General features: G+C 53.2%; 1 protein-coding gene and 1 pseudogene across 1 annotated transcript; both read left to right on the top strand.

The window, feature by feature from the left end:
* The first annotated feature begins 34,117 nt into the window (after positions 1 to 34,117).
* Positions 34,118 to 69,379, top strand: GAS6 (growth arrest specific 6). The gene is made up of 15 exons (XM_025874554.2): positions 34,118 to 34,372; positions 34,637 to 34,803; positions 46,632 to 46,656; positions 48,129 to 48,191; positions 53,306 to 53,428; positions 54,137 to 54,259; positions 57,300 to 57,422; positions 58,826 to 58,947; positions 59,343 to 59,461; positions 59,816 to 60,005; positions 61,565 to 61,729; positions 62,815 to 62,983; positions 66,013 to 66,185; positions 67,478 to 67,706; positions 68,909 to 69,379. The coding sequence occupies exons 1-15, from the start codon at positions 34,294 to 34,296 to the stop codon at positions 69,061 to 69,063; spliced, it is 2,025 nt and encodes a 674-aa protein (XP_025730339.1). The 5' UTR covers positions 34,118 to 34,293; the 3' UTR covers positions 69,064 to 69,379.
* Positions 41,833 to 43,448, top strand: LOC112826454 (FUN14 domain-containing protein 1-like; annotated as a pseudogene).
* Positions 69,380 to 70,821: the final 1,442 nt, after the last annotated feature.

Raw genomic sequence — 70,821 nt, 5'->3', positions numbered from 1 at the left:
GGGGGCTGTCACCCGCGGACAGCAATAGGAGACTGAAGGAGTACAAACGACTACATAAATAGGGCCACTTGGATGAAATGGACCAATTCATAAAAAAACACAAACTACCACAAATCACCCAATAGGAAATTAGATAATTGGAATAGCTTTATAACTATTAAGGAAATTGAATTTGTAATTTAAAAACTGCCAAAACATAAATCTCCAGACCCAGATGGTTTCACTGGAGACTTGTACCAAATGTTTAAAGAATTAACACCAGTTTTACACAATCTCTTCTGGAAAATAGAAGAGGAGGAAAAACTTGCCAACTCATTTTACGAAGCTCTTATCAGCCCTACATCAACACCAGACAGAAAGAAAACTGCAGACCAGTGTTTCTCATGAACGTAGATGCACAAATCCTCAACAAGACATTACTACATAGAATTCAGCAATAAATAAAAAGAATTGTATGCCATGAATAGATAGGGTTTATTCCAGGGCTGGTTCAATATTTGAAAATCATACAGTATAATCCATCATATTAATGGACCAAAGAAAAATCACATGGTCATATCAATTGAGCAGAAAAAAACATTTGAAATCAACACCTATTCATGCTTGATCGGACAACTACTAGAAGTAATACTTGAATTTGGCAGTGTTGCAGGATTCAAGCATAAAATAAAAAAGATAATTACATCTTATCAGTAGAAATGCACCTACGTATCTATGGTCAATTCATTTTCAACAAAGGTGCCAAGATAACTCAATGAAGAAAGGAATGTCTTTTCAACAAATTGTGCTAAGACAACTAGGTATTCATATGGAGGGAAAAAACTGCAACCTTGACCTTTAATTCACACTATACACAAAAATTAACTCAAAATGGATTATAGCCCTAAATGTAAAATTAAAAACTATAGAACTTATGGGAGAAAAACCTTTGAAGCTTTGGAGTGGGCAAATATTTCTTAGATAGGGCACAAAAAGCATGACCCATAAAAGAAAAGCTTAATAAATTGTACTTTTTTGGAAAGACACCATCAAGGAAACAAGGAGTCGATTTAAAAAAAAAAAAAGGAAAATTCTTTATTTTTTCACCTGTGCTGAAAATGCACTGATACAATTCAGCAAACTTATCGGATAAAAATATTGATAAATAGGGGCCCCCTGGGTGGCTCAGTCAGTTGAGCCACTGCCTTCGGCTCAGGTTGTGGTCTTGGGGTCCTGGGATCGAGCCCCACATCAGGCTCCCTGCTTCTCCCTCTGCTTCTGCTGCTCGTGTTCTCTATCTCACTCTCTCTCTCTAAGTAAATGCGGTCTTTAAAAATAAATATTGATAAGCAGAAATAGAAGGAAACATCCTTCACGTTTTTGCTCTTCTAAGTTGGTAGGAACCTTTCTTGAATATGTTCTATATGCCAGTGTTTATTCTCCTTTCCTGGCTGTACGTCTAAAGTCATAAATCCTCTCCATGAAGACAAGCCTGCCTCTACCTGGAAGCTGCCCAGATGTTTTTGCTCAACACATTTCAACATCTCTTCAAACTCTGAGATAAGCAAGGGAAAAAGGTGGAAGAGGAGAGGGTAACTCATACTATGTTATTAGGCCAACTGTCCAGAGCAGACCCTTCTCCTGTGAGGAGGGGGAGGGAGGGAGGGCACCAGCAGGGGCAGCTTGCACTGTTGGAACCAGATAGGAGTCCTGGACCCTGAGCCCAGCTGGTCTGGAGACCACCCTGGACTTCTGCCAAGCAAGATTATTATAAGGTGCTTAGAATTGAACAGCTGAACCCTGCAACATTGAAAGACTCCCTGACTTTCCCTTAGTAGTGCTCCTAGACTGTGTCGGTCATGGAAGCAGTTCAGGCTCCCAAAATCTGGGAGAGGAGGCAGCTGTGAATTTTATACTTGGCAGAACTCCTGACAGGAATCATGAAATAGGAGCAGGTGACAGCAACCTTGGCAGTGAAGCATTGAGCTTTCCCAATATCATCGGGGTGATGGCAGGAAGACCCCCTGTCTACTGTTACTCAGCATTCCAGATGTTCTACCAAGGTATAAGGCCAAAAAAAGAAACAAGAGATACAACATCCAAAAACAAAAAGGAAAGAACTACCATTATTTGCACATGACATGTCTGAGAATACATATTTACATATATAATATATATGTATATGTGCATATATAATACATTCTTAAACACAGTATCTCATGTCACTGTGACACCATTTCAAAGAGGTAGTAGGTCTTACCATGCACATTTTACAAAAATGAAACCTGAGGCCTTCAGAAGACAATGACTGGCATTGGAAAAACTGAATATCCATGCAAGGAATGAATTTGGACCCCTATCTTATACCACTCACAAAAATTAACCCAAAATGGGTTATGTATATGTATGTATGTATACATACATATATATGTAACAAATATATACATATCCATACATATAATGGATATATACATATATAATGGATAATTATCCAGCCATAAAATAAAAAGAAGGAAATCCTGCATTTGCAACAACATGGATGAACCTCGAGGAAATTATGCTAAGTGAAGTAAGCCAGACAGAAAGACAAATACTGCGTGATCTCACTTATATGTGGAATCTAGAAAAGTCCAGCTCACTGGGACAGATTGTAGATTGGTGGTTGCCAGGGGCTGGGGGGAGGGGGAAATGGGGAGATGCTGATCATGCTGATCAAACAATACAAATTTCTAGTTATTAGATGAGTAAGTTCTAGGGATCTAACACATAGCATGGTGACTGTGGTTCACGAAACTATATTACATACTTGAAATTTGCTGAGAGTAGATCTTAAATGTTCTCATCACAACCACACACTCACACACAAACGTGGTAACTTTGTGAGATGATAAATGTGCTAACTAACCTTAATGTGGTAGTCATTTCACTATATATATATACATAATCGTAAAGTTGTACACCTTAAACTTACACAGTGTTGTCAATTATATCTAAATACAACTGAGGAAAAGAGAATATAATGACTTGTCCAAGACCCAGATCTAGCAAATGGTGCATCTAGAATGCAAACACAGGTCTGGCTGATTTCAGATTCAGAGCTTGGAGCCACAAAACTTCCTCAAAACACCCAAAGAATGGACTGAAATTAGTAAAACCAGGAGAGGAAATTATAATGACAAATAATAAAATTAATACAGGAAGCCAGTGGTGCTTCCAATGCTAGCAATAACCAGTTGGCTGCAGTGCTAAGGATGGAAGATCCATTCAAATGAGCAACACTATCAAATACCCAGATTAGTTAGGTCAAGAAATGTGCACAAAGTTTGCATTGAGGAAACAATGCATTTAGTAAGAAACTGTAAGAAAAACTGAAGTAAGTTGAGAGATGTAAGCATAATATCAAAAGCAGAAACCAGAGATGGGAAGCTTAGTAGATCTGAGCACATAAAAATATAAAATGTACAACAATATGAAACCCCACTATGCATACGTTTGTAAAGCAGATGAAAACATCAAGCCTCTGTAAGGGGAAACACACTACACTCTTTGGACTCTTTTATTTGTTGAAATATTTGGTCAGATAAGTGAAAACATTGGTTAAGGTACGGAATGGTAACTGTGATAATATATTTCAAATGTTTCATTGTAACTGAACTTCCACTGGAGCTCATGTGTAAGTGGGATGGCAGTGAAAAGTAGAAGCAGTTCTAAAAGTCCCACAGCGAGCTACAAGCTAAATTATGATAATTTCCAATAATGAAATGTCACGGAGCCTTTGAAATGGTACTTTAGAAGAGCCTTAGCAAACTGGAAAAGTGCTCACATTGCTAAGTAGGAAAAGCATCTTGTATATTGTGGAACACATTTTTTTGTGAACATATTTGTCTATATATTTATGTATTTATGTATTATTAAGATATCAACATGTGTGAAGATCTTAACAGTGTGTTGGGTCTAGATGAATTTTATTTCCTTATTTGTGTTTTCTTTATTTTTCAAATGACCTGCAATACACATGGATTACTTTTATAATTAGAAAAAATTATAAAGTTTGAATTTTATAGTGCCATCTTGGTAACTATTCAAATATTTATAGTATTCGTACATTTTCAATGTTAATGCAAATTATGGTTCCACCTTTCTGTAAGATATATTGGATCTGCTCCGTGAGAAGTCCTATCATTGTAAGAATTTACTTGAGGTGGGAAATTACCCTAGGTTTTAAGTGAAGTTTTAGATTTTAAGGAGCTGGCCTACATTTTTTATTTAAGATTTCCCTGATAAAATGAGTAGCATAACAAGCCAGCTTGGCGATGCTTCGGGATGGCTGCTGTACGCAGGTCAAGGCGGTCTGGGTGTGTGGGGGAGGCGGTAGCTGCCTCTCCATTCTGACCGTCTCTGTCCATCTACTTGTGTCCTTATTTGCTGTGCTGTCTGTGTTTGCGCGGGTAAGGTGCGATTCTCCCTCTCCTTAAGTCCCAAAGTATGGAGGGGTTATGCAAACGGTTTTAGGTGGTATATAGGTAGATTTTTTTTTTTTTTTTTTTAAGATTTTATTTATTTATTTGACAGAGACGGCGAGAGAGGGCACACAAGCAGGGGGAGTGGGAGAGGGAGAAGCAGCCTTCCCGCGGAGCGGGGAGCCCGATGCGGGGCTCGATCCCAGGACCCTGGGACCATGACCTGAGCCGAAGGCAGACGCTTAACGACTGAGCCACCCCGGCGCCCTAGAGCATTTTTATTTTTAAAGCTGCTGAATCATTTCCGTGCACTGTAGGGAAAAGCACAGCCAGAACAACAGATCTGTGACCTTACAGACACTGCTGTATGTGGAGAAAAAGTCGAGTCTATTAAAGATGCATCCAGCAAATGATAGTGATTTAAATGATACGGATATGGCAAAGCTGACATTTGCATGCAGAAGACCGAAATTTGGGAAACGCTGTCACATGATATAACACTTGGGCTTCATGTTCTAAACGTAGTGTTTTGTATTTGTGTTTTCATTGCTTTTAAATACTTTTCACAGTGTCCATATATGTACCTTTTCTGTTTTTTAAGAAGTTAGTCACTTGCCCTCTGCCTAGGTATGTTTTTATCCTTTTTCTTAGTTGGTTTCAATATTATTGCAATATGACACACTGAGATTTTGTTGAATTTATTAAATGCATCATTACATCCTAGATTCAATTATAATCACTTTCTTCTAATTACTATGATCTTGAAATAGCATAAACTCCACCTCAACAACATATGTGGGGTCCAAAAACTCCAAATGGGCAGGTGGGGATCACGGTCTGGCGGGGCTGAGGGCCCAGGGCAAGTTTGGACAATCTGCAGGCGCCATTTCATGCTGGCCTCACGGCGATGGGGTGACTGGGTGTCGGTAACGAGTCCAGGAACTCCCACAGAGCAGGCGTCCATGTCATTACCTGTTTCAAAGAGACTGGATGGAAGGAGCTGCTCCCTTGTAGGAGGGGCGGAAGAGGCTTGACACCCGGACACCCGGGGTCAATGGAGCTCCAGTTAACAGAAATGGAGGAAATGAGGGGCCAGGACAGGTCTTCAGGGCAAAACCTGGAGAGATGTCTGAGACGTGCTATGTTCGAAGCACCTATTGGGGCGATGGCGTGGAGACAGGATAGTCTGAACTCTATTTATTTAACATTTTCCAAAGTATTCTCATTCCGGAAGTCTAAGGGACAAATTCCAGAATATTCAGACCTCAACTCTCACGTCTTCATGGTGTTTATATGATCCTTTCTCTTTTTAATCTAAAAACTTGACAAGTAGGTGCCTGGCGTTGGAGATGGGGGTGGAGCCTTTCTTTTAAAATTGCTTTTGGGCAAGGCTTGCTGCCTGTAGTATCCGTGCCAAGATTCACTTTCAGTCAGGAAAGTTTCTGGAATTCACTTTTGAATTATTCATTTCCACATTGCTGTAAGGGCTTGAAAGTTGTATCTGGGTTGCAACGTGGCCCTGCTTGCATGTGGCGTAATCTTGGGCAAGCACTGAATCTCTGCAAGCCTCAGTTTCCTTATTTGTGCACTTGATACATGGCGCCTGCCTCCCTGGGTTTGGAGAGAGAAATGGGGCAACGTTCGCACACGTACCACAAATGGGGTTAGTACTACCACGATCAGTATTGCTGCTGCCGCTGTCCGCATGCTCGAGTCAGCGAGGGGACCTCTGAGATTCCTTTCCCCGAGTCTTCCGGCTCCTTTGGTGTTCTCATTGTTACGTGCTTCTGCCTTGCTTTTGGACTGTGATCCACATGGCGTCTTTGCTTGCTCTTTTAAAATATCTATTATGATTACAAGCTTAGTATTTGAATACCAGTAACCTGTCTTGTCCTCACAGGCATTTACATTTTTCTCTCTTTTTAAAATAGTGTAAATCCAGATGTACTCGAGTAACGGTTTTTAATTGGTGTTCCAACCCCAGCTCAGGGCCCTCTTCCTCTACCTTCCCCGCCTCCCCACGGAGCAATTACTGTTTACTGGACCAGAGATGGTCTTTTTCTCTAAATTTCCCCATTATTTTTAGAGAATTCCTTGCTGGACTTTGTGGGGTGTCCTTTATTTGGGGTATTATTCTCCCTTTGTCTGAGTATTTAGCCCAAGGAAAGCTATCCTTCTGGCCATCTTCCTGAAAGTCTTTCTTAAATGCTACAAAAGGGACCCACTCCAGTAGGTCCTGATTATTAAGGACTGACAGATCCTCTGTCTTTAACAGTATGCATATTTGGAAGAAAGTGAGCCCAAAGCTGCAATGTCTGTCCTTCAGCCAGAGAGGCAGACACGAGAGACTATTGTTTGGAAATTTATGAGGACTTTGTTGTAGCGTGCAAATCCCCTGGCCACCAAAGGCAACCTCATAAGGAAAGTATGCACTGAAACAATGGAGGTGTTGGAAATGGTTTGCATTACATCCGGGAATGATATTAATAGACCAAAAATATTAATTCCCCTGCTGAAGTTTATCAGTGGGATGTGGGGATGATCCGGCTCCCCGGCACCATGTACTTTTCTGTCTCCTTGTCTGTGCAGAGAGGAAGTACACAGGTAAGTCGTCCATCCTGCTCTGAAGACAGGAAGGGAGGTGACTGTGTGCAGAGCTCTGTGCCCCACTGGGGACCCCAGGTCCTCACTGGTTTGTACAGCAATGTACCATGTGGTGGAGGAGGTAATGCACACGAGAGGTGGTCGACATGCGTGCTGCAAAAGTTCCAAACAGAATGAAGCCAACATTCTATTGGGAGTTTTCCATTATAAAATGCTCTATAGGAAAGTAGGAAAATAAAAAACAAATGGAAAAAAAAAGAAGAAATCACTTAGATTCCTATCACCCAGAGAAAACCCTGGTGAACATTTTTGCCATATTTTCTTTTATATTATAGCACAAGAAAAAAAAACCTGTTCTCATATGTGATGTATAGTATCTTATTTGCTTTGGAACAGAATTATTACACAGAACACTACGGTAACTCAGGGATGTGCGAGTGCATGTTGTTAGCTCTTGATGTGTGTGTGTTTATTGTTTTAGCATCATCTGGTATAAGGATTTACCACAGAGCCCACCTAATCTCCCTCTTGGACATTTGGGTTGTTTATAGTTTTCCCTATTACAAATAATGCTATCCAAAATGCCTATTTTGGGGTATATTGATTTTTTCCATTTTTTGAATTTTTTTCTTTGAATTCCTTTCGCAGAAGTAGGATATTGGCACAAGGGATATGGATGTCTTTAAGACTCTTGACACATATCACCTGGCTGAACTTACACCAAGTGCTTTTAGTTAAATAAAGCACATTCAAATGCTGGAACATTTGTACTCTGTTGGGGAGTTGTGGGAAGGAGTTTGTTCTACTCTGAAGAGCTGTACAAACAGTGCCAAGGAGTGCATAGCTTGGTGTTTACTAGGGGTCTATGTGAGGGTTATTTTTTCCCTGTAGTTATGGAGCATCTCCTATTTGCACCCAAAGTATAGGTGCTGGATCTTCAGTGGGCATGGAGCCCCCTCCAGGCATTTCTGGCCCTGTGATGGCGAGGCGGGTATTGCATTCTGGAGGAGCCGCTTGAGATGTCGAACCCCTGCTTGCCTGGTGAGACAGAGCCGGCATGGTGGTGAGGTGGGAGGGATGTGCAAACCTGGAGTCCTGGGGCAGGAAATGCTCAAAGCGTATTTACTACACAGCAATGGAACAGCAGAGAATACCCCTGAATACCCACTGGAGTTTATCTCCATCCCATTTCACGTTGCAGAGAAAACATGACTCTCCAGAAGCGTGACCATGCTCCTTATCTTTTTCCTGGTGGATTGGCTCTAATTTTCCATTATTCATTACTTCTAGGTTGGACGGCTTAGTATGTTTGTTTCCTGAACCGACCCCACAGGCTCCAGGGAGCAGGACGAGGGAGGGGGGTCGTTGGGGCTGCAGAGGAGGGTGGGAAGGCGGAGGGTGGTGGCAACATTGCACACGGAGCCGAGTGAGACCTTTCGGCTCCCCTCAGATCTGAGATCCTGTGCTCTTCAGGGCTGGCTTCCAGCTGGCCGAGGCCCTGGTGCAACTCGCCTGTGGTCCCTAATCTCAGAGGGAGCAGCTTTCATCCTCCAGCCTGTGGGTGGTCACGATGAAGCTGAGTTTTACCATCCTGGAGCCCGAGGTCCAATTAGTGATGAGCTATTCTTATTGCAGGCCTTTTAAGTTTAGAATAAGAACCCCGAGCCCCCTCCCCTTCCCTGAGGCCACAACCTTGGGTTTGTTGACAGCTCAGAGCATCCAAATTCCTGCTTCTCTGTGAGGAAAAACAAAATCTCAGCAATAAGAGTCTGGTCCTGTCTGCACACTCCACTGTTTAATTGTGGAGGTGGCCCAGTGCTGATGCCACCTGCCAGCCCTCCACCTGAGGGTTCCACCTTCCTGCTAAGGAGAATCCCACCGAATCTGATCATCGTGTTATAGCACCTGCTGCAGGCAGGGCCTGGGGAACATTGCCCAGAAAAACCTCCGATCTCGGGTTCCTGGATTTCATTCTTTCCTCAGTCACCCCTGTCAGTAACTCTCCCTAGGGCTGCAGACAGGGTCCCTGGCAGGATGGAGCAGATGCTCTCGATCTAGAAGTGGCCAGGAAATTGGGGACCCTCACCCCGGACACGAGCCCCCTCCCCACAGAAGAGGGGATTTGTCTACATTTAGCCAAACAGCTACAGGGCAGCATCTCTTTCCAGGGAGGAAATGATTCGGGATCCAGATAGAGCCGCGCTGCCGCCTGAGGACGAGTGTAGGGCAGAACAGCACAGGTCTCAGCGCAGTGCAGGAGAGAAGCCAGACACAGAGTGCAAACCGCATGCATCCGTCTCCGTGAAGTTCAAACAGGACCAACCTTTCAGTGATGGAGCACCTGGCTGCCTCTGGCGGGAGGTGGGGGTGCTAGAAAGGGGAGCGAGAGTTCCTGTGTCTTATCGAGGTGGGGGTTACACAGGACAATTGGTTTATCACAGTCGTACCATAAGCACATTTTATCTGCAAAGCCCCGCGTCTGCCAGGAAGAACAGTCCAGGACTGGGAACCATGATGGGGCTTAAGCGACATGCCCAGACTCAGACGCTGCGAAGAATTTCTGGGATTCTTTCCTCCTGGTTGGCTTCTCTCAATCAAAACTAAATTCTGCTTAAAGCGAATTGTCAAGAATTCTTTGGAAACAGTTTCCCTCCAAATGCCTCTCTTCCTCACCTTTGCTTTATTTACTTAGGCCCAAGCTTTTAATAACTGAAATGTATAATAAGCCTCTAAAGTAACTTTTCCAGCCAAGTAAACCCATGAAGCTTCCACCATTTTTGTTGGAGAGCAAGCAGCAGGAAGAGTGGCGTGTTTGTGTTCCGCCGTGATTTGCTTGTACGCAGCCTGGGGCTGGCGGGCCCCTCCAGCTGCAGAGCCCAGCTCCACCTTCCAAACATCAGAGCCCCTGCTGTTGTCTTCTCTGTTGGCTTTTTCCTGAAAGCGCAGGGTCAACACGTCAGCCCCCTCCTGAGCCTACCGCGTGTGGGCTCTTACTCTAAAAGCGGGGCTCTGCAGACAGGACTCTACAGGCGGTGGGCGAGACAGGTGCATATGCCACCCGCTGTTCGTGTTCCCCGCTGATGGCCCCTCCTCTGGGAGACAGCTCCTGGTTTTCTTTCGGGAGCCCACCTAGTCCGAGTGGTCTGAACAAGGGCCAGAGAGCAGAGAGGCCCTGGTCCAGGCACCTGCCCGCTCTGTCCCTGGGCTTTGAGCTACACAAGCCACCTAAGAAACTCACCTTCCCCAGAGGCCGCCCCAGGTTTCTGTGCCAACCCCACAAAGTCATCAAGAATTAACTTTAGTTCGGCCCTCGTGCCAGCCCAGAGTGGGAACCCCCTCTCTTAACTCCTGGCCACTGCTGAGCCCTCTCCAGGCCTACAATTAGGCCGCAGGTATCACGAGTAAAGCTGCTACCAGCTTTTGTGCAGACGTTTTCATTTCCCGGAGTAAACACCAAGGAGCGTGCTGCAGAGTGGCTCAGGGAGTGTGTGCTCCATTTTAGAAGGGGCCACAGGCCATCCTCCAGCAGCCTGTGCGCCCTAACCTCCCACCAGCAGCTGATGGGGGACCAGCCTCCTGCTATCCCTGCCAGCATGTGGTCTTGACAGGTGCGCACTGATCATTCACTGTGGCTTGAACTGGCATTTCCCTCATGGCTAATAATGGTGGCAAAGTGTCTGTTCAAATCTTTTGCTCATTTTCTAATTGGCTTGTTTCTTGCAGCTGAATTTAGAGTATATTTTGGATTCAAGTCCTTTGTTAGAATTCTGATTTGTGAGTACTTTCAGTCTGTAGTTTATTTTTTATCGTCTAAAGGGGGTCTTCAGCAGAGGAGAAGTTTTAATACTTCACTATTTGGGGGACTTCTCCCCGCTGACCCTGGTGCTCCCGCATAACCTGTCCTTCCACACACTCACACACCTCTGCCAGCCCCAGGAATGCTGGGCACGTGTGTCCTGATGACTCCAGGGGACAAGCACATGGGAAGGACCACTGAGTCAGGCCTACGGGGGCGCAGAGAGGGTCCCGGCAGCTGGGACGCCGTGCAGGGCTGGCAGGACAGAGTGGCGCAGCCAGGGTCCCAGGTGGGAGAGGCTGGGCGATTGCAGGTCTGAAGGACGTGGGCCCACAGAGTATGTGCGAATCAGAGAAGGGAGACTGGCCCACATGGGGAGCACAATGGAGGGAGGACACTTGGGCAGGGGCACCCTGAGCCACACGGGGAGCCCCAGCCAATCACCCCGAGGGCCTTGGAGAGCCATGGAGAAGCTCTGTCAGGGCTAGCAGACCTGCCAGCAAGCCGCGGATCTCTCTTCTCTGTCTGCATGCACTTTGCTCATCACTGTCACCCTGGGTGACAGCTGGTTTCCACTTAGCCTCCCTCTCATCTCACCATATGCGCATCCCCACCTGCTGCCCTAACCTGCCTGACTGGCCTCGCATCCCAGTCACAACTGCCCTGGCTGCCTTGGCACGTGCAGACCCTGGCTCAGCGAACCCCAAGCCCCAGTGAATGTCACACTGCCTCCTTGTGTGCTTGGCCTCCTAACGCCACGCCCAGGAACTCCACACCTTGCTCCCCACTGCTCAGCACCATGCTCCCCACTAACCCCACATCATTCTCCCCACTAACCCCACACCTTGCTCCACCCTGTGCCACACTGCATCATTAATCCTACTAATGGACACGTCTGAGATTAAGGACCCAGCATAGTCTCTGGCACTTAGTAGGTATTCACATATGTGTGTGGACTGCTCTGGAGGGCTGCAGGGAGAAGCAAGGTGGTGATGACCCTGGATGTCCAGGGTTCTGTATTATGACAACCTGTACATGCTTTCCACGTGGGTCAGGAGCCACAGAGTCGTTCACCTGCTCAGAGACATGGACATGATGTCACTGTTCCCCGCTGATTTCCCTCTGTGGAATGTGATGGGCAGTGAGATGCGCCAGCCCTCCCCCATTGGGCCCCAGTTGGGAAGAACCTCTCCCGGTCCACCTGCCAAGCCAACTGCTTTTCCTCCTGCTCACCTCTCAGCAAAGCATACTTTTTTACACCACAAAAGTGTGGGATAAGGGGAAAGAAGGCACCAGCCACCAGCCAACTCACTCTGCAGCAGAAATCTTCCTAGTGCCTCAGCTTTTCCACCTGAATCGAGTTGGTGCATCTCAAAGAGAAACAGTGACTCTGCAAATAACCAAAGAATCTCGTTAGTTGGTGCACCACGAAGGCAAGTTTGGTGTAGACTGAGGTGCTTTGGATCATCCAAGGGGGGTTAACTATCTGAGTGCCATGGAGACATCCCTCTTAAAAACAACATTTCCTACAAAGCATCTCTAGGCCCCAAACCAAAGACTATGTTGCTGGGCAACTTGCCCAAGCACGGTCTTCTAGGAGGCAGGCTCCCATGGCCCCTTGGAGCTCTGACATTAGACAAGGTGGTTTACAACCGGGAAGGAAGAAGGTGGGTCATGTGATCTGTAAAACTGACTTGATTCTGGCTTTTCAGAGTTTTTAGCTGTGTGACCTTGAACTTACTTAACTTGATTTCAATGATCTGATCTGTGAAATAGAGATAGAAATACTTATATTTAAGGGTGATATAAATATTTAAGTGATAAATTATTTAATAATTTAAGTGATAAATTATTTAATAAATGATATTAAGGCAACCGGTTATCCATTTGGGTGAAATAATACTCCTACTCTTTACTCTTTATTCCCTGTAGTAAAATACATTTCAGATGGATCAAGGATTTAAACGTGAAAGAATTGGGAAGAAAGCAAGCACGCAGGCAGACACATACTTTTGTAATCTTGGAACAAAAAAGGCAGTGCTAGGGAGGATCTGGACATCTTTCCAAATCCACAATCCAGAGGTGCTGAGAAAAAGGCTGATAAAAGTAACTCTGGTACACTCTTTAAACTCTTCGGGGAAATAAACATGATACATAAAGGAAAATTTGGGGGAAGCTTTTTATACACTTGGCAAAGAGGTAACGGTCATCACAGAAAAAGAACACAGAGAACAGCTCCCCCTGAACCATCTGCCCACAGATAACAAACACAAGTTCTGGACAAAATGTGAAAACCCACTACCTGAAGGAGTGTGACTAACAAAGGTCCTCGTGGGATGGACCGTCCGTGCTTTGACCTATCAGTGTTGGCATCCTACTTGTGATGCTGGTTCACGGTTTTGCAAACTGTTACCATTGGAGGGACACTAGATAAAGGATCCATGAAATCTCTCTGATTTGAGTGTGAATCTTCAATTATCTCAAAATAAAAAGATGTAATTTAATAAATCAATTTTTGTAATTTACAGGATTACAGAATGAAGGATTAATTCATATGATCATCTCAACAGATGTATAGAAAGCATTTGACAAAATTCAGAATTCATAATTAAAAAAAAAAAAACCCAGCACACTAGAAGAACCAAACTAGAACGCAGCAAAGCAGAGGGAATTGCCTCAATCTGATAAAGGTCATTTAAAAATACACAGTTGATATGATGTTTAACAGTGAAATATCAGTTTCCTGTTGAGATAAGAAACAAGTTAAAAGTTACTGCTCCAACCATTTCTTTCCAACATGTGCTGGAGGTAATAGCCAGAGAAATACGGTGAGAAAGAGCCAGATAAACAGAAACCTCACACCAAAGCCTAAAGGTCTAGTTATCTCAGCTCCTTTTACCTCACGTATCACGTCCAGCTTTCAACAAAAAGTCACAAGGCTGCTAACAGGCAGATAAAACAGAGGCAGCTCAGGTATAGTGGAGATTTTAGAATGATCAGACCAGTGATTTAAAATAACTACAGTTAATAAGCCAAGGGCTCTCATGGACAAAATCAACAATATGCAACAATAAATGAATAATGTAAACAGAGAGCTGGAAACTCTAAGAAAGAATAAAAAAGAAATGCAAAAAATGAAAAATGTGGTCATGAAAATCAAGCGAATCCTGACGGACTCATTAGTACAGCGATGAGGAACAGGTCGGTGGGTTTGACCAGAACATTTGGATAAATGAGTCCAAGAAGGAGCCTCCAGAGAAATGAAGAATTATCTTGATTAAGTGAAAAGAAAATGCAACTTAGCACGTACAATGTGTGGGGTGCAGTGGCAGGGGTGCTCGGGGGCATTTGCAGATGATTGCAGAAGAAAGATCTCAAGTGCATGACCTAAATTTCCACATTGTGAAACTGGAAAAAGATGAGTGAGTAAAACCCAGAGTAAGAAGAAAAAAAGAAATAATAAATCAAGGAATTGAAAACAGAAAAACAATAGAGAAAATCAACAACCAAAAGCTAGTTCTTTGGAAAGATTAATAAAATTGACAAATCTCCAGCAAGACTAAGGGGGGGAAAAGACACAAACTGCTAACGTCAGAAATGAAAGAGGGGCCATCAGCACAGACTACAGATCCCATGGACATGAAGGAATATGATGAACAAGTCTAAGCCTGTACGTCTGATACCTCGATGAAATGGACCAATCCTGTGGGAGACACAGCCCACCAAAATGCACACAAAGAGAAACAGATGATCTCAATAAGCATATATATACATATATATATGAGAGAAATTGAATCAATAATTAATAATCTTCCAAAACAGCACCAGACCCAGATGGATCCATTGACAAATTGTACCAAACACTTAAGGAAGAAATGATACCAATTCTTTGCAATCTTTCACAGAAAATATGAGAGAGTACTTTCTAACTCATTCTGCAAGGCCAACATTACCCTAAGATAAAAATAAGAAAGAAAAAAGTACACACCACTATCTCTCATGAACATAGATGCAAAAATCCCCAAGAAAGTATTAGCTAATTGAATTCAACAATGGTATAAAAGGAATATACACCATGACCAAGTGGGATTTATCTCAGGTGTGCTAAGGAGGAAAAAACCAACGAACATATCCATAGTTACATAAAGCATTTGATAAATATCCAACTCTCATTTATGAGAAAAAGCCTCAGCAAACTAAGAATAGAAGAGAACTTTTCAACTTGATAGCATCTACAAAAAACCTTTAGCTAACATCATACTTCATGCTGGGAAACTAGAGCTTCCCTCCTAAGGTCAGGAGCAAGGCAAGGATGTCCCCGTCACCACTCCTAGTTAATGTGGTACTTGGAGGTCCTACGTGATGCAGTTAAGACAAGGGAAGTAAGTGAAAATTATACGAATTGGAAAGGAAGAAATAAGACTATCTTTGTTTGCAGATGACATAATTGGCCAGGTGGAAAATCCCACCCCACAAACGGTGGCTACAAGTTGCAGATCTAGTAAGGGAGGACCGCAAGTTTGCAGGATACAAGGTATCTTGATACAATGTGGCCATCTTCCTGGTTCCTGCAAGAGAATCATTGAATGGATGAATAATGAAGAAGAGAACCCAGAGGGAATTCAGGCTGAGGGCCCCGGCAGAGTCAATCCTGGGGGAAGGGCGGTGGGATGGTCTTCAGGAGCCTCAGAGGGAAGGAGCCTGAGACGCATCCTCCCCTGCAGGGAAGGAGGAGGGGAGTTCATGTGGACTCCGCTCCCAGGGGTCCAATGAGCCGGTGGTCCAGGGTTGAGGGCTGACTGCTGAACACACGCCTGACAGCCCCCAGTTCTCTGGGGACTGCGCTCCCCACCCTCAGGGAGAGACAATGGTGGCCCTGGGCCCCCAAATTCCGCCTGCCACCCGACCCCAGCTTGGAGGCACAGCAGATTCCCCCTCAGAACCTTGGAACTGAAGCGAAGGTTGCTTCTGGCTAGTGCAGCCCTGAGCAGACAGACCACGGACAGCGAAGCAACCCACACTCAGCACGTTTGTGTTCTCGTGCAAACTCATCAATTTTGTATCTTACACCTTCTACAGCTGACATTGAAGGGTTTATCTGAACTCTGTTTTGAAAGGTGCACTAACCCACTGATCCATCTGAGAGGCAATGTGAAAAGTGGGAATACACGTGGTAGTTTTTATGTGGCTTTTGTGGTTGGCAGAGTCATGCCCCCTAAGACATCCACAGCGAATCCCCAGAGCCGTGTTACCTTGCAGGCAAGACTGAGTTGAGGGTTTTAAGATGGGAGGTGATCCTGGTTACCTGGGTGGGTCCTTATGAGGGAAGGAGGGAGGCAGGAGGGTCAGAGAGGCTGCTGGTTTGAAGTTAAGGAAGGGGCCATGGGCGGAGGGACACGGGTGCCCCCAAGCTGGAAAAGGCAGGGAACGTGGTCTCCCCAGAGCCCCCAGAAAGGAGCAGCCGCCCCACACTTTTCTTCAGACTTCTGACCTCCAGAACTATGAGATAATGCTTGTGTGTTATTCTGGCTTTCACGAGCACTTACTGGGCGTCCGCTTTGCACCAAGCCAATGCCAGAGATGTGAGCCACACAGGGAAGGCCCTGCACCCGGGACGTGGGTCACAGGCAGACACCTTTCTGTGGGGACAGGACAGCCTGTCCTGTGGTCTCGGGGTCGCGTGGGGGGCTGGGTGGAGGCAGCAGGTGGGGCTGAGGAAGATGAGGGTGGAGTGGGGGTGTTGGGGGCCAAAGGCAGGAATACACAGACCTTGGGAAGAGACCTTCCATGTAGCAGCACCCGGTGGCCCAAGGAGGCGTCCTGGCGCCCCTCTCCAGACTCTACCGTGCACTCGGCCGCCTTGATCCTCTGCACACAGATCCCGGGGGGAGTGGAGAGCGCGGGGATGGGGACGCCTCTCCTTTCCTTCTTGTTCTTCCTTTCTTTGTCAAATGCCACCTCACTTGGAGGGTGCCCAAGTCGGCCGGCAGGCTCCTGCGCACATTCCTGCCCTCCGGCCCATGTCCACACGCGCCTCCCGCAGCGCAGGTGAGCCCTCTTGTCGCTGCTGCCCTGTCCACTGGGGGCAAGGGAGGAGCTCAGAGAGAGGGCCACGGACTGACCACTGGAAGTTCTCCCTGCACCCTTGCCCAGCTGTGATGGCTTTCGTCTGCCCTGGGAAGCATAGCTCAGAGGGCCTCCCCCCAGGTCAAAGGGCGAAGGTCTCTGATGGCAGAGGAAGAAGTCGGTTGGCTTCCCCCACCTGCGATGAGCTCCGGCCCCATGCAGCACGTCCTGAGCACCTTCCTGAGCCGAGAACAGTTCCCACCTGCGATCCTCCAGCCAGGGACCCCGGGCTCCCTGCCCACAGCCTTATGCCTGATTCCAGGGCCTGCCCGTCTCTCCCAGGTCCCCCGATCACAGGCGGAGCAACTGTGATGCAGCCTGTTGGGTGTGGATGGGGCTGGGTGCCCACACTGGGTGCCCACACTGAGCCACAGCAGGAGTGCTTGAGAAAGACAGGCCCTGACCATTAGGGACCACAGCCAAGTTGTGGGTGCCTGAGGCTTTGCAAGAAGGAGGGGCCAGGGCACTGTGGCCCACCCCCTCTGTCCAGCCTCTGTCCCCATTCCCTCTCTTTTGAGCAAGTGTGCTCAGTTGCAAAATGACACTTCCATGTGAGAAGAAACCATGGCCGGGCAGTGGGCAAGAGAACTTTCTCTGTTCTGCTCTTGGAGTAAAATTTTTGAGAAATGTAATTAAGACAGAAAGAGGAATCCTGATCCCTTTTTAGTTAACCCTGCTCATTCCATTTCTCCCATTAAAAATCTCAACCAGGAAAAATTAGTAAACCTCAAAAGCTGCCCATCAAAGCAACACCACGAAATACAGACGTGGAGGGAGGCTGGGCTGTCGAGGGACGGAGAGGTGCGTGGCGGACACTTGCAAGGGAACACTACCCGCCGGCTGCGCGTGCAGCCGTTCAAGCCTCTGCAATGAGCTGAAACACATCAAATGTGGTAAAATCCAGGAGTTCACAATGAGGCTAAAAATAACAGCGTAAGTCAACTTTGCAGGTGCTTAAAAACTAACTTGCTTTTCTGAAAGCTGGTAAACCAAGGGGACGAGGGAAGCCTTTCCCCTCCCTTCCAAGATGGGGGCCCTCCAGGGGCCCGACAGCTGATGAGGGGCATCTCTCCTCAGAGAAGTAGTGCAAGCAATAACGAAAACCAGAAGAATGAAATTCCGTACCTTCCCCTGCAGCCCCTCCAGGGAGGTGATGGGGTGGTCACCAGGCTGGCGGCACGGAGAGCCTGGCAGGCTGGGTCCTTGGGGGGGCAGGTGCAGAGCAGGTGGAGAGAGGCGAGCTCCTGGCCAGACCCAGCCCGCACACTGCGGCGACCCCGCCCACCGCAGACAAGTAAGTCACAAAGAACGGGCAGGGGAGGGAGACGGAAAGATTAAAACAGACTTGGAGGCCCTCGCTGGAAAACACAGCTACTTAAAAATGTCGCATAGCCAGCAGGTTGTGTGAGCACTGACGTCTGGTGACCTCAAGGGGTCACTGGCCATTATTCTAGGTGCAAATATGGAGCTGTGGAGCCTGGGCGTGTGCTTAGCTCTTTTCTTTCATAAATACTTTCCGAAATATTAGGGATGAAACAATATAATGTCTGGGACTGGCTTAAAATGACCCGTGGGTTGGGTGTAGACGAACCCAGCCGCTGCGGGCTGGCAACCCGGCGAGGGCCAGGCGACGCCGGGACTCACTATACCAGTCTCTCTGCTTCCTGTGGGTTTAAGGGTTTCCATAATAATCCTTGCAGATGTGTGAATACCAAACTGCTCTGTGAATTAGTTTTCCCTGCAGAGATCCCAGCGGCCACTCCTGAGCCCGGAGGGCCGGCTTCTGTGAGCAGAACGTCTAGGGCACATCCTCCACCAGCAAGAAGAGCGAGGAGGTCATAGAAGGGACTCTGCCACTGTTTAAACCTCAGGCCCTAGTGGGACATGAGTGTTCAAGGGTAAAATCTTTGCTTCATTTTCCTCCTCTCTACGCTGGAGGCCGGTAACTCTGCAGAGTCTCGAAGCAGTTATCCCGGGGAGTTGGGGAGGGAACAAACGGAGGGCACTGCGCACTTCAAACGACCTTGAGGGAAAGGCCGGCCAGAATCACAGATCCCAGAAACGATACAGAACCCGGTGCTTGCTGGGCTCACGGTGTCCCCTCAGGCTTTGCCATCCACACCCCCAGCCCACCAAGAACAGAGAGGGTCCTCTCCCGCAGACCCCCAGGGAGGGAGCCTCCACTAAATGTGGGCCGTCTGGCCCCCGCCTGTTTACAAACACCCTGCCTTGTTTAACAGAGGAAGTGATTTGTTATCATAAGACAGGCTGCCTGCTGGTGAGATCAGATAAGCGAGGCTGGACAAAAGCGTTTCCTTGCCAGTGTTCCCAGCTTCAGGCTTGGCCCGGGAGCCTGGGCGACCTGGGGACGTGTGAGAGGACTCTGAGCAGACGGGAGACTCAGTGCCGCACCTGGAGGCCTTGCCTTAGGACAGGGGTGGAGCCTTTGTCTGGTGCACCTGGCAAGTGTCAGCAAGGCAGGCGGCCCTTGATTTGCCGCCTTCTGTGGCATTTTACCCTTATCTCAGACACAGACCCGGGAAGCCGCAGACAGACTTGGTCAGGATGTGGCCCTGATTTTGCAGCCTGGTGGGCAGGCATGACCTCAAATAACCCCACAGCAGCTTCCCCGGCAAGGCCTCTGGACTGTGGACGTGGGCGGAGGCCTGGGGGCTGCCCAGGGGTCCCCACAGCCCAGAGGAGGGACCATGCAGCACCTTGATATGCTTGCTGTCAAGATGCCTGAGCTCCAGCCCCCCGTCTCCCACCACTGGGTGGGCCCAGGGCCAAATCCAATGACAGTCAGAAGCATGGGACACCCCTCACCCCCACAGGGGCTGGGTCCCAGGACCCAGGATGAGTCAAGAGTCAGCATGTCCCCACCCTGGACCTGCTCTGATGACTGAATCCTGGGGCTGAGCATCTGGGATGGAGGAAGGAGGGGAGAAAAGTCAGTAGGGAAGGGCAGCAAGGCTGAGCCCACCAAAGCCTGTGAGCCGTCAGCCTGGAGCTTAGCACGGTTTGCTCGGTTGTGCATTACAAATAAATACAAGGGACTCTTTCACCATCTATTCCTCATGGAGTGTTGAGAAAACATCCGCTGTCCTTAGCAGACAGTATTATTATAACCATTATTATGATGGTGATGACTTTTTATTGCACAGGATCTACTGGACGGCGACATGGCCCCAGGCCTCCCCCGAGGGCCCTGACACCTGGCCATGAGCAGCGCCGGCCAGGCCATGTTGGGACCTGAGACAGAAAGAAAAATGTGCGCCCTGTCTGGACGCTTTTAGGTATGTTTTTATTTTTTATTTTTTATTTTTTTTAATTTTATTTATTTATTCATGAGAGAGAGAGAGAGAGAGGCAGAGGGAGAAGCAGACTCCCAAGGAGCAGGGAGCCCGATGCGGGCCTCGATCCCAGGACCCTGGGATCATGACCTGAGCCGAAGGCAGACGCTTAACCATCTGAGCCACCCAGGCACCCTAGGTATGTTTTTAATAGTGTTCCTGGAACACTGACGTATTTGAGAAAGACACCGAACAACTTAAAGGAGGGTATATTAAAACTCACAATGTTAAGTTTAAATATTTTATTTATACCAAAAAGAAAATTTATTATCATTTAACTATCAGATTTAATTGAATGGAAATAAAGGCATCAATATTTTCAAAATGGGTTTCTGGAAAAAATTAACCATCAGCTGAAAACAAGACATGAAAATGAGCGTGTGGGTGTACACGCGGGAAGACAAGAAGTGCATGGGCACGTGTGCAGGACAGAGCGACGCTGTCACAGGAGCCAAACGGTGGAAACCACGCAGTGCCCGTCAGCTACCGAGCAGACCAGATGCGGTCCATCCACAAACAGAACATGACACAGCCATGAAGGGAACGCTGATCCAGTCTGCCCCATGGGAGCACCTGGGCCACGTGGACCACGTGCAGGAAGCCGCCCAACAGACACCCATCGCAGGATGCTGCTCCGCGAATGGCCCAGGAGAGGCGAGTCCACAGACGGGACCCAGATGCGTGGCTGCCAGGGGCTGGGCAGGGGCAGGGAGTGGCTGCTCATGACAGAACGTTCTGGAACTAGGGAGAGTTGCATTGCGAACTCACTAAAGGCCACTGAGCTGTTCACAATGAAATGACTGATTTTATGGGGCTTCCACCTGACTGAGTTACTTTTTTTCAGATGTCTCACACATGTGAACAGGGAATTGAGTTAGGATTGGCGGGATGGTAGGCCCGGTGACTGGGCCCGGCAGGGACCCGACACGTTCCCAGCGGCGGGCTGGAGATGCTGCTCTGCACACCAGGTGGGGTGCCCCCCACCTCCGCCATGGAAGGCAGGAAGGACTGGAGAAGGCAGACCCCACGGAGCTGGACTCCCAATCTGTGCACCCGCTTCAGCCCCGATGTCGGGCCTCTGACCCACACTCTCGCCATAAAATCAACAGAAGCAAAGCGCGACCAAAGCACCGGACGCACAGCAGAAGGTAGAGTCACAAACACGGCCGCGGCTGGCCCCCGCGGCCCCCCGAACCCTCGGTTCCTGCGTCCAGTGCCCGGCCCAACGCTTGGCACGCGGCCCCCTCGCGACTTTCCTCCATCGAGAGACATCATTTCCTGGACCTGCTCGCAGAGAAGAGGTAAATGAGCACGACAGCGGCCGCCAGACAACGTCTTCAGCCCCAGCTACATACAATCAAGACAACTCGGAGGGCGTGGGCACACAGGAGAAGCGTTCCTCCCACGTCTCACACGCTGGAATAAGGCAGTGTCCACGATCTGCCTGTGCACAAAGCGCAATTTCTTACAGGAACCCTCTGCATCTCCATAGCTCTTGACCAGCGTGCAGCCCAGAGGGGCGTCAGCCCCCCAGGGCCCCCCGCCCTGAGGCTGCAGGAGGGAAGCCGGGCTGCGTTGCGCCCCGGAGGAGGTGGGAGGTGGCGTTTGTCTTCGTGGCCCCAGCCTCTGCAACCTCACATGCATCAAGCAGCTCAAAAATCCCCAGTTGGCCTTGCACGTGGGCCATAGTGAGTGTAACTTGGACGAGTGGTTGGTGTGGTGAAGTTCCTGGACATCATTAGCTGATTCCGCCTCCAGGAAGCTGTTGGTGGGCAGCTGTTGGTGCATACCCCCAGTCCTGCTCAGCTCTGTCCTCTGGCCACTCAGGGCTTGGCCGCTCTGCCCACCCTGACTCCCTGGCCATGTCCCCTTCGCCTGCTGCAGAAGAACATCTGGGAAAGAAGATCCACAGTCATGTGACCAAGTCACGCATGTCCCCAGCCCTGAAAACCTACAAGGGGGGGACGCCTTTGGCACTCTGGGGTGGGCCTGCCACACGCCGAGGACAAGGGGCCCTCCATTCTGCCTCTGAAGGAACCGGAAGGCGCTGCCCCTTGTCAGTAACAGGCTCCAAGTGGCGAAGCAGATCCAGGGACGCTCTGCTTTCCTTCTGTCGTGAGCCGGGCCACACGGGAGCCGGGAGGCAGGACCTTAGCCGGTGGCCTGAGCCTGCATGCACCCCTCGGGGCAGGCCTGGCTGGAGGTCTGAGGTGCCCCGTATACTGAACATGAGCAAATTCCACCCGCACTCCGGCCATGACAGGGTCACGGGTCACGGGGGTGCAGTGGGTGGCAGGGGGGGTTCTCGCTGTGAATTCTAAGAACTGGACCAGACTCTCTGGCTTCATCTGGAGCTGTTTTACAGACGCCGTGGTCCACATGTCGATTCTCGGCTGCCAAACAGAAATCCCAACAAGGATCCCCTTCTTTTCTCTTAAGCCTCAAAGAAAGAATTGTCCAGCAAACAGACCCTCTGTGAAAACAAGTGGTCCCTGGGCATCTCCACGCTCACATTCGAACCAGCTGTATCAACTTCCCAATCCCCTCATTAATGAGTTGATAGATCTTTGACACTTTTCATTCTATGTTTGTGTGACAGGTTTCAACACTTGAAAAACCATACTTTGTCAGATACCCGTGAGACAGGACAGACCATGACCCGAAGGCAGCTTGGGCAGGAGTGTCCAGAGACGGGTCCACCCGGGCTCTGCAGTCCTCGGGAAATGCACAGACTCTCCTTGCCCTGTATCCTGCCAACCAGTGGATAGGCAGCACGTGCCCCCACATGACACGTTGAAGTCCTGACCCTCCGTAGCTCAGGTGCAGAGGGAGTTTGCTCACTGGAGCAGGTGAGTGGGGTGAGCTTGAACCCCACAGGACAGGTGCCCTGAAAGAAGGGGCAGGACACCAGAGGGAGAGAGAAGTTACATGCCTCCAAGCCCAGGACTCCAGCAGGTTGCAGAGCTGGAAGAGTCAGGAAGGGCCCCTGAGCCCCTGGGGGGAGGACAGCCCTGCAGCACCTGGATTCTGGACTGGTGGCTCCAGAACGGGAGTACATATGTTCCTGCTCTTTGAGGTAGGCCACCTCCCACCCCCGTCTGTGGTCCTTGGCTGCGGTGGCCCTGAGATGCTGACAGGTCAGTGTGCACGACCTTCGGAGTCCAGCTGGCTGTGCAGAGAAGGGGTGCAGGTCACCAAGCAGCCTGGAAGGTGACCACTGGGTGGCTGGCCCCAGAGACTGAGGGGGGACCAGCTGGGTCAATTTCAAAGGCTCCCACAGCTGCTGTAAATGTTTGGATGTGCTCTAATATTTTCAGATCTTTTCAAGTTCAACGTCAGAGCAGTTTTTAAATTTGATTGAAGCAAAAAGCTCATCAGGCTCAGCACCTGTGGGGGACCGCACCTCGGTTCGCTGGGTGTCTGTTGAAGCGAAGTGACCAGCACTCATATCCAGGGTCCACTTCTGTCGCGAAGTGTCCTCAAACCTGAGGTCATGGCACTGCTCTGACCCTCCCAGACGGCCTGCTCACCTCTGTGGTGGTTTGAAGCCAGCAGGGGAAGGGTGCTGCCACTGCAGAGCTGGACTCTGTTCTTTCCCCTGGAAGGGGGAGGTGGGAGGGAGGCCCGTGCTGATTTCATGCCCCCCCTGCCCCCGACGCCCGCTCCTCCTTCCCAGACGGCCCCGACGCCATCCCACCGCAGGCCCGCCTACTTGGTTTCCCTCCCTCATCAAAGAAAGATGGCTTTTGAGAGTTTTGGGGACTTGGTAAGGCTCTTGTGATTGCTGCCCTCCCTCGTTTCTATCAGGGAAACTGAGGGAGAGAGGGCTTCACGGCCCCTAGTGCTCCCTACCTGGCAGGCCCCTAAATGGCAGGCACCATCTCCGGGAGCCCACTCTCCAGAGACGCCAGAGGGTGACAACACCCCAACCCCCTGGGTGGCCTCACGCACTGGGCTTGGGCTCAGAACTCACTGCAGGGCTTCTGCAGAAAAATACAAAATCACCTCCGATTTTGTGAAAGCAAATGAAATGTCTTTGTCTTCAGAGGCAGTTCACTTACTGGCATAATTTTCTAGATGAATAAACTAAGTCACATGACTTTCAAAGATCCTGACGGCTGTTTGCAGACAAAAGATGAGACAATCAGAAAAGTTGTCAGTAATTCTAGGGGGAAACACCACGTGACACCTGTGCCCCCGCCCCCAGGCCCTCAGCTGGTCACCTCCAGCCGCAAGGGTGGGGCTCCCTTCCAGGGCCTCCGACAGCACAGTCAAGCCCTGCCCTGCATCATTGGTCTCCTCTACAGGGAGGAGTCTAGCCCCAGCCTTTCAAGACACAGCAAACCCCTCTGGCACAGGTCCCAGGTAATGAGTACCTCGGTGTCCCCTGGGGGCCAGGGGCAGACGTTGCCCTTGGAACTGTGTGGAGGGGTTTCTGGGGCCTTTTCTAGAAGCTGGGGACCAGACCGCTCACCCCCACCCCTACACCCCGCCTCGGGCCGGATCATCCTCTGGGGTGGGCCATCTTGGGTGCTGGAGGGTGTTGAGCAGCACCCTGGCTCCCCCATCCAGTGCTAACAGCACCCCACCAGGCAGGACGCACAAAACCGTCTGCAGACATCTCCCTGTGGCCCCCGGGGCCGCCCCCATGGAGATGCCTGCACTGGCACTGTGGAGAGCAAGCAAACACGGGGTGTGAAGCGTGTACTCCTACTTCATGGTACACACAGTGTGTTGCAAAAGGATTTGGGGAGCCTGGATGGCCCAGTCGGTTAAACACCTGACTCCTGATTTTGGCTGGGGTGGTGATCTCGGGGTTGTGGGATCAGGCCCTGCTTGGGCTCTGCAGTGGGCGCGGAGCCTGCTTAGGATGCTCTTTCTCCCTCTGCCCCTCCCAGCTTGCACTTGGTCTTCTCTAAACAAAAATAAAACCAAAACAAAACAAAGGATTTCTTTCAGAGCCAGGGACTAAGGTTTACTCTCGAAACCTGGGATTGGATTAGCTTCACCATTATTTACTTCATTATCACAGTAGCCAGAATCCCTAAAACTCTCACTTTTAACAAGCCTTCCCAGCAGGTCAGGGTGACAATAACAGTAAGAACAGGGGTCATCAAAACGGGGAACGTGGTTGAAAGCTGACTATGCCCAAGCCCTCGACCAAGGGTTCCATCTGCGTCCACTGTTCCCATCCTCAGGACAGCACTACTGGCCCCTTTTACAGATGGAGAGACCGAGGCAGGGAGAGGTGGAGTCGCACAGACACAGGACCTCTGGGCCCACCCACCCACCAGCACACAGGCCGTTGATGAGGAAGGAAGGAGGCTGACCGTGCATCATGGGAACCACGCGCTAGAGAAAGCTGGGAGGGTCACCGCCCAAAGAACGGGGTCTCCAGAGGTCAAGAATCTGGCTTGCCACAGAGCTGGTGGGTTGCTAATGACATAGGGAAGTGTGCGCATGTGGCCCCGTGCCATGGGGTCTCCCATCTGTCGGCTGGGGAGAATCCCACCTCTTCCTGCCTCCTGTCCGTGTAGTCAGGATACAGAAACCGTGGGAGTGTGGAGATCTGAGCAAATGTAAGACTTCACTCCTCCGCTGAGGACCCAACCGCTCTCGGGGCCGAGGGGACCCCCGCGCCCACGCTGCGGCCCTGCCTCTGCCCCAGGCAGACAAGAAGGGGTGTTTCAGCGCAGGAAGCAGAGACGATCGCAGCCTCATCTCAGACAGTCTGGGACAGCACCGACCCCAGCACCCTGGAGAGTCCTGGAAATGTCGGTATTTCAGCAAATAGCAACGGAACAGATTGTTGTACCACACTGCAATTCTGGGAACCACAGAAAGGGGATGGGAGACTGAAGGGGGTGAAGCGAACCCCAGATGTGCAGACGGGTGTGCAAGCTTGCCCCACGGGTGGGGGTCCACAGCCCCGCTCGCTCCTCTCCCACACTGGCACACAGTGAGCAGCTGCTCTGAGCCGCCAGGCGCCTCCCAACCGCCTTCCCTGCTTTCCTGCACCCTGGTTTCACGGGCCCCCCGCTGCGATCTGCCACCGGCCCTCCCAGCTCTTCCCTCTGCGGGCCAGGTTGCCTTGATGTCCAAGGAGACCAGAGCAGATTCCTCCTGGACCCTTCCTACAGTCAGACTTGTAAGGGACCCACAACCGCAGGGACCGCGCCGGACCCCGAAGGACCCACAACAGCAGCGACTAGGCTATTTCATATCACTTGACTTCAATCTAAGATCCACTTGAAGTGTATGTGCTTACTTCACTAACAGTAGTTATTGGAGATGCTAAGTGGGTACAAAAAGATGAACATTTTCGAGTGGGCGTGCAAATGTGTATCTTTGTCACAATAATAAAAGTGAAAGTGCACAAGTAGTTGTGTGGGGCAATGGAGGGGGCTCAGAAGCGGGATGAGGAAGCTCGTATAACTGACATTCCGTCAGATGTCACCGCAGCACAAACCCCACAAGATCATGCCTGCGTTTCCAGTCATTAAAACATACATCTAAGCCAACTTACCTACTTTTCCAACAAATATTTTTATCAGCCAGAGGGGGGAAATTCTTCTGAAAATGTTATCGTTCTGGAAGCTCTACAAATTCGTATTATGGTGCACTCATCTATACCTCCAATACAAAACGCTTTTCTTCCAGATAAGGGACATCCATTGCATTTTGCCTGCCCAGCACTTTTCCTTTTAGGAGCTCTTCCCTGACCGGAAGGGCTGTCGATCACACAGCACGTTTCCAATTGGAGATGTGCACACACGCGTTCAGGAGTGGGAACATGGCCCCACGACCGCAGCAGGAGGCCTGCCTGAGGAGCCTCTGGCGTGAGGGTGTTGCCAGCTTTAGCAGCTGCACCATCCCTACCACTCACACAGGAAACGAGTGCAGCACAGTGAGAGGCTGGGTCATGCTGGTGCCAGAACCTTGAGGTCAGCACAGGCCTGGGCTGGTCAGTGACCCAAACCAGCACATTCCCATTTGCAGTGTAAGCACATCTGTGCTGGGTTTGTGTACATGTAGGACTGGCCCTGATGCACATGTCACTGAAATGCACAAATCTTAGGGCAGCTACCCCTGGGCAATGACATGAGGGGGCAGGTGCATCAGGATGACTGTGGCAAGACAGTTATGCCCTATGACGATGCTTTCTCTCCAGACCTGCAGGTCACAGAGGAGATCCCATCTGACTGTCCTGGGCACGGAACCCTTGTCTGTCCAGCTGCACCCCCACGCTTTCCGTGGTCCTCAGCCTCCACCAGGTTCCCCTGTCCGGGCAGTTCTCCTGTGCTGGCCTGAAGCTAGGAATGTTTTTGGGTTGGTTAGCAGGAGCCCCTCCAGCTACCATCTACTTTGTTAGACAGGCCAACAGAGACGCTGTCACTCCTCTCTTTCTCTCCTAAGACCAGCAGGGAGTCAGGAGTGGGAGCTGTAGCTGGGCCAGGGAAGCGCAGGCAGGGAGCTCCCATCCGCCATCATTTAACTGTCACACCATGCACCAAGAGTCAGGAAGTGTATGCTATTTTGTGGATAAGGAAATTTTAAGTAAGCTCTACACCCAACATGGGGCTCAAACTCATGAGCCCGAGATCAAGAGTCACATGCTCTACAGACTGAGCCAGCCAAGCACGCCGCAGGTAAGGAAATTTGGGGTGGAGAAGAAAAGTGGTTTGCCAAACATCACTGTGTGGAGGAGGTAAGTGTATCTATTCGGCCAAGGTCCCTTTCTTCCCACCATGCACCTCCTCCCTGCCCGTCTTCACTGCACACTCACCAAGACCAGGCCTGGGACTCAGGTGAGTCTGAGTCTGTAAGTTTCAGATGAAGGAGGAGTTGACCAGGCTAGAGTAGACATCCTTACCTGGAAACAGATGTTGTTCCTACATGAACATCACTACGGCATTCTACCAAACCACCTATGTGGGAACGTTGGTACAAAGCCCATTGTAAGTCACAGGCTGCAAAGGGTCCCCCAGGTGCAGTGTAGGGGAGTAACCATCTTGGGATGCCCCAAGCTGAGGGGGTCTGGGACCTAGGACTTTTGATTTTAAAACTGGGAACATCCCTGAAACACTGGGACCAGTTTGTCCCCTCGGGGAAGACGCCAGAGGACTTATCCATGAAAGGATTTCCATCCTAATGAGGTCTGACCACCTTCATTCACTATGGTAAGTAGTGTTTTCCAAACTTTTTGATCACAGCCCACAGTAATAAATATATTTTACATCATGATCCAGTCCACACTCACAAAAGTAGATATTGTAGAAATAAAGAACTCATATCCAATAAAACTCTGCATCATTAAAAACTACTGGTTAACAAAACACTAAATTTTGTTAAATTAAGAACCCACTGGGGGTGCCTGGGTGGCTTAGTCAGTTGGGCATCCAACTCTTTATTTCAGCTTGGGTGGTGGTCTTGGGGTAGTGGGGTCGAGCCCCATGCTGGGCTCCACGCTCAGCAGGGAGTCTGCTTAGGATGCTCTCTCTCCCTCTCCCTCGGCCCCTTCCCCTGCTCTTGCTCTCTCTATAATTAATTAATTAATTAATTAATTAATTAAATCTTTTAAAAAAGCCACTAAATCAGTGGGTTGCAAAACATGCTTTAAAGGAACAAAAACCATGAAAATATGACTGGGGACTTCTGCTTCTGGACAAGATAGAGTAACAGAGACCAGATTTACCTTCCTGCCTGGGACAACTGAACAACCAGACAAATATATGAAATAACAGTTTTTGATACACGAGTAATTAGATAACAAAGGAGTGAAACCTAAGGGACAGGAAATAAATGAGGTGGGCCCTGGGATTGCCAAGGTCACTGGCTAGACAGAGAGGTGAGGTTGCTGGGCATGGAGAAGCCGCCCATGCGGAGCTGCCAACTGCCTGGGAAGGAGAGGGCTGTGCAGAGAGACCTGCAGAGACCCCTCAGGTCTTCAGCTGATCATCACAAGGAGACGAAGGTGGGCCAGACTCAGCTATGATGTTCAACAGGTTAGGTGCATTACATGCATCTTTAACTTATGATGTTTTCAGTGTATGCTGGGTTTATCAGGATATAATCCCATTGTAAGCTGAGGAAGATTTGTATTAGAAAGATGTAAAATTTCAAGTTGATGACCTCAGCTTCTATCTTAAGAAACTAGATAAAGAAAAGAAAATGAAATGTAGTGTAAACAGGAGAAAGAAAATTATAAAAACTAGGTTGGATAATGATAAAATAGAAAACAGAAAAATAATAGAGAAATAACATTAAACCAAAAGCTGGTTATTTGAGATCAATACAATTGTTGCCTCTCTAGCCAGAATGATGCAGACAAAAAGAGAAAAGACACAAATTATCAATATTGAGAACGAGAGAGGTGTCATCACAGATCTGCAAATATTAAAGGAATGTTATGAGTAACTTTATGCCAATATATTCAATCACTTAGATGAAATAGCAAATGTCTTCAAAGGCACAAACTACCAAAGCTCACTCATGAAGAAACAGATAATCCAAATAACCTTATATCTGTGAAAGAAATTGAATTTATACCTTCCCACAAAGAAAATTCCAGGTATACATGGCATTACTGATAAACTTCGTCAATCATTTACAGAATAAATAACACAAATTCTTCACAAACTCTTCCATTAAACTGAATAGGAGGAAGCACTTAACAACTCATTCTATGAGGCCAACCTTTCTTGGGCACAAACCAGATAAAGACAAGACAAGAAAAGAAAATACTCTTGGGATGCCTGGGTGGCTCAGTCAGTTAAGCGTCTGCCTTCAGCTCAGGTCCTGGGATCGAGTCCCGCATCGGGCTCCCTGCTCACTGGGGAGACTGCTTCTCCCTCTCCCTCTGCCTGCCACTCCCCCTGCTTGTGCTCTCTCTCTCTCTCTCTCTCTCTGTCAAATAAATTAATAAAATTTTTTTTAAAAAAGAAAGAAAATACTCTCATAAACTCTCAAAATATTAACAAAACAATACATCATAACCAGGTGAGGTTCTTCCCAGGGACGCAAGGTTGACTTAACATTTGAAAATCAATCAAGGTAATTCACATATTAATGAGTGAAAAAAGAAAAAAATATGATTGTCTCAACAGATGCAGAAAAAGCATTTGACAAAATCCAATATCCATTTCTTTCTTTTTTTTTAAATTGTTTTCCAATGTCCATTTCTAATGAAAAAAACTCAGAAAATTAGAAATTGGACCTCATCTTGATGAAAAGCATCTATGAAAATCCTACAGCTAACATCATACTTAATGGTGAGAGACTGAGTTGTTTCCACCTAGCATCAGGGTCCACTGCCACCATTTCTAGTCAACATTGTAGTGGAGGTCACTAGACAGTCAATAAGGCAAGAAAAGAAGTAAAGAGCACCCAGACTTGAAAGAAGATTTGCTATATTTACAGACAACATGATCATCTATGTAAAAACTTCTATTGAATCTACCAAAAAACATTGAAACTAATAGTTTAGTTAAGGAAAGTTGTAGGATAAAAGATAAATATATAAAGAGCAAATATTTAAACAATCAGAAATTGAAATTGTAAAATTCCATTTACAATAGGATGGAAAAATGTGAAATACGTGGGAATGAATTCAAAGTGGATGATAGTTTTAAATTAAAATGTAAATCTATAAAACTTCTGGAAGAAAATATTTGTGACCTTGGGTTAGGAAAATATATTTTGAAAAGCAGAATTCATTAAAAAGAATAATAATAAACTGTACTTCAAAATTAAGAAGAGAAAGAGCAGAATTTCATTGTTTAATAGAATGAAAAACCAAGTCACAGACTGGAATAAATGTTTGCAAATCACAATCTGACACAGGACTTGTGTCCAGAAGATTTAAAGAACTCTTAAAACTCAGAAAAATAAGTCAATAATTGGAAAAACAAAGAGCCCAAATAAAAAACAAAAGATAATAAAATTAAAATGGACATTCCACCAAAGAATATATTTGGATGGCAATAAGCACATTAAAATTTGCTCAACATCATTAGTTATTAGAAAAATGCAAATTCACGTCACAAGGGAATACCACTGCAGACCTGCTAGGATGGCTAAAATTTTAAAGACTAACCATGGCAAGTGTGCGTGGGATATGGAGCAACTGAAACCCCCACGTAAATATGGGTGGAAACATAAAATGGTAATTCACTTTGAAAAAGTTGTCAGTTTCTTAAAAAGTTAGTCCAATGTCACATCCTCCATATTTCCTCAAGAGAAATAAAAGCTTATGTGCATACAATAACTTATACACAAATGCTCACAGTTTCCTTATTGGTAATAATCAATAACTGGAAATGAGCCAATGTCCAGCAGCCGCAGGTTCTAAGCAAATTGTGGCATGTCCATACATGGGAATACTACAAAAAAAATAAAAGGGGATAAACTACTGATACAGGCAACAATGTAGGTGAATCTGAGAATAAAAATGCCTAGTGAAAAGCCAGACAAAAAGCACATACTGTATGATTCCTTTTATGTAAAATTCCAGAAAATGCCAACTTTTCTTTAGTGACAGAGAGTGGGCCAGTGATTTTGCCTGGGAATGGAGGTGAGGGTGGGGCAGGGACACTCAGGAGGGAGGAATTACCAAGGAGCACCAGGAAATGTTTTTAAGTGATGGGTATATTCTTATCCTGATCGTGGGGGTAGCTTGACAGATATATACGTTCATCATAGATATGTCAAAACGTATCATGCAGCTTATATTTCCCCATGCCTCAATGAAGCTGCTTTAAAAACAAAGACACCCTAATATGATTGATTTGGTCAGCACCCAGCACACTGCCTTTGAAGACAAAATGGCAAGTACTCAACTCAGTTTACTGAGTGGATACATAAGGGAATGGTCTTAGTGCCTTGAAATCATCATCACCCACAGATGAGATGGTGGAAGAGAAGGCAGAACTTTCATTTCCCTACAAATACATCACTTCCTATGCCCCCACTTTGACCCCACTTCACACTTTCATCCCACTTTGTCCCTGGCTGGAGAAGCCACTGGCTTTCCTTCTCTGACCACAGAGGGTTGATAGTCCATACAGAGCATCTATGGCCCTGGGTCTAACTGCCCCTTGTGGAGGTGAGCTGTCTACTTCATCATCATTATTTCAGGGTATATAATAGAGTGCCTGACAGCTCTTTCCAGCTTTGGAAGTCATTATCCAAATTGTTTCTTATCTATTTTCTGTTTCTGCCTTAGTGGGAGTTTCTGCATTGGTAACAGAGTTAGCTTGGGTCAGCCACTTCCCTTACCCTCTGCAGTGATCAAAATGGTCAGGTGAGTGTGAAGGCATTTTATTAAACCAAGTCTCTACATCATGGGAGGTGTTGGGGTTATTGAGATACCAACTCAATACAAGGGGTGAATGGGGAAGAGGGAGGAGGGGCTTGAGGTCCAGGTCAACAGGTCAAGGCCCTTTCCGGGGCAGATCATGCTAATACATGGTCACCTGAAGCCCTGAGTCCACACCCAGTGTCCTTCCCAGAGGGACACACAGAGGCCATGACACTCACTCTTACTGGGATCAAACTCTGAGAATTGCAAGAACTCTATAAGCTCTCTTCAGCAAACACACACAAATAAGAAATAATTGCACACACTTCCTGAAACCTGTCCATGGGCCAGGGGTCTGGAACCCTAGGAAATAACAGAAGTGCAATTAATTAATTAAAGATCTGTGTAAATACACACTCGAGAATGTATCGCCCCACCCAGATTTTTGAAACCAGCACTTCTCCTTAAGAACAACATGCAGGAAATTGAATGTACTGTTCTTTCCAAGCCCATGGCCTTGCGGGGTGCTTTCATCACTTGCCGCCGAGGAGGGAGAGAGAGCTTTGTAGCTCGGGATCACAGGTGCAGACGACCTACCTATTAAAGTGTTAATGCTCTTTGAAGAGTGCTTTCATCAAAGTTCAACTCCCCGAATTTAACATATTAATGCTTATTAACCCCACCTTCAAACCTTGACCTCAAAGAATCCACAGCAATGACATTTCATTCCCACACTACAGAAGGTGAGGAGAAACTGAGGTCTGGACTCTCAACGTTGAGCCCACAAATAAGATGACCACGCATTTGGGGTGCGGGGGCAGGTCCCAACGGGGCCCTGTCCAAGCCCCTTGCCCCGCGCCGCTGGGGTCCCTGCCGTCTTCGGCCCCCCGTGAGTGGGCTGCTATGTTTTGGTTGTGGTTGTTTGTGTGTGTTTTGCCCGTGACTTTGCGAAATATCCCGGACGAGAGACAGAAAGTCTTGGTCTCTGAGAACTAGCACAATGTTGCATTCAGCTTAAGTATCTACTGGGAAACCTCAAGGTTTTCAATGTCATCATTATGGGAAACAGAGATTACAAAAGGAAATAATTTCATCTCACTCCCTGGACCTCGCTGGGATTCGGTGTGACCTCAGTTTATCTTTTCTTTGATGGTTTTAAGTCTTGAGAAAATATGCTCAAGAATTAAGAATCCAAAAACGATGCGGTAGATTTGGGTTGGGGGTGGCGATGGTGGGGCGAGGTCGGGGTTTCAGTCTGACACCTGGTCGGTCACCTTGTACCTGGCTGTTACTTCTTCTTCCCGTTTACCCCAGCCCCCATTAGATACCGCCCGAAGCAGCCACGTCCGCGGGACCCGTTCCCCCGGGATCTCTGGTCTTCGTGGCGAAAACCTGCTCCCGCGCCGGGCGCGGGTGGGAGCCGGCGCGCCCCGCCCCCGCGCGGCCCCGAGGCCGGTCCTGCCCGCGCGCCCCGCCCCGGCCCCGGCCGCGAGCGCAGAGGTGCCGCCGCCGCCGGGATGTGACCTTCAGAGCCGCCTGCACGGGATGACCGGAGCCACCGCCCCGCGGCGCCCGCGGCTCGCCACGGCCTCCCGGGTGCTCTGAGCGCGCGCGCTCCCGGCCCGGTCCTCGTCACCCCCGGCCCTCGCCTTGCGCTCGCCCCGGCCCGGCCCCGCCATGCCGCCGCCGCCCGGGCCCGCCGCCGCCCTGGGCACCGCGCTCCTGTTGCTCTTGCTGGCCTCCGAGTCCGCGCACAGTGAGTACCAAGCGGGGTCGCGCCGCGGGCCGTGCCGGGAGTCCCCCTTCCCGCCCCAAAGGACCCCGCCGCCCCCAGGTGCCAGGGGAGCGCCGGTGCCGGCTCCGCGCGCGCCCCGGGCCCCGCACCCTCGGGCCCGCGCGCTGCCGCAGCATCCCCCGGCAGGCGGCTGGGAGGACGGCGCGCGCGGGGCGGGGTTGACGGCGTGTCCCCGTTCTGTCCCCGCTCTCTCCCGGCGCCGTCCTCCCGCCCGCGTTCGGGCAGCCGTGATGCTGCGGGCGCGCGAGGCGGCGCAGTTCCTGCGGCCCCGGCAGCGACGCGCCTACCAGGTCTTCGAGGAGGCCAAACAGGGCCACCTGGAGAGGGAGTGCATTGAGGAGCTGTGCAGCCAGGAGGAGGCCCGGGAGGTGTTCGAGAACGACCCCGAGACGGTGAGCGCGCGGGCGCCTTGGGATTCGGGGCTGTGTGGGACCGTGGAGCGGAGCGTTGGGGCCGCCAGGGCACCCGGAGCGCTGTCCCCGCAGCGCTGCACTGCGAACGCCTGGTCCTTGCGCACTGCTGGGTGCGCATTGCTGCTGATCCTCGGGGTTGCTCCCGGCAGACTTCCCTTCCCCCACTGCGCAGTGAGCCATTCATGTTGGGGGGACCCTGCTGCGGTCAGGTCTCACATCCAGAATCCTGGAACACCGTTCGGGAATGGAGGAAACACAGGGTCATAGGGGTCCCCTATCCCACCCTCAAGCCTGTGCCACATCTTTTGAGCCCAGTTCCTCCTGGTGACTCCAAGGGCTCCCACAGTTGTTAGCAGATGTGTAAGTGGGTCCTCTGGAGATCCTCAGTTATCTTCCCCCAGCAGGCCTCTGGAGGCATCCACTTTATTTATTTATTTAAAGATTTATTTATGAGAGAGGGAGAGAGAATCTCAAGCAGATGCCCAGCGGAGCCCGGAGCCCTACCCCGGGCTCCATCTCACGGCCCTGAAATCACCACCCTAGCTGAAACCAAGAGTCGGGTGCTCAACCAGCCTTGCCACCCAGACGCCCCTGAAGGAGCCACTTTAAAGGAGATAGACACTATACAACACCTCTACCCTTTTTAAGATGTAAAAGAAATACAACATTTAAAAGCCCAAACAGCTTCCTACCCCTCCCCCCACAGATGCATTGGAAGTGAGGTGTGGGCTGCCCACAGCCCCTGGATCCTCCTCGAGGGGGATGGAGTGTGTGCTTGAAAGAGGAACTGAGAGATGTGGAGTCTGGAACTGCTTGCTACAGCAGGTCCCAAAATACCACTACAGGAATAGGGCCAGAACATATGTGGGAGGGCTGGGCGGGGGGCTGGGCTCAGGGGCCAGCCAGGGTGACCCGCATGGGGCGCCTTTCAGCAAGGTGCTCTTTCGAAGCAGCGGGTGACTCCAGGAGCCTGGCTGTGCTGGCTCAGGACACACTCTATTAATAATGTCCTTGGGGAATGTGGGGCGTCGGGCAGCCAACTGCAGGGAACAGCCCAGTGTGGACTCAGCATCTGCTCAGGAGCCTGCCCTCTTGCAGGAGCGGACCTGTAGGACCCTGCTTGTGTATCCGTCCCCAGGCAAATGCCTTTGGAAAGTGGGAGTGTGGAAATTGGATGGACTTTGTACCATGAGGTCAGGGTGATTTCACAGCTGTTTTTGGTTCTACCGGAATTTTTCTTTTAGAGAATTCTGGGATGAAATAAACCTTGCGTGCATTAAATGGATGGTTCTGTGTGGCCCATATAGGCTTTTATTTTCACTTGTATTTCTCATCAATGGGCATGACAACCCCTTTTTGGCCCTTTCTGAAGCAAGCTTTAACAGGATGGCCGGCCGCAAGCTGTTCTCCTTGGGCAAGTTGTTGCCATGGGGCCACTCTGGAAGGTTGTTTTCCCTGGGGCCACTGCCCTCCAAGTTCACAGCAGCACGGTTTCAATGTTGCTGTAAGGAACAGGGTTGCTGATCTTCTCTGGCCTGTTTTCCGGTTTCTTTAATGATGAATCCTGGTGGCCCCATGAGTCATTCCCTGCAGAGGATTGCTGAGGGCCTAGCAGCAGGGCCGTGTGCCTGGCCACCAGGCAGCTGCAGGATTGTGTGGCAGGTGTGGGGTGCTCCCCCACCCCAGACCCTGTACAGAGACCATGGGATAGGGCTTGGGTGACAAGAGTTAGGGGCAGCGAGGCTACCACCCACCCCAACCAGCTCGTGCCCAGCCAGGCCGCACTCACCCAGGACAGCAAGGCCCTGACCTGGCTTTTCCTTGTTGCCTGGACATACTGTGCATTAACCACAGTGTCCTTCCCAGAGCTTTAATCCCCTCTCTGGTTTTAATGGCTTTTATGTTTTAATGATAACTTTATTTACAAATGTCTGCTCCAAAGGCAAGAAAAGGAAAGCATGCTCACAATCCCGTGATTTTAACGCAAATCCAGTGCTCTCTGGGTGCGTTCCCGTCCAGGACGTCACAGCTGCCCTTGCCTCCTCTAGGCCTGTCGTCCCTGCGGCCAGCCCAGCGCGGACTTGTCAACTTGTCTCACAGCAAAGCCATCCATAACCATCCAGGGTTCTGTCCTCCTTTCCAGCCCCTGGCTGAGGGAGTCCCTGCATCTTTCCCTTCATTTACCAGTTTCCCAGGTTAGCCCGGCTATTACGGTGTCTTCCCTCAAGGTCAGCTGGGTTGCAGACCTTTCATTTTAACCTGTTCTTGTGTAGACTGTAGTGAAGACCATTGCCTTGTTGTCTGGATTTGGCCCTTGGGCATGTGGAATGCTGGGAGCTGCCAGGCTAGGAATAGGGGTCCCCCTCACCACCACGGGGGGCTCTGGAGGCAACCAGCCTGTCTTCAGTGGCTCAGTGGGAGCCACACATGACCACCAGCCGGGGCTCCGGCTTTGGTGGAGTTGGTAACACTGTGCTTTCTTGCTGATTTCCTGCTGACGGAGAAGGCAGTTCTGCCCTCTTGGTCCATTCCCGGGGTTCTGGGGCACACCAGTGAGTGAGCCCAGGGAGCGAGTGGGGGAGCTCAGCCCTGCCCCCCAGATGGGTGGGCTTGAGCCAGACCTGGAGCCAGCTCCGGGCTGCAAATGTACTTCCCGATATTTGGAGGCTTCTGCTAGAGCTCGGACTGCAAACTGGGAGTTCCTCCCTGATCTGGCTTGTTCCAGACTAGCCTATCTTCCTCTCTGGGAAGGGAAGTGACCTTCACAGCAGGTAGCTACTAGCACAATGGCTCCTTCCTGGTTCCAGGGGTTATCACACACCTATGCTGGAAAGGAAGGGGACCTGGGGGGCCTTCCTGACTCCCAGGCATCCTGGCCACCCACCCGCTTCCCTCCTGGGGGCCGACGGTCTTCCCCCCACACTCCTCAGGACCCGGGGGAGTGTGCCAGACTCCCCATTGTTGCCACCACTAACCGTCCTCTGCAGGGCTCAGGCGGAGTTAGATTCCCTCCTTATCTGTTTCCTCTCACAGGGTTACTCTCCCTGCCTGGCATTTCCCTCTCCTTCGCTTGTCTTCAGTCCAGCTTCCCACACAAGACCCCAGCTGTCTCTGAGATTCTCCTAAGCTCACAGGAGGCCAGCCCAGCGGAGTCACCTTCTACTTAAATCCTTTAAGGCAGGCGGGTTCCAGACGCTGGATGCCACCCCGGTAATCAGGCTTTGTTTCCGGAAAGGGTTCTGGACAAAAATCTTAGCCAGCCCCGCCTGACCTGCCGCACAGATGCATTTCTCTACCTCACAGTGCCTGGGAGTCTGGCCCTCGCAGCCAGTTGCAGCCTGGTGGTACGAGAAAAATTCCAGGCCCTAGTTCTTGACCCACCACCTCGTTTCATTGGAGCTACAAACTATTCACAACACAGGCCAGAGGGGAGGTGTGTGACCTGTGCTTGAGCTCACATGAGTCTACCCTTCCCAGTCTCTGCCCATCTCTGTCTCTCAGGTGTGGGGGGACACAGTGGTGGTGGCGGAGGGCCAGCTTCAAAGCGCTGCAGCACTGGCCTCCAAGGACACCTGTCTTCCTGAGACCCCCCTTCTTTAGGGACAGCTTGGGGACAGGCATCCCTATGGAGATGAAAGCTTCTCCCTCAAGTCGCCCCTCGTTGGGGTGGCCCCAGCAGGGGGGCAGAAGGGAAGGAAGAAGGGGACCTTGTCACCCCCCGTGACTTGCCTCTGCAATGTGGGTGCCCTGGTTAGGGAGGTGACACCCTGGCTGTGGCCTCCACCATAGCCTCTAGCTGCCCCTTGCCCCCCCACACCCCCCTACTGCCTCGAGAGCAGCCCCCGGTGTGCGCATGGGGTGGCCTGCACACCTCACCCTGCGCAGACCCAGCCTGTCTCCTCCCTTGGGGTCTTTCTGCTCCCACTGACCCCTGTGGACTGAGGCCTCCCCTCCTGGACCCTCCCCTTCTTGGGCTTTTGGCCCTGGAAGGCCTTGGGGAAGCCGGTCCCAGGGGCTGGTCTTGCTTTGTCTGAGTTGGTTCCTGCTTTGCTCAGAGGCTGGTAGACAGGCCGGTGAGACCAGCACCAGCAGGCCTGCTGCCCCACTTTGTTGCCCCGTATTCGTGTTACTCCCGGGAGTCCGTAGGGACTTACACTGGGCTCTCCAGCCTAATAGCAGACCAGGCCTTGTGGATGGCACGTCGCGTCCTTGCCAGTGGGCCCAACATCTGCGGAAAACCAATTAAAGACATTTTTGGAAAACACTGAACGTCTGCCTTTGTTATTTAGGAACAAAACAGCCTTTTAAGGATCTGATGCTGTTTGAATCCGATGCGGCCTGCTTCTTGAGAGTCCGGGTAGCTGGGGCCAGGCCATTCCAAACACTTCCCAGGCTGTCCCTTTCCTCCGGCACGGCTGGCAGGCACCCCGCTCTCTCCTCTTCCCTAAGTTCGGAAGCAGGGGCTGTTTCTGTGATGCAGCATCTGTCGGGGCTCAGGGTGGTATCGGACGTTGGCAATGCCCGGTGCCTGGCTATGCGCATCCAGGAGCCCCCTGCAGACCCAGTGTGTGCTTCTAAGTTTGGGCCCTGACAGGGTACAGTTCATTGAAAGTTTTATCACTTTTCAGGAGTTGGAAGCAAAAGAATTCGGGGACCACATCAGGCCTGCTTCAGGTGATCACACCAATTACGAACGTATCGTTCAGATGAGAGAGTGATGTGTGACTCTAATATTTGTTTTCTCAGACTTGAGAATTGTTCCTGGTCTTAGTGTGCAGGTAATACACATACTTTTTCCACATCTGTCCCCCCTGCGCACACATGCAGCTGCAGGGGTGGGCCGCACAGGCCTGTCCCCGGGGGCTGGCTGATTCCAGCTGTGACTTCCACAGCGCTCCATGTTCCAAGAAGGGGCCCCCACAACCCGGGTCTAGATGACAGGTTTGGGGGACAGATGTGGCACGTCCGCCCAGCACGGCAGGCGTGGCTGGCAGCTGCAGGTGTGGCCCCTGGGCGACCCCCCGATTTGGACACACGTCTCCCTAGCACGATGCTTCCAACTGAGATGGAGGGACTTGTGAGGACATTGCTGTTGGCAGTTGTCAGGGGCCAGTGGTGTGAGTCTGTGCAGCGGACCCCAGGTTCCAAGGCGGCCCTGCCGTTTGTGACAGAAGGAGTGCCTTGGGTCTGCCCCGAGCGCTTGCCGCAGTTGCATGCCCTGGGCCACTCCGCGTCCACACCATGCTTCCCCTGTGCATGATGCACAGGGAAACACCCCACGAGCACACCATGATTTCGCGTGACTCTGGAGAGGCGCTTCCCTTTCCGAAGCCGCGAACAAGCTTTGCAGTAGCATTTGCCATGGATGTGGTGGTGGGCCCTCATTCCAGGCGCTCGGGAAGCTGAGGCCTGGGAATTTACGTGGGGACTTGTGCAAGTTAGCTCTTCAGTGGGAGGGTGCAGATGGAAACTCAGGTCCCTGGGCCCCAAGGTCAGCATGTCAGCATGAAGCGGTTGACCTTCAGAGCTGAGAAGGTGCCTCACTGCCTGCTACTGGGTGACTCCCACATGGTTATGTTTCACCCTAACACTGGCTATGAAAAGGGCCCCAAGACCCCAGCTCTCCTTGTCGCCCCAGTGTGTGTTGGGCACCAGGGGATGGTCCTCGGGGCTGAGGGGAGTGTGCAGCTGCAGGCCTCAGCTTTCAGCCCTGCCACTGGGTGATAATGCCCAGGATGTTGTCCCACAGGAATTCCCGACAACAAACATGCACATTAGTGTCTGAGGAAGGAAGAGGAGCACTGCGGCCTTGTGGGGTGTTTCTGGGGCCTGCCCCCCTTGCAGGGCTAGCCCGGAGGTGCTCTGGGCTCGACAGGGGCTGGGGAGCTTCCCAGCAAGGGCAGGGTGCCGTGTTTCCTTCTGGCTTGTGGAATGCTTAAGCAGGCACCGGGTTTGGAGACTTAGGAGATGAATTTAGGAGAAAGAAAGGAAAGAAGGATTTTGTGTGAACCATGCTTAGAAAAACATGCACAGACTGCATGATGATGGCCTTGGGGATTGAGCCTCTCTGTGCAGGCCGAGGGGCCTAAGCTTGCCCGCTGATAGCAGGGAATCTCTCTGAGAGCCATCGTAAAAACAGTGAGACCTTGGTCGTGAGTTCCTGCAGTAAGGGCAAAAGCCGGAAAGCAAAAGCCTCAGTAAGAGCAATTCAAGTTGTCGTGACTTTGACAAGTTTTCCCTTAGAGGTCAAGTTTGCTAGCAAGACAACACGAAGGTCAAAGGATTAGTCAGTTTTTCTGACCCTTTCTTATGGAAAACACCTTATATTTGTATCATGTAAATAAGCAAAGTTATGGTGACATACAAGTCTCAGCCTGCTTTGTCAAATAGTTTAAAGATTTTTGGAAGCAAAATTTCAGGCCGTTATTTATTAAAGGAAGTAATACATTCTTAATTTACTGAAAGATCGCGGCTGCTGTTACACTGTAATGTTTAACTGCTGTTACATTGGGCAAATCCAGATAGAAGTCCTAGATAAGAGTCACGCTCAGCTGATGCGGACGTGTCTCCGCCGTGTTGGCCGCGAGCGTCCTGTAAACCCCCGGATGCATCAGAGGGCAGGAATCTCGGACATTGTTGTGCACAGTGAGCCACAGCATCAGTGCTAGAAGCTGTCTCGGTTCCCCTGATTCACCGCGTCCCTGCAAGGACCTCACTGACCTCTGAGGAGCTCAAAGAGTTAAAGGAGATTTGGACATGGAGGTATTTACGAGCTGTCAGTTGCCAAATTCTAGAATCTTCCCAGCTGCACGTGGTCCCGTTCAGAAGCTACATCAGGGTTGATTGTGCTCCGTCCACACTCTGAGCCCAGGTAATGCTTCTGTCTTGATAAATGTACATGTTGACCGACTAGGCTTGTGTGGTTTTTGCCCATTTTTGGAAGGCAGATCTGCTCTCAGACTGTTGAGTCGGGTAGAGAGATCACCACAAACCCCGTCAAGCCTCAGAAGAAGCCCAGGGGAAGAAGTGCACAGAATGGCCCTTGGAGGGGATTCTGGAGCTATGGGCTGGGCAGGCTGCTGGGTGAGTGAGCTTGCCCAGGTCACCAGTGCTTCTGGAGCTGGAATTCCAGAACGGGCGGTCCTGAGATAGGGGAGGAGGTGGGTGGCAGGTTGACAGCCCACAGGTGACTGCCCCGTGGGGAGGGTGGGCAGCTCCCTGCTGCTCTTGACTTTTACCCTGTGGGGGGCCCTGAGAGCACGGGCCCTGCCAGTCAGACTGGGGTCCCAGGAGTCATGCAGGGCAGAGGCTGATGGGAGGTTCTGCCCACAAATGGTAATTCTCAAGGATGTCACCAGCCACCTATTGTCCTTTTCTGCAGTTCCCTTCTTAGTGAAGGGACAATCTGGGCGACAACATAATTAAGGAGCAGAGACGGGGGAGGTCCTCTCATGGAGACACTGTCCTGTGGTTTTAGCTCACGTTAGACGAAAGTGGACGGAACCTGTCCTTAAACATAGGTTCCCGTGTTTATAAACCCTCAGGCAACAGGAGCGTGGGAGAATGGTGTCTGACAGGAAGGCTGGGTTTGTTGGAGCCCTCAACTCTGTTTACACGGGGATGAGCTCTAGCAGGTGGGCTCTCGGCCAAGACAGCGTGCTGAGCTTCCTGGAACCAGGCACTCTCCCATAGATGGGGTGTGAGCTCCACACAGGGCTGCTTCGCTCATGGACGATCCTTGCCAGTAGTGGTGACAACTCAGTTGAGTCTCACATGCACCTGGCTCATCGCCCCCGGGAGGGTGGGCCCTTGGTATGAACGGCAGAAGGAAAGCTGGGCAAATGGCAGTTAATCTAAGGATCTAAGCTTAAAAAATGTACTGGCAGGACCACCTTCAGAGCTGGCCACCGGCGGTATCATGGCAACCCGGAACCCCCGTCCCCAAGAGTATGAAAGCGATGATGAGTCTTACGAAGTGTTGGATTTAACTGAGTATGCAAGAAAACACCATTGGTGGAATCGAGTGTTTGGCCACAGTTCCGGACCTATGGTTGAAAAATACTCGGTAGCCACCCAGATTGTAATGGGCGGGGAGTGACTGGCTGGTGTGCGGGATTTTTGTTCCAGAAAGTTGGAAAGCTTGCAGCAACTGCAGTAGGTGTTGGCTTTCTTCTTCTTCAGATTGCCAGGCACAGTGGCTATGTGCAGATTGACTGGAAGAGAGTTGAAAAAGATGTAAACAAAGCCAAAAGACAGATTAAGAAATGAGCAAATAAGGCAGCACCTGAAATCAACCATATAATTGAAGAAGCAACAGAATTTATCAAACAGAACATTGTGATATCCAGTGGATTTGTGGGAGGCTTTTTGCTAGGCCTTGCGTCTTAAGGATATGAATGTTCTATCACAGTGGAGTCACCTATAAGAAGAGAAATGGTGGCAACAAGGTTTCTCGACAATACTCACCGTCAGATTCTCCAGGGCAGCAAGAAACAACTAGGTGGACAGTACCAAACTCACAGCTTAGTGTTTTGCCATTGAAGTTTGGCAAACTAGTATTTGCTGTAAAAACAACCTATAATAGTATTCCTGAGCAAAACATGCCTTTCATTTATTTTTTTAAAATATGCATTTGTTTTGAAATTAGCCTATAAAATACCACCATTGGATATAGATATATAGAGAAAAAAATGTGTTGGATATATTCCCCAGTGAAATATTATCCTTGTTTTATTTAAATAAGATGTTCTTCATTTTGCTTTATAGTATAGCGCTGGTAATTAAAAATTTGTATTATAGCTTCAAAGAAAATGCACTGGCAGTTTGGAAGCTTAAGGAACCATAGTACTGATACTTCCAAGTTTTGAAATAGACAAGCTAAGAGCATTGATTTAGATTTTTCTCTCAATGTGCTTATCTATGTTATAAGTAAAATTAAGAATCCAATACTTTGTCCAAGTCAGTGAAAATTGTAGGACTCTGTTTGCCTCTTCATTCATTCATCCGTCCACTCTTCCATCTACCCACCCACCCATCCATCCACACTTGCATCCATCCACCCACCCAACCACCCACTCTTCCATCCCTCCATCCATCCACCCACCCATCCATCCATCCATCCATCCATCCACCTACCCATCCATCCACCCACCCACCCAACCACCCACTCTTCCATCCATCCATCCATCCATCCATCCACCCACCCAACCACCCACGCTTCCATCCATCCATCCATCCACCCACCCATCCATCCACCCATTCACTCATTCTTCCATTCATTTATCATTCATTCACCTGTTTGGCAATGGCTCCTGAGGGCATTCAGGGGAACGGTCAGCACCAGGCCAGGTACTGGGCAGATAGATGTTGTCCTTCCCCTCTGGGAGCTTCTGCTCATAGTTCAGCAGCCTGCAGTTTAGCTCACTCCCTTCTATCTTTAGCTATTTAAGTAAAGCAGAAGCAAACCCCTGAGAAAAATGATTGCCAGGTGACAAATGGTCCCATTTCCACCCGGTGGTCCTGGCTATTCCCTACTCCTGACCCCACCCCGGTCGTCATGCAGCCCCCTGCCAGGCCTTGCTCCTTATGTGATCAAAAAGAAAGAGGGTAAGTTTGTAGGTCACTGATCTCTGGTTTTGAATCTCGTTGTCTGATCCCCATGGGTTAATGCTCATGAGAGTCAACCCAGCTCCTAAAACTCAGGCCACGTTTATGTGTGGCCAATTTGTGGTGCGGGTGGGGACCAGCTCCTGTGTTTGGTGCCCTCCACTCATGGAGATTTCCATAGGTCCTCCTCTCTGGTCAGGACTTTGAAGGACAGTTGGAAATGTCTCTTTCTCTTGGGAGAAAGCATAGTGGTTTTAGGTGTATGTATCTCAGTTTGTAGTTATTCAGGGTTAATCATCTCTGCCCTAGATTAGCAGCCAAATTAGCATCCTCCCCACCCCAAATAAATCTAGCACACAAATTAGGATAAATTGTCACCAGGTTATGGCCCTGTGGTTTCAGAACCCACATTCCCGTAGGTGTGGCTAACTGAAGGGAGGTGCATGTGGTTTTTCTATCAGTGATGCTTTTCCACAACAATAGAACTCATTATTAAAACATATAACAAATAGCTAGTAACAGTCATGGTTTTGAAAAATATAATAGAGCTTTCTGGGAAGCTGTCATAAAATGCCACCACTTACAACAACTGGGTACTCTGCCCACCGTTCCTCATTGTTTCCAGTCTGATTCTTGGTTTTCTGAGTGGACACATCATGCATCCATCCTAAATCTTTCCTTCAGAGTCAGAGCCGTTCCCTTTGTGACAAAGTCTGGGGCCTCTGTTGTCCCTCTAAACCCAGAAGATACCACTGCCTGCCTGCCCTCGGCTCCGGGAGCTTTGTCAGGGCGCCCCTCCTCGCCGGCCTTCCCTGTCTGGGAGTTACCCGTCCGTGACTAAAAGCAACACAAAGAAGGAGGGTCTCCAAATGCTGGTGTGGAGGGGTGCCCCCGCCCTGGCCAGCCCTGGCCTCTGTCACATCTGCCTGAATAGCACCTTCACAACCGTCACACGAGCTGAAATAACAAACTTGCTCTGACCAGTATTTTTCATTTAAAGGAGTTATGAGTCTTTTCCACATCTTTACCAGAACATTACTTTCTGAAAACACATCTGAGGGCGTTTTTGTAAAGTGTCCCTGGCACCTCTGCCCATGCTGTGGTAACCAGCAGGGGGGGGGCGGCCAGCCTGTGGGCAGCCCTGGGATCCCCTCTGCCTGTCACTGCAAAGGCAAAGCCAACCCTTGTCGGTGTGGTTTCGGGTGACCGTGTGCTGTTCCGAGCTCATCCTGGCTTCCTGACCTCGGTCACACACCACAGTGTGTTGTGCGTGTCCATCTCCCCATCTGATAACGGGCTCGTTTAACCGACCTTGCCATGGTGGCGTGGGTCGGATGGAACAACATACACTCACAGATTCATCCCCATGTGCAGCCGACACCCAGCAGCTGGCGGGAGCCGCTTCTGGATCACTTGGTTCCATCAGGGGGCACATCTACGGCCAAGCCACTCTGTGATGGACCCTAAGTGGGAGATGAGAGTGGACGGGTGGGGGCTGCTTTAACCAGCCCGTGGCCTGGCGTCTGTGGCTGGGGCCACGGACCCTGGGGACAGTCCCAGCTGCTCCCTCCTGCTGGCCAACACTAGTGGTCCTAGTATTGGACGGCCAACATGGACAGCACAGACCTCTTAATTTGCGTTCATGGACAGAAGGACCCCAGCTTACACCCTCCATACCTCATCCAGCACCAATTTCTTTTACCAATACAGTGGGTGCAAATCAGTGCTCATGTGCTCACGGTCCCACCGAGGTCTGCACAGCTCTGGGAGGAGCCTGACGTCCGAGGGTCTACAGGGTTAAGTCCATGGCTGTCCTCATCCCATGAGACACTTTACGTGGACCACCTGGGTCCCTTAAATGACATCACTGTTGCTGCTTCCAGAAGGTCTAATCACATCGGCAGTTTTGCAGACATCACTCTGCAGAGCCCATGTCAGCAGCCTGGGCTCTGCCCTCCCACTTCCTCTCCTCCTGCCATGGTTCTCATGGCAGGAGGTGGCCTTCTGGGTGGTTCTCCGTGGTTGTTACTGGGCCAGCTGTGGGGAACCCCCGCCTTCCTCAGACACCTGTCTCCCCGGGCATCTGTTTCTGCCCGCTGGGGAGGAGGGCGAGCTCCCACTGCCCAGCTGCGCCGGGGGCTATTTGGGGAGCCTCGTACTGTGTCAGTAAACTCTTGCCCCTTCTTCTTCTTTTTCCGCAGGACTATTTTTATCCAAGATACTTAGGTAAGTGTACATCCCTGCTTCCGAAGTTGTCATAAGAGACCAGAGGGGTATATGTGTCACGTGTCAGAGACAGCTGGGCCAGCTTATGACCCAGTTACTCCCGGAGGGGAGGCTGTAATCCCACAGTGGGTTTGGGACTACGCAGAGCATGCCGGTCAAAACACCGGTTTGTATCTTTCACGCCACAGGATCCATGTTAACTTCCATCCAGTGCCATTATTTGCAAACAGCTTCTCGGCTCTGACTCCGGGCTTAACTTATTGTTTGGGAATGTGATTGGTTTAGTGGGTCTCAGACATTTTGGTCTCAGGGTCTCTGCACTTCCAAAATTACTGAAGACCCCAAAGAACTTTTGTTCATGGGGGCTACATATGTTGATATTTGCTGTATTATTAATCAGAACTGAGGACAATAAAAACTGTTTTTGTTTAATTTGAACAAGAGGGAATGTATGAGGAGACACCCCTGGCCACCGAGCAGGGATGTCACTGTGCAGGTGGCCTCTGGAGAGCTCCCCTGTGCACTTGGGAGAGAAAGTAAAAGGACAAATGACAGCCCAGTCTAACCTGGACAATGAGAAAGAGCCCCTGATTTCTCTAAGAACTGCTCCTTTAATTAATACCATTTTAAGAAATTTTTGGATGCATATTACTTATAATGATAAATCTATTCCAGTGTCTTCCTTTTTAATTTTGTAAAGTGCATTTTGGTAAATTTTCCATTGGCCTTATATCCTCTTGGAGGTTCCTTCTCTGGGTCTGTATCTGGCAACAAGCAAAGTGGACCCATAATTGGCCCTGAAAAGCCAGAAACCTGCCCGCTCCCAGGCTCCCTGTCGGCCTCCACAGGCCTGGCCCCTGGTTACTGGGGGTTTGCTTCCAGAGGCAAAGGGTGACCAGCTATCCCAGGAGCCCCCTCCAGGTTGCCCGGGCCCTCGTCCTCCTGGACTTGGTATAGTACCAGGGACCCTACTGAAGGATGAGACGTGGCTCGACACTGTTGTGCACAAGTTCAAGTTTCCAGGCACCTTCCTCTGCTCCAATGTGCACACCTGGTTCATCAGATGGATGGTGCGGGTGTGGAACGCTCCGCAAAGCAGAATGACTTTCAGATTAAGGGCAGTGTTTCCAAATGGGGGTCCACTTGAAATTGAAGTTTAACTCTCTGATCGCGGTCAGAAAACTCCCCGAATGTTATCAGTGACCCTTCGGTGCCATAGCAGAAGGAATCCCCGGGAGAGGCTGCAGACAGACCTTCGGACACAGAGTTCTGCCTTTTTGGTGAAGGCATTTTCTTGCCTGCCAGTGTTAAAATGATCTGTCATAACTAAAGCTGAACTGTGTTGTTGCTTCAGCACCCAGTAAACATGAATAATCTCCTTTTCCAGAGGTGTCTCAGAGATGACGTACCAGTTCTAAGGTCCTCCTGTCTCCTGTGACAGGAATGACGTGTTTTCCTTCTCTCTCTTGCAGACTGCATTAGTAAATATGGATCTCCGTACACAAAGAGCCCAGATTTTGTTACATGCGTTCAAAGTAAGTTTGTCTCCTTCCTGTCTTCCTCCAAGTCCTGTGGGTTTGGGTAACTTAAGGCTCTGCTGTGGTTTTCAAGGGTCTTGAATATTTCCATCATCCTAAGGAGGTGTAGCACCGGCCTGAGCTCTGCTCCTTTTCCACTGAACTTTCTCTCTTAAGCAAGTAAGGTTTGGTTTTTTTAAATAGGCAAAAAGCACATGCAGTATGACATCTAACCCTTTCACAGGTGTACCTCCTACTCAAGCAGTTGGGCTCCCAGAATATTCTTAGACCTACTTATATGCACAGTGTCTTGGTTTTGCACAAATACTGACTGTACCTGCGCTCTGGGCAGGATGTCTTCCAGCTCGGCGCACCCAGAGCCCGTGCATCCGTGGTGCACCGGCATGGGTAACCAACATGCGTTGCTGGACTTCAGGCTACTTCCAGTGTTTTATTATTGCAAACAAATCTCACGCAGATCAGAGTGTATCTGCAGGAAGGGCTCCCAGCAGTATGATTGCGGCCCCCAGGCTACGGGCATCATTCACTTGGACGCAGATCCAGTGGGGTGATCAGCCCCGTCCCCGGGTCTTTGCTAAGCTGATGTGTTTTTACTTTTTGGTCTCTTTCAATATCAACGGTGAAGAATGATGGCTGGTCTTTCTGTTTATGTTTTTCTCACTAATGAGTGAAGCTGAGCGTTACGTGGTTCAGAACCTTGTGTTCTTTTCCTGCAAGTGATTTGCCTGTTTTTCTCAATTTGTAGGAGCTCTTGATTCGCCATTTGTCCTAAAGGTAGCACAATTTTTCCTCAGCTCACCATGCATCGTTCTTACTAGTGATGTCACTTTTAATGATCACACAGTAAAAGTGACTTTTTGCCTGTGGTTCTGTCACATTTTTTTTTTTAAATATTTTATTTATTTATTCATGAGAGACACAGAGAGAGAGAGAGCGAGAGAGAGGCAGAGGGAGAAGCAGGCTCCCAAGGAGCAGGGAGCCCGATGCGGGACTCGATCCCAGGACTCTGGGATCATGACCTGAGCCGAAGGCAGACGCTTAACCATCTGAGCCACCCAGGCGCCCTGGTTCTGTCACATTTGAGCCAGGCATGGAACGCTGCACCCACTGAGCCGGAGTGGACTCTGGGCCTCACTCAGGTCCGAGTGCCTCACAAGGGGAGCTGCCGGGTCGCCCCAAGCCCACGTGTCAGTACATTCTCCACAGGTGTGGGGCAGCCGGGCTCTGAGCGCACCACCCCTGCTGCAGAGCAGGGCTCTTGCTGTGTTCCACGTGGGGCCTGCCCCCTCCGGGATAGCCAAGAAGGCAGGGGAGGACCCAGAGCTGCTCACGGGGCCTGGCCTGCATGGGTGGGTGATGCCACTGTGTCTGGATACCCACCTGTCCACGTGCTGGCCGCAGGCCTTGTCTGATTTGCCAGGTCCAAGCCCCGGCCCAGATGAGCAGAGGAAATTATTGATTTAACTCAGGAAGGGGAGGGGAAGGTGGTGCTGCCGTTCAGCTCCCATTCCCCTCTGACCCCAGGGCAGACTCACATAGCAGGTGCAGAGCAGACTGGCCTCTGTGATTTTGGGTAGAAGTGCCTGTTAACTCAGGGTGGCCAGAACCCATGCCCATGCCTCATGGGCAACCTGGAGCAAGCCCCCTCCCTCAGCCTCCCAGGGTTCCACCCGTGACCTCGGCCTCCGTGGGGTCAACCCATGACCTCGGCCTCCCCGGGGTCAACCCGTGACCTTGGCCTCCCTGGGGTCAACCCGTGACCTTGGCCTCCCTGGGGTCCACTTGTGACCTCGGCCTCTCCAAGGGCCGAAGTAACCTCAGTGGGGCTTTAGGCAGACGTTAGGGGGTGGGGTTGTTGCAGTTTTAGCTTTGTGTCATTTCGGCTTTTTGTTTTTAGCAATCTTTTTTTATTGTTGTCAATTTGCTAAACCAGTTTCTTCCTTTTAAATTATGTATCCAAATTGATTAGATAGTTTTAGTTCCTGGGTTTTAGACTGTGCTTTTCTAGAGATTATAAACAGTTACCTGGTGCTTCACGCCTCCTGACTGCGTGAGGACCTAAAATCATCGGGGTCTTGCTCAAAGGGAGGCTGCAACAATCCTGGGCCATGTCGTGCCCACGTGAGAGATCTTGTGGTGTTAGAGGGACTCGAATTGTTCGAACAGCAACGATTTGCTCTGAATGGGCTTGAGGCTTGTGCCCCGGTGGTGGGTAGCCAGGGTGTGGGAGGAAAGGGTGTTCCTGAGCTGCCATTAGGAGGACAGATCTCGTGCCATCGCCATGCTGCGTGAGTTCCCAGCCGATCAGGACGCTGCCTCCCACGCCTGGCCTCTCCATCCTGCCCCTGGGCCAGGTGTGCCGTCCTCCACGGGTGCCCATCAATCCAACGAAGCCTGAGGCATCCCACAAATGCAGCGCCATCCTTACTGGGGACAAGGCCCCGAGGCGTGCCGCTCAGGAAGGAGGCACGCCCTGCCCGCCCCCCACCCCCAGAGCCAGACCCCCAGGCCGCCCCGCAGAAGTTGGTCTCCGCCCCTGAATGCGGGGACCCTGAGGTTTCATTAGAGGGGGTTTAGGCATTCTAGGCAAATTCCAAAGTTAACCAGCCCTCATGCCAAATGCACGGTTACGCACTTGTGAAATAACTAACACTTCAACCAAATATATCAAGTGGAGACACATACCATCTGCCTGCCCTCCCTCCCTCGGGGGCCCCTCTAGGCTTCTGCTGTGAGCAAGCTGGCCAGGACCCGGCACACGACCCCTCCTGCCCTCAGAGCCCTTCGGTGCTGGGCGTGACCTCACCCTCCCTGGCCCTTCTGCGCTCCAGAGAGTAACCTGCGGTGCAGCCAGTCCAGCGGCATGGGGACCGCAGGGCTGACCTGCCAGGCCCCCGGCAGCTGTGGGACGCGCTGTTCCCAGACCCCGTTTCCTCATTCCTGCACCCAATTCCTACTTGCGTGAGGGTAGAAGGCATTTCCCTCGCCCTGCCAAAAACAACTGTGCAAGTGTCACAGAGCCCTTGGGGAGGCTGTGTTTGGCCAACACTTGCCACAGGAGGGACCGGTTGACAGACGTGGTCCCAGTTGTTTGGATGCAGGCCATTATGCAGATTCCCCGAGAAGTGGGACCCTCCATGACAGGTCACAGACCTGCGTGGGACGAAAGGGTGGAGCTCGGCAGGGTGTCGAGTCACGCCGCCAAGGGCAGACAGGAGACCTGGGGGGTCTGGGGATTTTGCAGGGCCAGTGAGGCCCAGACGTGGCCCTGCTGGGAATTCGCTGCCGCGGACCAGGGGACCAAGCCCTGTGGCAGGAATTCAGAGCCCAGTCCTGGCGTTAGGTTGGAAATGTCAGTCATTTTAAGAAAGAAGAGATAAACTGGTGGTGAGTGCCCCCCCGGCCAGCCTCCCAGCAGGAGGGACATAGGCCTGAGCTCTGGGCTCTCAGTGGCCCTGTTGGTTCGGGCAGAGAGAAAAGCTGGAACGCCGTCACGGAGCCAGACAATCCTCTCTACCACGGCCCACCCACCGCATGGTTTGCGATGGGCCAGTCACTGTAAATATGACGGAAGTATTTGTACACGACGGGGGTCCTGTAGGACACGCGGCCCTGGAGAGGCGGACGCGGGGTGAGAATGTCCCGCGGCTGGTCTGGGCCAGTCCTGGTGTCACCTGCCCTCCACGGCCTGGCCGGCCCCTTGCCCAGGCCTGGGGACGGGTATCAGCCAGTCGGGAGGCCACAGTCCTCAGGGCTGCCGGGGAAATGTCCTCGTGGCCCCCTCCAGTGGCAACGACCCAGAGTAGCAGGATTTGCCACGATGGTCACTGCAGCTGAAGGGATCTCGAGGTGGCCGTAGGCGCTCGGGTGTCACCTTCCCCTTCGGTGGCCCTCGGTTTGGACCTTAGCCACGGACCCCGTGCTGTCCGGGGGCTGGACGAAGCACGTGTCCACGCTGGACAGAAATGGGAGCCACCGGGAGCTACTTACTGTCCACACGGGCGTGACAGGAAGGGCGGCCACAGCTTGTCGAGCAACAGAGGCATGAGCAGACCCACACGGGGGCTGGGAAGGACACGAGCAGAGGCCGATCTGGAGCCGGGAATCTCGTGGGCCTGCTGTGTGAAGGGCACGGTGGGCGTGGCGGAGGCCGGTCTGTGCCCGAGGACAGTGCAGGCGGACAGACATCAGGCATCAGCTCCCTCGGTGAGAGTCCCGGAGACCTTGGAGGGGGTGGTGAGCTGCGGAGACTCGGGGCTAGCCCTCTCCCTACGACCTGCCTGCCCGGCCGGCCTGGGAGTCTCTGCCTCCGCGGCTTCAGGCTGAGCAGCTCCGGGACAGAGGCGTCCCTCCCTGCCAGCCCACCCAGCGCAGCCATAGCCTGGCAGAGGATTCTTGGAGCTCTGCCGTCCGCCACCAGCACCCTGGAGCATGCGACTGCCCATGGGTGGGGCTCTGCCTCAGCCTCTGAGGTCGGGGATGGTCCCTGGGAGCTGGAGCCTCAGCGGCCTATGCAAAGCTCTTCCCACACCGAGCCCCTGGAAGGCGCTCCATGTGACAGTCTCAACCATAGCCCCTAAAGCAGGTGGAAATTGTTCAGTGATTAATGCTCTGGACCGCCACCCAAGCAAGAGGGTCAGGAGCAAACTAGCTGGTGCCCCTCTCTGGAAGGGCCAGGGCAGCCCCCCATCCAGTGACGGGTGTGGGGGGTGCTCCTGCAGCAGCCACGCCCTGGCAGGGGAGGGTGTTGGCGAAGGTCGATGGTAGGGTTTGAGTGGACAGGGTGCCTGGCCTGGGAAGGTGGGGGCGTGTTCCTCATGCGACCCCTTGGGTCAGCCAGGGGTCAGTGGGCTTGTTCCCTGCGAGGTCAGAGCGTGTGGAGTCGGGCCAGGCCCAGCCCTCTCCTCCACTGCCCCTGGCCCGATGGGCAGGTGGCCACTCCCTCTGAGCTGACTTGGATTTCCTGGACCCGGACGAGGGTCTGGCCATCCTGTTCCAGGACCGCCCTCCTGCCCGGAGGTGGGGTCTGTGCCACCAGCCTGCGCCTGCCTCGTGCCCGCCCCTGAGCTGCTCCCTCCCAGCTGAACCTTTTCTCCTTTCTTTTGACGCAGACCTGCCTGACCAGTGTTCCCCGAACCCCTGCGACAAGGAGGGGACCCAAGTGTGCCAGGACCTCATGGGCAACTTCTACTGCCAGTGCAGGGCCGGCTGGGGTGGGCGGCTCTGTGACAGAGGTAAGGGGGCCCTGCAGCCACGGGACCAGGTGGCAGGGCTCTTCGGGGAGGGGCCGTGGCCCGTCCCTCTGTTTCCAGCCTGCCCCGCCCCTGGGGACACAGGGGGCTTGTTCCAGCTAAGGCAGGAACCCCAGGCTGTCTGGGGACCTGGCCACTCAGGGGCAGAGGGAGAGCAGGGGCAGGGATGTCCCTGGGGCCCCTCCAGCCCCCCAAGAGCAGGAATATTCAGACAGTGTAGGAAGGCCCTGCTTCTGCCCCCAAGTGCTGGGTGCTGTCCAGTTTGAGAAGCGTTGACTTGCTGGTGGCGGCCTGGAATGAAGGAAGGAGCCACCATTGGGCTGCCCCCGGGGGCTTGGTGTCTGGGGACGAGAGAGTTTCACGGCCAGCCTCCCTGTCTACAGTGGGGGGGGGAGTGCTCAGGACCGGGTTACCTCGGGCAGCCCCTTCACGGCGGTGCCGAGCCAGCCTGGGGGGCAGGGGGGCTGCACCTATGGGGCTCGGCAGGCTGAGTCTGGCCAGATCCACCCTCTTCAGCCCCCACCCTCCACCCGTGCACACTGCGGCCACGGGGCTGGCCCCGAGGACCGTCACCGCCCACAGCGCAGCGGGGTCTCCCTCTGCCCTCCCGCCCATGGCGCAGACGCGTGCCCCCTGGGGGTCGTGTGTCGGCTCTGGGCACTTCCCAGTCTCTCTGTGTCCTGTGCCCAGATGTGAATGAGTGCAGCCAGCAGAACGGGGGCTGCAACCAAATATGCTTCAACAAGCCGGGCAGCTTCCACTGCGCCTGCTACAGTGGCTACGTGCTCTCCCCTGACGGCAGGACCTGCAGAGGTAATGCCCGGGTGGCACGCCCCTCCCTGCCTCCCTGTGCCCCACCCCTGCTCCTCCTCCTGTTGTTTGTGCAGTTGCCAAGTTGCCAGAGTCAGCCCGATGGCCAGATTGTTGAAGTTGGCAGCCCCATGTGCTCCTCTGAGAGAGGCTCTGGGGGGGTGGAGGGCAGCCTGCAGAGCACATGTCCGGGCATGTCAGCGGCCACAGGGAGCTGCCCCAGCACCCGGCACAGGATGACTCACCGGGGTCTGAGGACCGGCCAGCCCAGCTGAGGACACCTCCCCCGCTGCCCCAGGAAGTGGAAGCAGCTGCAGGCGTCCATGTGACCGGAGCCCAGGACGGAGCCCCGGACGGAGCCCAGACAGGGGCAGGGGTGCAAGCGGAACCTTCCTCTGACCTGGGCGGCGCGCCTGTCCACGTCCGCCCGGCTGGCTTCCCCAAGGCCCTGACACCCACTTCCCTGTGGCAGTTGCCCACTGTCCACTGAGCACAGCAGAAGCAACTCAGCCCTCCTTCAGTCTCGGGGCCCCGTCACCCCACGCCCTGACCACCCCAGAAAGTCTGCAAAAGAGGGGCAGCCCACTTAACCGGGGGCTCTCGCCCTCACCGCCCCCCGCCCGTCCTATGACACAGACCTGCTGACATCCACTGCTGGCGTGTCCCTGAGAACCTGGACCTTTCTTTAGTGCTGCCCGCCTACCTGGGGGTGGGACAGAGGTGCCGAGGGAGAAGCAGCCTCAGGAGAAGGCTTGCGCGGTGGCCGGCGCCACAGGTGAACCTCTGAGTCGGACAACCCCCTTCCCAGGGCTGCCGGCCGGCCCTGAGGCCAGAAGAAAGGGACGTTTTTGACCGTGGCCGAGGACATCCCCACGTTGGGCACAAGTACTGAACACATTCGCCCTGTGGCTGGTGGTGCCGAGTGCCACGCAGGAAGTCCTGCTCTAGCCTCCTCGGAAGCCCCTGAGAGACAGAAGTCCACTTCCCACCCACTCACCAAGTCTGTGGTGTGAGAGAGCCTGAGGGGTCCCCTGCATCCCAGCGACCTTCCCCTCAGCACCACGTGCAGGACAGGGTGGCGGGGTCCGGCACCCGCGGGTTCAGCGGCGGCTCTCCGTAGCATGACTGATTCATGATGAGTGTGATGGCAGGTGCCCACCTCCGCTGCCAGGTTTCAGGGCATGCCTGCGATACCAGCTCACATACACCCTCCCTCTTGAGCATCACCTATTTCTCTGGGGACACTGGACCCCAGACCCAGCCAAGGGAGGAGGCTGTGGGGAAGGAGGAGTCCTCCTCAATCAGACCCTGAGATGCTGGGAAGGAGGGGGTGGGGTTGCTGCACCCCACTTCTACAGCCCCCCAGCATCCTGAGACCAGGGGCTCGGGCCTCTCCATTGTCTCTCCTTGGCTGCAGGAAGGGATCTCTGAGCTGCGGGGCAGGGAGGTGGGCTGGGTGGGGCCTCTCCTGGGGGAGAGCCGATGAGGCCCCCGGTGAGTGGGGCAGGGCCTGTTTGGGGCCACGGGGCCACATAGTAAGACTGGGTCTAGGCTCTCTGTGCCCATGCCCAGTGCCAAGGCCACGCCCTGTGTGCTGCATCAGCTCTCCCGGTCACCGTGCTCTGTGACGAATGGTTGGACAGCAGCGACTTTAACGGGCCAAGTGCTGGCAGGGTGCAGGGCCCAAGAGGCTGGGGTCACGGGGCCCTCGGACAGAGCTTGGCCCTATGGGCCCCCAGCCCCACCCACCGTGGCTCTGTGGCCGTGGCTGATGGCCAGTGTGGGAGAAGAAGCCAGGGTGGCATGGGGCCAAGTGGGCGCGTGGGGTCCAGAGCTTCGTGCGCCGTTTCCTATGGGGAGGGGATGGCCTGGGACGCCCTGATGTGCTGGAACAAGACAAGGACAGGAGGCCCTCCCTGGTGCTGCCACCAGCCATCCTGCTGCGCCCTGGGATTTGGGGAGACGTGGGCTCTCGGGCCCTCCCACCACCACAAGCGCTGCAGGGGCTTTGGTGGGCTTCTGTGCAGCAGCTGAGGCTGAGGGAGACCTGCTGTCACGGCAGCGTCTCACGGGCTGGGTTCGGAGAGCTTCATGCTAATCAGGCATCCTTTGTGCGGGGCGGCGGCCCATGTCCTGCAGCCCAAGTGTGAGCGCGGTGCCTGCCCGAGGTTGGTGTCCCCCCAGGTGTGGCCAGTGCCTGTCAGGAGCCAGCACCCCACCTGCTGACGGGAGGAGGCTTCTGAGCTCCTGGACATGGGGCTGGCTTCCCCAGGTCTGGCTGAGACAGAGGCTCAGAGGCAGATGGACAGAGTAAACCCAGCGGCGTTCACACTGCCTCGGGAGGGCACCTTTTGCTGCTTTTTCCCATGGTCGGTGAGCGACATGCTAGGGTTTTCATGTTTCAGAGCCTGTGTTTGTTGGTAAGCTGCCCTTGTAAGGAGTTAGGGATCGTTGTGAGGCTCCGTGACACGGGTTATTCACCATCTGAGCAATCCGTGTTGTTTGAAGTCATAATTGCACTTTCTAGACACCCCTTTCTGTCCCTGGTGGAAATGGGTTTTTAACTGCAGAGATTTTGGACTTGTTGTTTGCCAAGGTGGCAGAATGGATGGAGCCTCAGGAAGAGCCTTGATAATTGATCATTACTGTGGTGTTTGATTTCCATCCGAGAGGCCTGGTGTGCCAACGGACCAATTGGCATGGGGCTCCAGGGACCAGGGGGCACCTCCATTCAGGAGACCCCGGGGATTCCTCCTTCACCTTCCTGTGCCCGAGCACTCACCCCTGCACAAGCACGGTATCCACTGGTCTGAGTTCAACCTTGTCACCAGGGATCCCGGTCGGAAACGCCCCCGCCCCCCACGCCTGAGCCTGGGGCTGCAGAGTCCAATGGATGGAACGAAGGGAGGAGGGCCTAGGCAGCCCAGGAGCTGAGCTGAGCGCCACCCAAGGCAGTGGCTCACGCTGCAGCACCTCCCTGACCAGCCGTGGACTGGCCACTAGCGGAAACAGCCCTGGTCAAGTGCTCTGCTTTGTCTTGCAGATGTGGATGAGTGTGCAAATGGAGGTGCCTGTGGGGAGGCACGCTGCAGGAACCTGCCAGGCTCCTATTCCTGCCTCTGTGACGCGGGTTACGCTTTCAGCTCCCAGGAGAAGATCTGCCAAGGTACCCCTCCACATACATGCATGTGCACACACTCACACCTGTGAACACGTGTGCATCCACACACACGTCACATGCGCGGGTAACACATGGATGTGCGCACACTCACACCTGTGAACACGTGTGCATCCACGCACACATCACATGCGCGGGTGACACGTGCATGTGCACACACTCACACCTGTGAACACGTGTGCATCCACACACACATCACACACGTGGGTAACGCATGTGCGCGCGCACACCTGTGAACACGTGTGTTCATGTGCACATCCACCCACACATCACACACGTAGGTAACACATGCGAGTGCACACACTCACACCTGTGAACACATTGCATCCATGCACACGTCACACGCATGGGTAACACAGGCGTGTGCACACTCACACCTGTGAACACGTGCGTCCTTGTGTGCTCATCCATGCACACATCACACGTGTGGGTAACACATGTATGTGCGCGCACACCTGTGAACACGTGTGCATCCATGCACACATCACACGCGTGGGTAACGCATGTGCATACACTTGTGAACACGTGTGTGCTCGTTTGCACATCCACGCACATGTCACACGCGTGGGTAACACATGCGTGTGCACACACTCACACCTGTGAACACATGTGTGCTCGTGTACGCATCCATGCACACACAGCACATGCACACGTCACACGCCTGGGTAACACGCATGCGCACACACCTGTGAACACATACGAGCTTGTGTATATGTGTGTGCATGCCTACGCATGTGCACACACATCACCCATGTGTGCATACCATACCACATATGCATCCCCAGGTGCCTCTTCATGCAACAAGGCACCTTCTCCAAACTGCCATGGACACAGTAAAGATTTGAGGAGAAGGGACCCCTGTGCCACTGTGACAGATGAACCTCTAGCCAACCCTCAGGTCAACCTGCTATGTTTGGGGACAGTTGATGAGCACTCCCTGTGTCCAGTGGGGAGCACAGAGAGGGCTTGTTTTCTTACCAGTCTTCCTGCCCTTCCCTTCCAAGGGGAAGGTGGGGTGGCCCCAGCCTGCACACCCTCCACACCCTCCTCTGTGTTCCCTGCAGGGTGTCCCTTGGGCCAAGCAGCCCCAGGGATACCTGCCAACAACACCAGACCCTTCAGACCCTCAAGCCAAGAACTGCATAGACGTGGTTTGTGCACTGACCTGGTAGCTTGTTCCTTCAGCTGGAGAAAAAGCAGAGGAAGAAACCACTGACCAGCTCTGCACGTGGCTGCAGTTTGGGGAGCGCAGGGTGTGGCCTGGGGGTGGGTGCCTCTTGAGTCACATGCTCCGGAGCTCATTTTCATGGTGAGCACACCATGGGCATGATCAGAGAGATGGTGTGGGCGCTGCATGTGGTGAAGTTTGCCCGTCTCCCTTGTGGTGGCAGATGTGGACGAGTGTGCGGACGGGCGCTGTGAGCAGGCTTGCATCAACTCCCCGGGGGGTTACACCTGCCACTGTGACGGGCGTGGAGGCCTCAAGCTGTCCCCGGACATGAACACCTGCGAGGTAGTGTCCTCAGGAAAACAGGGCCGCCAGAAGACCTGGTGTCCCTGGGGCCGGTGGCGGTGCAGGACGGGATGTCTGTCCCATGCATGACATCTGGAGGGCAGCTCTCCACCCACAAGTGACCCAGTGGCCTGCGCCCAGAGCACACACTGCCCTCCCTGTCCGTGTGCTTGGGCTCTGGGACATGTGTGCAGTCAGTCTCCTGACTCGCCGGCCGGACCCCCACTCGGCTCGCACCTGCGGGTCTCCGGGCTGTAACAGATTCTGGGTTTCGGTCAGAGCCTGGCTGGCAGAGCGGCAGAGACGGGGCTCCGCTGCGTCCTGACAGACCCCCTGTGACTGGGAGGGGCTGTCCTGGGGGCGCCTGCCTGACACCCCTCGCTCCCATTCCATAGGATATTTTGCCCTGCGTGCCTTTCGATGTGGCCAAAAGCATAAAGTCCTTGTACCTGGGCCGCATGTTCAGTGGGACGCCCGTGATCAGACTGCGCTTCAAAAGGCTGCAGCCCACCAGGTGAGCAGTGGCTCACGCAGCGCAGAGCAAAGCACAGTGGACGGGAGCCCGAGGAACGGCCGGCCCGACACTCCCGGGGACCGCAGACCCCCGGGCCGTTCCCTGGGCAGTGCCCCAGTGGTCCTGGCGGTCGGCCCAGTCCCTGCCCAGGCACGGCAGCACGGTTCCAGCTCTGGGCCTCCGGGTCAGCATGGGAGCCCGCCACTGTGGGGGCGCTGCTTCTGGCATCCAGGAAAGCGTCCCAGGCTGCCCGCACACCTGCTGTTCTTCCCCGGCTGTCTGGGTCTCATGGGGCAGGAGGCCGCGAGCCGCCAGCCCGTGTGTCACCTGTTTGTTTCTTGTGCTGGCACTCAGGCTGGTCGCCGAATTCGACTTCAGGACCTTTGACCCCGAAGGCGTCCTCTTCTTTGCCGGAGGCCATCAAGACAGCGCCTGGATCGTGCTGGGCCTACGAGCCGGCCGGCTGGAACTACAGCTCCGCTACCACGGCGTCGGCCGCGTCACCAGCAGTGGGCCTGTCATCAACCACGGCATGTGGCAGACGGTGAGTGTGGCCACCACTCCCCCCAGGCCGGCCAGGGTCGGGGGCTTCTGGGGGAGGGTCCCAGCATTTGCACACCTGGCAGTTAGTGGACACCGCACAGGCCCCCTGCTCCTGGGAAGTTCACAGTTGATGGGTCAGGAGCTGCAGTCTCGCTGAGAGTGTCCCGTTCCCCCGGGACACTGGGCTGTGTCCCAAAACGGTTCTGTTCGTCATAGCTGCCAAGAGCCGTGGGGGCTGCTGGTCACCCTGGAGCACACAGGATGCCCCACCGCAGAAGACCGTCCAGTTCAGAATGTCCATGGCGCTGAGGCTGGGGCCCCTGGGCTCAGGTCTGGGCATGGTTCCCGTGTCCGTGCCTCTGCACTATCCCCAGACCCAGCTCCTGGGCCTGTGCCATTCCTGCAGAAACCCAGACACACTCACACGCGGGTGCATCCTTCTGGAGAACGCCCTGCCCACCCAGAGCCTGACCGACAGGTCCTGCTGAGACCACTGCCCTGACCGGCACCCCAGTGCCCAGAACACAGCAGTCTGTGACACACAGGAACCTTCCAGAAGTTCAGAGGCCCCTGGTTAGAAGTGGGCTTTTAGAAGTAAGCACTTGAGAGAGAAAAGCATTCTTTTTCCCTTTGGAAGTTCAGATAAAATGGGAAATTCTGAATAAAAACAGTGTGGACGTTTGCTAATCTCCGTCCTGTGGTCAGGCCTGCTGCCTTCTTTCCTGAAGCACAGGTCTTTCCAGAGCGGCGGGAGGGACACTGGCAGCAAAGCTCAGATAACACAGCAGAGCCGGAGGGTCACGGCCGCCCTCGGGGTCGGGGGGCAGGCGTTCTGCACGGGCAGCGGGAGGGGCCCCGGGGGGGGCTGGAGGCAGTGCCTAGGTGAGGAAGCTGGGCCTGCAATTGGTACAGCTGCCCCACCCACGGCACCCACTGGCCGCCCAGGGCGGGGTCAGCCCAGAAGCAGCCCCTCCGTCCTCCCTCTCCTGCTCCCCCTCTTGACCACACTCTGACCCACGCACCTCCATGTTTCCCACGTTAACCAAAAAGGAAACTGATGGACCTCTGGAGGGCTAGAAGGACACACAGAGTGTCGAGAGATGGGTTTTTACTTCTCCTGCATGGAAAGGAGGAAAGAATGCAAACTTGTGGAGTGGGTCCACATGCCCACATTGCATCCCGTCTGTGCCAGGCACCCAATTACCTGCTGGGATTCAGCAGTGTGCCGTCCTGCCTTCAGTGGGGCGCCGCTGCCCACAGGGGAAGTGAAGCACCAAAAGGGGAGGCAGTGGCTTCAGCCGGGATTCCCGCTCCCTGGAAGCAGATGGTGGCGGGGCTTCGAGAAGCTCCGGGAGGGGCCCGGAGGAGTGGCCCCCAGTGGCTCCACATAGAGGAGGCGTGAAGGGAGAAGCCAGGGCTGGGGGGGCCCATCAGGGCCTGGAGGGAGGTTGTGTTGGCACAGAGGACAGTGAGAGTGCAGGCAATGATGTTGCTCCTTGCCCCGGGGTGATGGGGCCCTTTTGCAAAGTGCGCCCCCCTCACGGCCCTGGTCTTCTCCAGATCTCCGTGGAGGAGCTGCACCGGAATCTGGTCGTCAAGGTGAACAAGGACGCTGTCATGAAGATCGCGGTGGCCGGGGATCTGTTTCAGCTGGACAGAGGGTTGTACCATCTGAACCTTACCGTGGGAGGCATTCCCTTCAAGGAGAAGGACCTGGTGCAGCCTGTGAGTACTGTCCTTAGCCGCGGTGTGGGAACCCAGGCTCCCGCAGAGGACTGGCCCGGCCGCGAGCTGCCGTGTTTCGCGCTCACCATGCTCAGGCAGCGGTTTCCCGGATGCACCGTGTCTCCCTGTGAGACTCGCTTGAGTTTTCATCTGAAGCGATAACAAAAATGCCTGTTTTGCAGTGGAGATAAAACACAATGAAATTATTCTTTACCAAAAGGAACGGTCAACTTTTTTGGACAATTCCCAAGAACATTTGGGTTGTTCACCCTGCCGGGATTTCCACAGGGGAGAAAGACTAACGGGGAGGTCAGTACTAGTCCCTCAAAGCCCCGCCCGGCCTCAGCCCTCACCCCCGTCAGGATCCCTCCGTCACCCAGCATGTGGACGGCCAGGGCCAGAATCCTCCACCCTGTGACGGTGATTCCCACACAAACGGGAGAAGCGGGTCACGGTCACTTTGACGTTCCTCTGGTGGGAGGTGTTGGCCTGGTCCTCCCTGCAGGGGTGGAGGGTGATGTCCTGTATACAACCTGGGGCGTCACACCCCATTCCAGGGGTCCTACAGTTGCTGTTTATACTTCCTCATTTTACAGACCCAGGCAGGGGTGACCCAATTTGCTCTAAACCATGTAGCAAGTTCATGGTGCACTGGAATTAGCTGCTCAGCCCCCAGACTCACATTTCCGGAGGTACCAGGCACCGTGTGTACCCTTGTCCACATCCTTCCAGTGGGCAGTCAGCGCTCTGCTTTGGGAGTGAGTGGGCAAATCCAATGCAGCCAGAAAAAGTGGGCATCCGTACAGGGAGCACAACATCCTTACCTTGCTTGGGACGAGGACCCACGCGAGGGCTGGGTATCCTGCAAGGACTCATTCTGTCCAGTGAGGAGCCCTTTCCGGAAATAAATGTCTCCACAAGTAGGACTTGTCCATTTTGCAGTAGATTTCCACACGCCTGAGCCACGCATCCCATCCCTCTGACCAGGGTGGCACCAGCCACATGGCCTCCCGCCATGGTGTCTGGGAGCCTGTGATGTGGCTACGTGGTCCTGGGAAGCCACTGGGATTTCTCTGTCCTTCCAGATAAACCCCCGTCTGGACGGCTGTATGAGGAGCTGGAACTGGCTAAATGGTGAAGACACCACCATCCAAGAGACGGTGAAAGCAAACCCCAAGATGCAGTGCTTCTCTGTGACGGAGAAAGGGTCCTTCTACCCCGGGAGTGGGTTTGCATTCTACAGCCTGGATTACAGTAAGTCTCAGCTTCGGCGTGGGCACAGCCATGGTCGTGTTCTGCACCGTATGAGGGGCAAATAGACAAAGCAGGAAACAGCTTCCTCGGACAGCGGTGTCCAGGATAAGCTGATGACCCCATGGCCTGGGGCTGCTGCTCGGGGTGGCTGCTCCCAGTCAGGGTTTCCAGTGAGCCAGCGAGGAAGAAATGGCCGATGGGAGCAAACGTCCACCCTGCTTGTGCTGGGACAGCTGGGGGTGGGCAGGCAGGTGGGACGGAAGGGTCTGAGGGGATGCTTGCAGAACGTCCTCAGACAAGATGAGCTTAGGTTTGTCCAAGCTCTGCTTGCAGTCACCAGAGCCTTGTGAGGAAACGGGGGAGCATCCAGAGATGGCAGGTGGCTGCCTCTAGGACTCCAGGGGGCTCAGGGGTTGAAGGGAAGATTCAGGGGAGCAGGGGCGGTGGCCGGCCCTGCCGTGTTGCCAGGACCCTGGGGCTCTTGGTGGAGCTGGATCCGGCCCCACCAGCGTTGAGGGGCACGCGGGGGAAAGAAGCCAAACCTGCAGGAACAGCCCTTCTTGAAGCTCCCGTGATGTCCACGCGCAGCCGAGGAGGTGGGGCAGGCGGTCAAGGACCCCTGCCCTGAGCCCATGCCAGCAGACGTCTGGCCGTCAGTGTAGCGAGAGGGGCGGCAGGGGGCCGGGGGCTGGCTGGAGGCCCTCCCACCTCTGGAACGCAGGGCCCGTCCTTTCTTAGCACAAAACACAAGCCTCTTTCATTTCCAAATTCACTTTACAGTAAAAATTCATAACCCTAACATGCTGACCAAGGAGCAGTCACTTAAACACACACTTTACATGGCACGAATCGATACTCCGAATCGCCAGGCTGTGGGAGCTCTCGGATGCCGGCGTGAACCCCGTCAACAGCGCGGGTCATGGTGACGGCTGAGCAGTTCTACTGTCTGACTCGGCTCGGTGGATTTTCCCTAATCCTCCCTTAGTTAGCTTTAAAATTAACCCTTATTCTTGAGCACTCACACACTGGAGCCCTTAATGTCACTGCGCCTGGAGAGTGGGACAGCCGTGTACGGGGCCCAGGGAAATGTCCAGGCACGCGGCCGTGCGGGGTCTCTGGCGGGTTCACGGCCCAGGTCCCTGCCACGCAGCCTACGTCCAGAGGCTGTCTGTCTGGTGGCTCTTAAGGCACTTCTGTTCCCCACCTCTGGCCAACACCCTGGTGCAGATAGGCTCCCAGGGGGGTGCAGCGGCTGCTCCCCAGGGCCAGCCCAGGCTCTGCCCTGCTTCTGTCCACGTGGCGTTCGCAGCCCCTCTCTTCCCAACCGGCGAGCTGGTTGTGTTAAGTTACAACCCGCACCCCCTCTCCAAGAGGACAGGGGCCACACCCCCCACGTCTGCTCTAGCACCTGTGGGCCCCCCGGCTCAGAGGACATGGGGCCTGCTCCTCCTTCCTTAGTGAGGCGGCCATCCCCTCAAGACCTGGGGTCACCACTCCCTTCTATCTTTGCTTTAATGGTCAGAACCATTCCTGTGCCATTAAAGGTGTTTCCAAGGAAAGAACCACCCAGTACACGCATTATTCCTTTAGTCTTCATGATTATACAGGAAAATCTAGAACATCATCATAATATTTAATATAAAATCTCACCTGTAAAGCACTTCATGACCTTTCCTCAGAGCATCATCCACACTTCCTGTGTTGGGACACAGGCCTGGGCAGAATCTGCAGGGGCGTGTCCCCTTATGCGGAACACCACGGTCCGCTCACGCTCCTGCAGGCTTCGTCAGTCAGCTCCATGACAGCAAAGGCCAGAGGGTGTTTAGAACTCTGTGCATTTTTAATAAACCTCCAATGATACCATTTTATAACTCAGAAGAGCCACCTTAGGATGTCCCAGAGCCTGCACCCAGCAGCAGTTGGAGGTGGGAGACCCCACTCTCCCCACCCCAAGAGGCCCCCCAGCACAGCCGAGGCCCCAGCGTTGGAAGCACTTCCGACCACACCATGCGCCTGGTCCCATCACGGGAAAACTCAGTGCCAGAAAACACTCCTCTCCCCTGACAGAAATAAAGGCAACACTTGGCCACAGGGAAGATCCCTGTTTTTTTGTTTGTTTGTTTGTTTTTGGTTTTTTGGCTGCTTTTTCCAGTTCTGCGTGCATTCAGTTCAGTGGACAATTATCGGGAATGGACGTAGCAGACCCCACTTAGGGTCAGGAGACCCACAGATGGTTCAGGGTGCTTGCAGTCCAGGGCTGCTGCTCGGGGTGGCTGCTCCCATGGTTCACCTCGACACCAGCCCACCTGCAGCAAGGGTGTCTGAGCTCCCGCGGACACAGCCCCTGCTCCGGCATCACCCGCCTGAACGGGCTCCTTCGTCAGGACATTAATGGTCTCTGAGACAGAAGCACCCAAGCCGTAGGGCAGAGGGTGTCTTCGCGTGTCGCCTTCAGCAGACGATTCAAGTGTACGGAGGAAATGTGCGTTGTATTTGCCCCCAGAGAACCACAGTCCAGACCTTTCTACCAAAATGTTTTCTGGAACTGTCCGTGCGAGATCCGTAGGGATATCCTACATGTCTTTCACTTGGACACTCGTGCGTCCTGTCACTCATACATCACATATGTAGACACAGGCGCCCAAGTGAGGGGTAAAGTAGCGGCAAGGCTGTGCTCGCGGCATGGAGCCGTGGGGTCTGAGAAGGGTGCTCGGTGCAGCTTGCCTTCTCAGGCCTTCCAAGCATGTCTGACTTTGTCGAGCCACCTGAAGGGCGCAGGTGAGATGCTGTGGGGTTGAGGGCCGGGCGCTCCAGCGTGTCCTGCAGGAGAGGAAGGTGGGGTGCCAGGGAGGGGCGCCAATGGCCCACGGGCACCTGGTGGGTCAGGCCCACGTACTCCCCAGCGGTCGGCTCCCTGGGGACAGGTTGTCCCGTGGCCTCCACGGAGAGGCGGGGCTGACAGCTGCCACCCCCACCCACCGCGGCTGGCCCCGCCTGGATCACCTTCTGATGTGCGGCCCTCATCGCAGCTCGGACATCCGCGGACGTCAGCACGGAAGCAACCTGGCAGATAGAGGTCGTGGCTCGGATCCGCCCCGCCACCGACACGGGGGTGCTGCTGGCACTGGTGGGCGGTGACCACGTGGTGGTCCTCTCTGTGGCCCTGGTTGACTACCACTCCACCAAGAAGCTCAAGAAGCAGGTACCCCTCGCTGCTACCCCGGGCCTCCCTTCCCGGGCGGGTTCCCAGATTTTGCCTCGGGAGGCTCTGTCCTCACATCGCACAGGCCTCATGGGTCCAACAGCTGCAGGGCTGAGGACATTGCTGACCCGGGGTCGCCCAACAGCCTGGGGGCAGAGCCATGTGGGCCATGGCCTGGGAGCAGTTATGCGGTGGGGCAACTTCCCGCCAGACCGTCAGCCGACATAGCAGTTTAGAACAACGTGCGTCGGTCACTCACCTCTGTGTCACACCACTTCATTGACCAGTGCAGACTTCTGGTTTCTCCTGCACACTCAGATGTGCCTGCCTGGCCCGAGCCCCTGGGTGCTGCAGGCCTGCATCCAGGCAGCCCTTCACACCCAACCAAGTTGACCACCATTGTGTGGGACCCCCTGTTTACTCAGGGAACAGCCAAGGGGCAGAGGAAGGAGCTTTTATTCGCTTGCCTCTGTCCAAAGTGAGTGGACCTGGCTGAGCGGGAGGGTGCGTGCACACCGGGCCAGCCTGCCCCCGGCACCGGTCCAGCGCTAGGCTCCCCAGGCTGAGTGGTAGCAGGCCCGCCGCAGAGCCCCCACCACCAAGCACTAGTCCACACACTGTCTGGACCTGCAGACAAACAGCTCGGGCACCCACAGGGCGCTGCCGACCCTCCCAGGGCGTGGAGAGTGAATGATGCTGGGCCAGCTGTGTGTCCATCCCCTGCTGTCAGGCTGTGTGTCCGTCCCCTGCTGTCAGACTGTGTGTCTGTCCCCTGCTGTCTGTGTGTCCGTCCCCTGCTGTCGGACTGTCTGTACCCTGCTGTGTGTCCATCCCCTGTTGTTGGGCTGTGTGTCCGTTCTATGCTGTCAGAGTGTTTCTGGCCCACGTTATCAGAGGTGAGTTCTGCATGGGATGAACACCCAGTGCACGTGACCAGCTATCTCCTGGGATGTTTGCTTTTCCGGCCCCGCACCTTTGGCCTCTCTGTTGTGGCTTATGTGGCATTTTCATGTGGAAGAAGTGGCCGTGTCCTGTGTTCTGGATTACGGACACGCAGGCGGCACATGCGCTTAGATGGCTGGAGAGTACGGTGGCCCCGATGCCTGGCCTGGGAGGGCGTTGCTGCCCCGTCTGTCCTCTGTCCACCTTCCACACGTGGAAGCTGAGTCGCACACCGGTGCACCACAGAATGCAGGGCCCTGGCCGCAGGAGACCACTGCCCCCACAGCGGGCTCGGGGGGCAGGGAGACAGGACAGGAGACCCTTGTGCTCAGGTGTGTGTCTCCCCACAGCTGGTCATCCTGGCCGTGGAGGGTGTCACCCTGGCCCTGATGGAGATCAAGGTCTGTGACGGCCAGGAGCACCGAGTGGCCGTCTCCGTGCGGAAGAATGAGGCCACCCTGGAGGTTGACGGCACCAAGGGCCAGAGTGAAGTGAGCGCCGCGGGGCTGCAGGAGCGCCTGGCCGTGCTCGCGAGGCACCTGCAGGGCTCTGTGCTCACCTTTGTGGGCGGCCTGCCAGGTAGGGTTCCCACGGCTGCACCCTCGGGGTGGGGGCACCCACGGTTCCGACTGTCCCCAGTGTGCTCACTCCAGACTGGGCCTGGGTGTTTCTGTGTAGGGTGAACTTTTATTTTATTTTTAAAGATTTTATTTATTTATTTGAGAGAGAGAGAGAATGAGAGATAGCACGAGAGGGAAGAGGGTCAGAGGGAGAAGCAGACTCCCTGCTGAGCAGGAAGCCCGATGCGGGACTCGATCCCGGGGCTCCAGGATCATGACCTGAGCCGAAGGCAGTCGCTTAACCGACTGAGCCACCCAGGCGCCCTTGGGTGAACTTTTATTTTAGCAGAAGAGAAAAAGCAGGTGCGTTTCTTGGCTGGCATCTTGCTGCCTTAGGGTCTGTCAGTGCCAGCTTCGCAGTTTGGGGGGTGAGGCTGAGACCACGCTTACCGGGGTGAGCTTCGGCCCGAGCCTGCTGTCCCTGCATCCTCCAAGAGCGCCCACCTGAGCGTGCATCAGACAGAGGCTTGGCCGAGCCCGTGGGGCAGGCCAAGCAGCCAGGGGCCTCGCTGGAGTCCAGGCGCCCTGGTCCTGATGCACAGCTTCTGAGCACAGAGTCACCTCCAGCCCCCGTGCTGCCCAGGAAGGGGCAGCGTTACAGCCATCTCCGACAGACTGGGTCCCGTGTCTGACCAGGTGCAGTGCACTTGCCCGTGGCCCTGAGTGATCAGGGCGAAACGGTAGAGAGCGGTCCAGGGCAGCCGCTGACGTAAGCCCCCGTGGCCCTCCCCGGCCCCCACGGCACAGTGCAGGTCTCCACTTGCCGCTTGGGCCCGGGTTCCTGTCTTGGCCAGCAGACACAAGCTCCATTTAGTTTCAACAAACAAACCTTTGAAGAGGATGGGCTGGGAGGCTGGGAGCCCTGCAGCATGAGTGACTCATTTGTGCCGAGAAGGAGATCAGGTTGATTTAACTGATTCGACTATCTGCATGCTCTTCCTGGGGGCCGGGAAGGTGTTTAGCCCTCGCCTGTGGGCATGTGACTAAGTTTTCTGGGCAGAAAGGAGTCCGTGTCCCGGAGGAGAAAGGCCGGGGTCGGAGACGGCCCTCGGATGCCCGGGAGCACCGTGGTGGGGGATGAGGAGGGTGGGCAGCCCGGTCTCCAGACAGCCGGCCGGCCCGCCTGCTAAGATGGTGTTTGCTCTTTCCCCACTGGCCCAGATGTGCCTGTGACCTCAGCGCCAGTCACGGCCTTCTTCCGCGGCTGTATGACACTGGAGGTCAACCAGAAGGCGCTGGACCTGGACGAGGCCGCCTACAAGCACAGTGACATCACGTCACACTCCTGCCCCCCGGTCGAGCAGGCCACCCCCTAGGCCAGCAGGAGGAGGGAAGACCTGCCACCCCCACCCGCCTGCGAGGCCAGCTCTGGACACTGCGCCCTCCCCGCCCCCCAGGCTGAGTTTCCTCCGAGACTGTTCTTTGCCTTGTAACATATGTGTATATAGTTGAGGGACTGATGTTAGCCACCCAAAGCCACAGCCCCGACGCCAGCGTGTCCAGCGCGTGGAGGCCAGGGGCTGCCACATGCCAGAGCAGACCCAGGAAAATAATTCTGTTATTTTTATTACCGAATGCTTCTTTCTGGCTTAAAAATATGGAAAAATAAAATATTTACAGAACCCTTTTTAACTGTGCTGCAGGCTCTGCTCCTTGCTCATTAGTGCCCAGCAGGTGGTGTCAGCAGCTCGAGGTCTTGAGTACCCGCCTCAGCTCCAGGCACCCTCCCCTGCACTCCTACCTGGCTCCTGGCTCTGGGAGCCACTGCCCTGCTCCTTGTGCTGTGGACTCAGGTGGAGGCAGGTCCCCGGTCGCCCCTCCTGGCACAAGGCAGGTCAGCACCTGCTTCTTTCTCCCTGGACGAACCCATCTTGGTCTCCCATTTTCTCTGTATAAAACGGAAATCCCTGTTTCCTCTCTTCTGAGAGGCACATCTGGCTGGAGCCCCTGGAATCAGCACACACAGGTCCACCTGCAGCTCTGTGAGACAGGGCGGGCCAGACAAGCCTCTGGCCCCAGGAAGACCACCATATGGAAATGCACGTGGAGCCCCGGGGCCACCAGCACCCACAGAGGTCACGGAGGCCCGGGGTGGCGGTGGGGGAGACTAGTGTCGAGGTTGGAGCGCCAGCAGGACAGGTCCGTCTGCCTGATGCGATTGCCACAGGATGGCTGACGGTCTCCACCGCGGCGGGCGTCCATGCACAATGCGCCAGACAAGTTTCCAGCATCCACTGGGGATTGTGCTCGAAGAATGAATGGCTCTTCCAAGACTGAGATTCTCCTTTTTTAGATACCAAACCCCAGAGAATGTTCTGGGGCTGTGGGACAGGTGTGGGCTGTGTTTCCTTTCAGATGTTACTCCACGGATGGCAGCAAAGTGTCCCATAGCCCTGTCATTTCTCAGTACGGTGTGATCTCTGCAAGTTGCGTCAGCCCAGCATGGAGCAGTTTGGATTTCGGTGCGTGACAGGTGAACGTGAGTCTAGAAGTCACAACCTGACCCAGAGAGGAGCATGTGCAGAAGGAAGGACAGAAGCCTGAGGAGTGCACCCACAGCTAAGGAATGAGCACACAGGAATCAAAGCGGGCCATGCAGCACGGAGGAGGAGAGACTCCCTTCCAGGTTTCTAGAAAGCAGGGTATGGCTTCGAGGACTGCAAGGGGCCCTGCCTGGCTGGATTGGCAAGTGGAATGGCCCCAAATGTGCCCTGGTGGGAGCAGGTGAGCCTCCCTCCTCAGTCGTGGCGGGCCTGCCCTTGAAGGGGTCTCCAGGATTCTAGAGGGAATGGCCATCACAGACACCCACCAGGATGGACCCCTCCCGGGTCCTGCTCACCTTGGAGATGACAGCAGGAGGTTGCAGATGCCGTGGCGAGGACACAGGAAGGCCCACAGGCTCCGGCGGGCCTGGCCACTGAGGCTGACCGGGGGTCCCTGGCACATTCACTGTGTCCTCGGCACTCCCAGGCCTGCCCACAGCCGCCTGTGTGTCCGGACACCACCACCACCTACCTGACTGTGTCCTTTCTATTGTTTTCCTAAACGTCTGGCGGCATCTTGGTAGAAGTTTT

Source organism: Callorhinus ursinus, unplaced genomic scaffold (genome assembly GCF_003265705.2).
Source record: "Callorhinus ursinus isolate GAN/ISIS: 27379988/994484 unplaced genomic scaffold, GSC_fseal_2.0 scaffold79, whole genome shotgun sequence".
Classification (NCBI taxonomy): domain Eukaryota; kingdom Metazoa; phylum Chordata; class Mammalia; order Carnivora; family Otariidae; genus Callorhinus; species Callorhinus ursinus.
This window is presented reverse-complemented; position numbering and strand designations above follow the sequence as displayed.

Bases quoted from the DNA above. Each gene is read 5' to 3' on its own strand.
- GAS6 (XM_025874554.2), top strand. From the start codon at position 34,294: ATGCCGCCGCCGCCCGGGCCCGCCGCCGCCCTGGGCACCGCGCTCCTG. The intron at 57,423-58,825 runs GTACCCCTCCAC...TTGTGGTGGCAG, and splicing joins CCAGGAGAAGATCTGCCAAG to ATGTGGACGAGTGTGCGGAC. The intron at 66,186-67,477 runs GTACCCCTCGCT...GTCTCCCCACAG, and splicing joins CCAAGAAGCTCAAGAAGCAG to CTGGTCATCCTGGCCGTGGA.